Genomic DNA, 72,089 nt, shown 5'->3' on the forward strand with positions numbered 1-72,089 from the left:
AGATGAATCCAATTTTGCCATAGGTACAATCTTGTCTCAAGAAGTTGATGGTCATGAACATCCAATCTCATTTGCTTCCAGACAATTAAAAAAAGCAGAATGTAATCATACTACTACTGAGAAGGTGCTTTGTGCTTTGGTTTTTGGTATAACACGTAACAAATGTTTCTTAACAGGAAGAGAATTTACAGTTATTACAGATCACGCCGCACATAAATGGGAATTGAGCTTAGAGGATCCAAGTTCCAGATTAACAAGATAGGCATTAGGACTGAGTGAGTACCAATTTAAGGTTATTCACCGACTTGGTAAACAACATGTGAATGCTGATGCTGAGTCGAGAAGTCAATGTTTTTGTTACAATACGTCGAGGAGAAGAGTTAAAGGCAGCTCAAGAAGAAGATCCACAATGCAAACTGTGGAAAAATGATCGTTTTGTCGAAATAGATGGATTATTGTACAAAATCACTAGTAAAGGAAACCTCCTAGTTATTCCAGAAAGCATGAAAGAACAAATCATGAGAGAACAACACGATTCTTCATTATCAGGACATTGTGGTAAAAAAGCAACAAACATTAAAACAGCTCAAATGTTTTGGTGGTCGAGCCGCAAAGCTGACCTTTTCGAGTTTGTTTCACAATGTGATTCCTGTAACAGACGGAACAATGTAGGGAAAAGTAAAGCACCATTGCAAGAACTGACAGACACAAGTGAACCATTTGAACGAGTAGGACTAGATGTCGTAGGGCGGTTGCCTAAGAATAAAGATGGCAACAAATACATATTGACAATGTTAGACCATTTCGTATATACTTTCTCATGATACCAATACCTGATCAGAGCGCTGAGACTATGTTGTTGTTGTGGTCTTCAGTCCTGAGACTGGTTTGATGCAGCTCTCGATGCTACTCTACCCTGTGCAAGCTGCTTCATCTCCCAGTACCCACTGCAGCCTACATCCTTCTGAATCTGCTTAGTGTATCCACCTCTTGGTCTCCCTCTACGATTTTTACCCTCCATGCTGCCCTCCACTACTAAATTGGTGATCCCTTGATGTCTCAGAACATGTCCTACGAACCGATCCCTTCTTCTTGTCAAGTTGTGCCACAAACTTCTCTTCTCCCCAATCCTATTCAATACTTCCTCATTAGTTATGTGATCTACCCATCTAATCTACAGCATTCTTCTGTAGCACCACATTTCGAAAGCTTCTATTCTCTTCTTGTCCAAACTATTTATCGTCCATGTTTCACTTCCATACATAGCTACAATCCATACAAATACTTTCAGAAACGACTTCCTGACACTTAAATCTATACTCGATGTTAACAAATTTCTCTTCTTCAGAAATGCTTTCCTTGCCATTGCCAGTCTACATTATATATCCTCTCTACTTCGACCATCATCAGATATTTTGCTCCCCAAATAGCAAAACTCCTTTACTACTTTAAGTGTCTCATTTCCTAATCTAATTCCCTCAGCATCACCCGACTTAATTCGACTACATTCCATTATCCTCGTTTTGATTTTGTTGATGTTCATCTTATATCCTCCTTTCAAGACACTATCCATTCCGTTCAACTGCTCTTCCAAGTCCTTTGCTGTCTCTGACAGAATTACAATGTCATCGGCAAACCACAAAGTTTTTATTACTTCTCCATGGATTTTAATACCTACTCCAAATTTTTCTTTTGTTTCCTTTACTGCTTGCTCAATATAAAGATTGAATAACATCGGGGAGAGGCTACAACCCTGTCTCACTCCCTTCCCAACTGCTGCTTCCCTGTCATGTCCCTCGACTCTTATAACTGCCCTCTGGTTTCTGTACAAATTGTAAATAGCCTTTCGCTCCCTGTATTTTACCCCTGCCACCTTCAGAATTTGAAAGAGAGTATTCCAGTCAACATTGTCAAAAGCTTTCTCTAAGTCTACAAATGCTAGAAACGTAGGTTTCCCTTTTCTTAATCTTTCTTCTAAGATAAGTCGTAAGGTCAGTATTGCCTGACGTGTTCCAATATTTCTACGGAATCCAAACTGATCTTCCCCAAGGTTGGCTTCTACTACTTTTTCCATTCGTCTGTAAAGAATTCGCGTTAGTATTTCGCAGCAGTGGCTTATTAAACTGATTGTTCGGTAATTTTCACATCTGTCAACACCTGCTTTCTTTGGGATTGGAATAATTATATTCTTCTTGAAGTCTGAGGGTATTTCGCCTGTCTCATACATCTTGCTCACCAGATGGTAGAGTTTTGTCAGGAGTGGCTCTCCCAAGGCCGTCAGTAGTTCTAATGGAATGTTGTCTACTCCCGGAACCTTTTTTCGACTCAGGTCTTCAAGTGCTCTGTCAAACTCTTCACGCAGTATTGTATCTCCCATTTCGTCTTCATCTACATTCTCTTCCATTTCCAGAATATTGTCCTCAAGTACGTCGCCCTTGTATAGACCCTCTATATACTCCTTCCACCTTTCTGCTTTCCCTTCTTTGCTTAGAATTGGGTTTCCATCTGAGCTCTTGATATTCATATGAGTGGTTCTCTTTTCTCCAAAGGTCTCTTTAATTTTCCTGTAGGCAGTATCTATCTTACCCCTGGTGAGATAAGCCTCTACATCGTTACATTTGTCCTCTAGCCATCCCTGCTTAGCCATTTTGCACTTCCTGTCGATCTCATTTTTGAGACGTTTGTATTGCTTTTTGCCTGCTTCACTTGCTGCATTTTTATATTTTCTCCTTTCATCAATTAAATTCAATATTTCTTCTGTTACCCAAGGATTTCTACTAGCCCCCGTCTTTTTACCTACTAGATCCTCTGCTGCCTTCACTACTTCATCCCTCAGAGCTACCCATTCTTCTTTTATTGTATTTCTTTCCCCCATTTGTGACAATCGTTCCCTTATGCTCTCCCTGAAACTCTGTACCTCTGGCTTAGTCAGTTTATCCAGGTCCCAGCTCCTGAAATTCCCACCTTTTTGCAGTTTCTTCAGTTTTAATCTACAGTTCATAACCAAAGTATGTGGTCAGAGTCCACATCTGCCCCTGGAAATGTCTCTTACCATTATATAATCTATCTGATAACTTCTAGTATCTCCAGGATTCTTTCATGTATACAACCTTCTTTCATGATTCTTGAACCAAGTGTTGGCTATGATTAAGTTATGCTCTGTGCAAAACTCTACCAGACGGCTTCCTCTTTCATTTCTTAGCCCCAATCCATATTCACCTACTACGTTTCCTTCTCTTCCTTTTCCTACTGTCGAATTCCAGCCACCCATGACTATTAAATTTTTGTCTCCCTTCACCACCTGAATAATTTCTTTTATCTCATCATACATTTCGTCAATTTCTTCATCATCTGCAGAGCTAGTTGGCATATAAACTTGTACTACTGTAGTAGGCGTGGGCTTCATGTCTATCTTGGCCACAATAATGCGTTCACTATGCCGTTTGTAGTAGCTTACCCGCACTCCATTTTTTTTATTCATTATTAAACCTACTCCTGCACTACCCCTATTTGATTTTGTATTTATAACCCTGTATTCACCTGACCAAAAGTCTTGTTCCTCCTGCCACCGAACTTCACTAATTCTCACTATATCTAACTTTAACCTATCCATTTCCCTTTTTAAATTTTCTAACCTACCTGCCCGATTAAGGGATCTGACATTCCACGCTCCCATACGTAGAACGCCAGTTTTCTTTCTCCTGATAAAGATGTCCTCTTGAGTAGTCCCCGCCTGGAGATCTGAATGGGGGACTATTTTACCTCTGGAATATTTTACCCAAGAGGACGCCATCATCATTTAACCATACAGTAAAGCTGCATGCCCTCGGGAAAAATTACAGCTGTAGTTTCTCCTTGCTTTCAGCCGTTCACAGTACCAAAACAGCAAGGCCGTTTTGGTTAGTGTTACAGGGCCAGATCAGTCAATCACCCAGACTGTTGCCCCTGCAACTACTGAAAAGGCTGCTGCCCCTCTTCAGGAACCACACGTTTGTCTGGCCTCTCAACAGATACCCCTCCGCTGTGGTTGCACCTACGGTATGGCTATCTGTATCGCTGAGGCACGTAAGCCTCCCCACCAACGGTTAAGGGGGGGGGGGGGAGGGGGGCTGAGACTATAGCGAAAGTTTTTGTAAAAGAATGGATTCTCAAGTCTGGATCACCATTAAGTATGATTAATGATCAAGGAACGACTTTTATGAGTGAACTACTTAAAAAGACTTGCAAGCTCATGTAAGTAACTCAGTTAAGGACTACATCAGCACACCCTGGAAGAGTCGAGCGAGTCCACAGAACAATTATTAAAATCATTAGCCATTATGTGAGCAGCAAACATGACAAATGGCTCAAATGGCTCTGAGCACTATGGGACTTAACATCTGAGGTCATCAGTCCCCCAGAACTTAGAACTACTTAAACCTAACTAACCTAAGGATATCACACACATCCATGCCCGAGGCAGGATTTGAACCTGCGACCGTAGCAGTCGCGCGGTTCCGGACTGCAGCGCCTAGAACCACGTGGCCACCACGGTCGGCGCAAACATGACAATTGGGATGTCTGTTTAACATATTTTATAAGTTGTTACAATGCCAAAACGCACAGCTCAATTGGCCTAAGTCCATATGAGATCGTCTACGGAAGAAGAATGCATTCACCCTTGGACTTTGCACCATCGACTGCCGGAATCAGTAATGAACACGTAAGGGATCTAGCACGCAAGCTAAAGGAAGCATGGAAGGGAGTGAAACAGCGAAATCATCAATCCTTTCTTCAGCAAGCAAGACAAAATGACAGCCAAGCTGCAGTGCCACTGTATCGAGTTGGAGATCTTGTGTATCTGAGCAACGTGGTGTTAAAGAAGAGTCAAATCAAAAAGTTTAAGAAGTTTTGGAAAGGACATTATCCAATCTTGGCGGTGTTTTCGCCAGTCACTCTTAAGCTTCAACTGCGCTTTCGTTCGAGTGTCGTTCATGTCAGTTGTGTAAAGTCATTTCTGGGTAGATTTCCTGTAGCATCGCAAGACGACGAGGACCGACCGAGAGGCAGACTTGCTTTTCTCAAACCCAGGAAGCGAGAATGGTGAAGTCGTGGTCCAGACTTCGAGGCCGAGGCATCGCCACGTTCCGAGCGATCCTGTTCCAGACACCCTTACAATCTGCGTAAACGTGTGTAGTGTGTGAGAGTGCAATGCATAAGCTTATTTCAGCCATGTGAGTATATGAATGTGTAGCGAAAATTTAGTATTGAAGCTATTGCACGAGTGCACAGTGAAACTAAATCTTTTATTCCACAGGGTACCACAAGAAACTCATTTATTTTATGTTTATTGTTAACTCTAGTATTTAGAGCTAATTAACCATGTTCATTTTTATTCTAATGATTGCTGTGATAGCGTATTCTACTAATGCTGTAGTAATAGTACCACAGAGTACAGGTGTTTTGTTTGAACCACGATCAGACATGACAGTTTCAACAACTAATGCAAAACTTGTCCTCAAGTACAATCTGAGTGAAATCCAGCTAGAGTTCAATTCTGTAAAGAAGCGAATTGATCTAATTCGTTCTGTTAAAGGTAATGACACAATTTTGGAAATGGGTACATCTTGGTATAATAACTGGATCACAGCTAAAATGCTGGTAGAGTTTACATTTGCCAATTATGAGCAAGAGATTTACTGTTTTTAAAGCTTTTGCAACACAAAACTTTAATTTGGCATAAACGTGCCTGGTTTGATTTTGGAGGGAGTATCCTTTGTCCGTATTTGGTAATTTAACTAGTCGAGATCTACTGGAGGTTAAAGGCAAAATATTAGCGCTTGAAGAACAGTCCAGCACAGATTCAACTAACATCTCTAATGAAATTATCGTATTAAAGAATATGCAAAGAAACATTACTTACCACACAGTTCTCATTGAACAGATTGTAAAGCAATTTATCTCAAATTTCCACGTAATTCGTAATGAAACTAACGCAAAAATCCAAGAACTATTCCAGGGATTAAATGCTGTGAGTGCACACGTAGATTTAAACACTCTTTTGTTAAGGATTACTGATAGTTGACCAAATGCTATAATTGATGCCCTTAAGTTAAGAACAGCCTTAGAAAGTAGTTCAAATGATTGTTTGAGCTGTGTACTACTACATCCAGAACAATTTTTACCGATCCTACTATCAATTGAGCGAAAGCTAGATGCAACCTATACTATAATTTACCCTGTTTTAACTCTTACAATTTATACGATTACTATAAGTTAACCACCACACACTCTTTAATAAGTGAAGATGAATTAACTGTTATTGTTTCTATTCCCATTTCTGGATCAAAGCATGATTTTGAAATGTGTAGGATTTATACTTACCCTGTGAAATGGACACAGGCAGGTACTTGTGTAAAGTACGTACTGAATGATTATCTACTGATCAGCAAGGACTGAAGATATTTTGTGTCCCTAAATGATAATGATTTGCATATGTGTAAATGTAGTCATAAGGTAATTGCCCTGAATCGGCAGTATTCTTAGACAGTAGAGTGTACAGCTGTGGGAAAGAATTGTTTATGAATCATCCTCCAAGAGATGAGTGCCCTAGAATTTTAATGCAACTTTATGATCAATTTCTTAAATGATGTTCTGAAGGTATAATTTTCTCATTTAACTCCACCCTTGATGTCACATTTACATGTAAAAATTATGATACACCTGAGCTACCCTTTACACTCAAACTGAATAACAGCGGATTAAACTTGAATGCCACACATTGTGATTTATCATGTGAACTATTTGATATGCCTAGTGTATTGCCAACTACATGATCAAAAAGTCAGTATAAATTTGAAAACTGAATAACACGAAATAACAGGTGTGAATATTATCGAACTACCAGCGTTGAAGGTCAGAGTTGCTTAATACCGACCGAATTACACAGAAGTGATGAAAGTCGTGGGATAGGAATATGCACATATACAGATGGTGGTAATGTGGCGTACTCCAGGTATAAAAGGACAGTGCGTTGGCGGAGCCGTAACTTGTAGTCAGGTGATCCCTGCGAGAAGATTTGCGACCTGATTATGGACGGACGACGGGAATTAAGAGACTTTAAAACGCGAAATGGCAGTTGGAGCTAGACGCTTGGAACATTCCATTTCGGAAACCGTTCAGGAATTCAGTATTCCGAGACCCACAGCGTCGACAGCCTGCTGAGGATACCAAATTTCAGGCATTATATCTCAACGAAGACAACGCGTTGGCCCACTGCCTGCACTTAACGACCGAGAACAGCGACTTTTGCATAGAGTCGTCAGTGCTAATAGACAAGCAACACTGCGTGCAATAACCGAAAAACACATCCGTAAGGACAGTGGGGTGTAATTTGGGGTTAATGGGCTATGGCAGCAGACAACCGACACGAGGGTCTTTTCTAACGGTGTGACATCGCCTGTGGCATCTCTCCTGAGCTCGTGACCATAATGGTGTGCGGTGCGTTTACGTGATCACTGACTGGAAATGGTTATGTTCGGCTACTTGGAGACCATTTGTAGTCATCCGTGGACTTCACGTCCCCAAACAACGACGAAATTTTTGTAGATGACACTGCACCCGGTCACAGAATCACAACTGTTCACAATTGGTTTGAAGAACATCATGGCCTATTCGAGCCTATGATTTGACCGCCCAGATCACACAACATGAATCCCATGGATATTAATCGGACATAGTCCAGAGGTCAGTTCGTGCACAAAATCTTGGAGTGGCAACACTTTGGCAATTACAGACGGCTACAGAGGCAGTGTTCCTCATTGTTTCTGCAAGGTGCTTTCAACGACTTGTTGAGTGGATGCCAGGTCCAGCTTCTGCACTACTCCAGGCAAAAGGAGGTGTGGCACAACATTAGGAGGTATACCATGACTCTTGTCATCTCAGTCTATTTACAGAAGATTGGGATACATTGTAGAAGCCATCCTCGGGGAAGGTCAGTTCTTCTTGTGCCACGGAAAAATGGAAATGAGCATATGGCATCATTGACCAGGAGGCCCCATCTGGAGAAGTTCGGTCGCCAAGTTCAGGTCTTATTTCAGTCGACGCCACACTGGGCGACTTGCGGGCCCGTGATGAGGATGAAATGATGATGGGGACAACACAACACCAAGTCCACGAATGGAGAAAATCCCCAACCAGGCCCGGAATCGAACCTGGGCTCACTGCATGGGAGGCAAGCACATAACCACCCAGCTAAGCAGGCGGACTGTTCCTGGGAAATTTTGGACCATGCGAGGCAACACTGCCCTTAAAACTGCCTTCGAAAGTGGCAAGATAACTAACATTGATGTGGATGCGGACAGGACATCTGACCTCACGATAGACGGCGCCATCGGCACATGGGACGAGCTGGTAGTCGTGTTTTGATCCCTCAGCACTGTCTAGCGGCCGCTGTCGGCTTTATCTGGCACGCAGACCACACACTTTCTGTGCGAAAATGGATGCGATTAAAATAACTGCATAAACTCTGTTAGCGACTGGCAACGAAGAGTGGAGAAAATCGCAAAGACAATTCTGGTTTCGTCGGTGGCTTGAACAGCAAATTTCTGAAAGAGGATTACTACATAGCGCTGTACAACGATCTGAGATACACACAGTAGAAGTTATTCGTTAACTCAATTGAATTTTCAGACCATTTTCGTTTTTATGTTGAATACAGTGAAGGCACAGTGTCTAATGTCAGTTTATATGCCAGTATCACTTGGATTTCCGCTCCTCCCAGATTCTATAAAGCCCTCAACCCCTAGAACGCCACACACTCCAATTCACCTTCCGTATCGTCATTCCGTTCCCCATGTTGATCCTCTATGACCTCATCCCCTTCCCACATCTTCTTCCTTTCCTCGAACATATTCGCACCCTGTACATCGTTTGCTGACTCGATCCCCCACTGTCTGGTGTCTTCTGTCCTCTCTACCCCCAGCCTGTTGCCGCGCCTTTACTGTTGTGTCCCAGCCTCTCTCCATCTCCACACCCTCCACCTCCTTTCTCAGGGCCTACTCCTACTGCATGACGAACTTCACACTGACGTCTACCCCTCCTGCCAAAGCCCCACCTTCCCCCCTCCTACTCCTCAATGCTCCCTCTCCCCTCCTCTTTCCTTCCCTTGAGCGGTTTTCCTCCCTCCTGCACCCCCTCCCTTTCCCGTGCCCCCTTCTGTGTCTCTGCACTTCCTCCTCATTTACCTTCCCACTCCATCTCCCACCCCGACCGTCTCCTGCCTCTTGGTGCGCTCCCCGATCCCCCCTTTTTTCTTCTCCTCCCACCCCTTCAACCCCCTCCCCCACTGTACCTCCCTCTCCCCTCTTTTTCCCTCCTCTCTGGTCTCCTCTCCCTCTTCAGGTCCCTCCCGGTAGTTATTATTCTTCATGTGTGCCCCATCGCTTACAGTGATCTTTTAAGTGTCTCTCATTCTGTGTGTTTTTATACTGTGGCTGTCTCTTAACTTGTGCATGTGACTGCAGTGTATTTTAAGTGCTCCCCGACTCACCAACTGTGTTCTTTTAATTTTATGTGTACTTTTTTTGAGCTGCCCCCCCCCCTCCGACCCCCCCACCCCCCAATGAACGTTCCTGTGTCAGTGTATCCTTCACCTCCAACTGTCACCACTTATTATGTTTTCATATCCCCCTTTTGCCGCATTTTTTTCTGTATAGTATCCTATTTTTATTTCATTGTAACGTCACTCGGCTGAAGAGCAGTGGATTGTGCCCATACGGGGCAGGGGAATGAAACCACAATAAAGAAAAGAGAAATTTCAGTTTGCGCATATATAATATCCATATTTTTTTATGCTGCGCTGACCACTAACACCCTGAAGCAACAAATGTCATCACATAGGTTTCAAGATCACGATTCGTTACTTAATTTCATTGAAATGGGAGAAGAGACTCTTTGAGAAGCTGCTCACTATCGTAAAAAGATATTTATCGGTGAAATACAAAAATTACGGTGCCATTAGCCTAGATATTGGTATATATATTTTACAGAAAGTTTCTTAACGTTAAAAACTTCCAGTGTGTAACTTGTGTTTACTTTCAGACATATCCCGGCAGTCACGTTCAGATTTCTGTTCACCAGGGAATCATTCCAGTCGTTGGCCTTTCCAATAATAACTGCAGAAAATAGATCATTTATACCAAATAACATCGCTTTTGAGATAATTTATCTGTCAAACGAAAGAAAAAGACCTAAAGACATAGAACCTTTAAGGAAACATAAGGCGAAAAGATATTTTGGTAAGAGGTGGTGGACAACTAGAACCTGCAACATCAGCCATCATCACTCTGAGCGCACGATGCTATCAACTATGCTACAGCCCCGACTTAGCAAGCGTATACGATACACACTATCTAAACACTGTATCTATAAATGTCATTATTTGAAACTTAATATGGAAATCATAGCAAAAAGAGGAGATTTTGATAAATCATCATTCTGCCGTATCATTGAAATGGTATACGTTCGTAGCACGCAAGTTATAACAATAAAAAATCTGCTACAGACAGGCTTTACCTAATGATATGTAGTTTCCTGTCATTTTATTATAACAAATCTTAACTAAAACGACGCACTTTTGAGGGATCCTCAATTCGCTGAGGCTTTGGAACAGCTTATATTCATACTACGTAGTCTACGAGAGAGAAAACCGACCAAATACCATGTTTACTGCCATACAGTATGGCACCTCCAATGCTGTGCTTGTAACATAAAACGAGGTCGCATCTCACTGGCCACATTCTCCTCTACCGGGCAAAAATCCGACATGCCACATACGTTATTTCACGCTACGCAGTGTAGTGGGACGTAGAATTCCATACTGTGACGTCACCAGCTCCTCGGCCGCGTGCATTTTCACATTCCGTGGGACGATGGCTTAAGATTTATCTTAGAAGATAGCTTAAAGAAACGTAAACCTACGTTTATATTATTTGTAGTTTTACAGACGTTTTCTGACAGTGTTGGCTTGAATACATTCTTTTAAGTTCTAAAGGTAGCAGGAACGAAATACAGGGAACTAAAGATCATATACAGCTTTTACAGAAACCAGATTGTGGTTATTTGAGCCTAAGGACATGAAAGGGAAGCAATGGTTGAAAAGGGAGTGGGGCAGGGTTGTAGCGTATCTCCGGTGTTATTCAATCTGTTCATTGCGCAAGCAGCACAGGAACCCTAGGAGAAGTTTGAAAAGGGAATTAAAATTCAGGAAGAAGAAATCTAAACTTTGAACTTTGGCGATGACATTGTAATTCTGTCAGAGATAGCAAAGGACTTCGAGGAGCAGCTGAAAGGAGTGGATATTGTCCTGAAAAGAGATTACATGATGAGCATCAACATAAGTGAAACAAGAATAATGGAATGCATTTGGACTAAATCAGGAGGACGTGAGGGATTTAGGTTGGGAAATGATACACTGAAAGTAGTACTTAATTGTTGATATTTGGGCGTAAAGGAACTGCCGATGGTCGAAGTAGAGGGAATATGAAATACCAACTGGCTACAGCAGAGAAAGCATTTCTAAAAAGAGGAATTTGTTAGCATCAAACATAAATGTTAGTTTTCGGAAGTTCTTTCGTAAGGTACTTGTCTTGAGTGTAGCCTTGGAGAGAAGCGGAACGTAGACATTAAGCTCTTCAGACTACTTTTGAAATGTAGTGCTAAAGAAGAATGCTCGAAAAGAGATAGTTGCACCATGTAATTAATGAGAAATACTGAATCGAACAGGAGAGAAAAGAACTTTATGGCACAACACCACTAAAAGAAGGGATCGGCTGATAGGACACATTCTTAGGCATCAAGGAATTGTCAACTTGCTGTTGGAGGGAAGTGTGTGTGTGTGGGGTGGCGGAGTAAACATTGTAGAGTTTGACCAAGAGACGAATACAGTAAACAGGATCAAATCGATGTAAGTTGCAATTGTTATTCGAAGGTGGAAAGCTTTGCACAGGATAGACTAGAGACGAGAGCTGCATGAAGCCAGTCTTCGGACTGAAGACCACAACAACTACTTATGTTACAGTCGATTCTGCATAGTGATTTATACCCAGTTTCGTTGCTAAACATAAGCATTTGTAAACTCAGCAAAATCTACGCAAAGAGTATACTGTAGTGCAGTGACTTCAAATTAAATAATTTCGTTGTGCATGTGTTGGGAAGTAACTTTTGCTTTTATTAATTTGCACTAATTTTCTTTAAAGAATGATGAATATTCGAGCAGTGAGTGCGACGTTTTCCAAGTTAGAAGACTGTTATGGAATTTGCACAACAGACTATACTCAGCCGGCCGGAGTGGCCGAGCGGTTCTAGGCGCTACAGTCTGGAGCCGCGCGACCGTACGGTACCAAGTTCGAATCCTGCTTCGAATCCTGCCTCGGGCATGGGTGTGTGTGATGTCCTTAGGTTAGTTAGGTTTAAGTAGTTCTAAGCTCTAGGGGACTGATGACCTGAGAAGTTAAGTCCCATAGTGCTCAGAGCCATTTGAACCAAGACTATACTCTTTACGTGAATTACGATAGGAACAGCTGCTCGATATGAAAAATCATTGACATCGGGAGATTAAGTCCCATAGTGCTCAGAGCCATTTGAACCAAGACTATACTCTTTACGTGAATTACGATAGGAACAGCTGCTCGATATGAAAAATCATTGACATCGGGAGATTGTGGAATAAAACACTAGTCACACTCTTGTCTGGCAGTTCAGCACATTGTCCATAGCTCCTTGATTTTACAGAACTGTCACCGTTTAGTTTTTAATACGAACAATGTTTGCGAAAATCACATAAAACAATTTGATATCTTCCCATAAATCGAGAAGGTTGGACAATGTTCAAAACAAAACGAAATGTTGTTACTGTCACTTCGGACTCTTTTGCCGATGTGGTCGAACACGACTCAGTCGAGCTTAAAGTTTCTTCAGTATCGTCACATATGCATCAGAATTTATGGTGGTTCCATTTGGCATGACGTCCACAAGCAAGAGTCCTTCGGAATCGAAAAACACCGTAGCGATAACTTTTCCAGCAGGTGTGGTTTTGAATTTTTTTTCTTGGGTGAATTTGCATGATGCCACTCCATTGATTGCCTCTTCGTCGCTGGTGAAAAATGATGGAGCCATGTTTCATCACCTGTCACACCGCACCCATGGTCTCCGAGCTGATAGTCCATGCTGCTGCAAACGTTGTCGAACTGTTCGTGCAGATGTTTGTTCTCTTGCAAACGTCCCCATCTGTTGACTCAGGGATCGAGACGTGGCTGCACGATCCGTTGCAGCCATGCGGATAAGATGCCTGTCATTTCGACTGCTAGTGATACGAGGCCGTTGAGATCCAGCAAGGCGTTCCGTATTACCCTCCTGAACCCACCGATTCCATATTCTGCTAACAGTCACTGGATCTCGATCAACGCGAGCAGATATGTCGCGATACGATAAACCGGAATCTCGATAGGCTACAATCCGACCTTTATCAAAGTCGTAAACGAGATTGTTCGCATTTCTCCTCCTTACACAAGGCATCACAACAACGTTTCACGAGGCAACGCCGGTCAACTGCTGTTGTCTATGAGAAATCGGTTGGAAACTTTCCTCATGTCAGCCCGTTGTAGGTGTCGCCACCGGCACCAACCTTGTGAGAATGCTCTGAAAAGCTAATCATTTGCATATCACAGCATCTTCTTCCTGTCGGTTAAATTTCGCGTCTTAGCACGTCATCTTCCTGGTGTAGCAATTTTAATGGCCAGTAGTGTATTATTATTATTATTATTATTACTATTACTATTGAAACATCCCGGCAGATTAAAACTGTGTGCCAGATTGGGTTAACCTAAGCGTTCAAATGTTCAAATGTGTGTGTGTATTCCTAAGCGACGAAACTACTTAGGTCATCGGTCCCTAGACTTACACACTACTTAAACTAACTTACGCTAATAACAATACACACACCCATGCCCGAGGGAAGGCTCGAACCTCTTGCGGGAGGGGCCGCACAGTCCGTGACATGGCGCCTCAAACCGCGCGGCCACTCCGCGTGGCGAACCTAAGTGTCTTGCCGGCGAATGCGCTTCAGACTGAGACACCCAGGCACGACTCACGACCCACGTCCATAGCTTTACATCTACCAGTATATGCTGCTAAAGCGTTCTTTATGATTTTCATGTTGGAATATGAAAGTAGAATTAGTGTGACCCATAGTTTTATATTTATAACTATTGTTTTTAATAATGTCTGGATGTACTCTGAGGTATCTGGTATCTACACGCTGTTCCGATGACCCAAAAGCTAAACTTTTTTTTTATTATTTTTATACTGGAATATGAAAGTAGAATTAGTTGTGTCCCACAGCTTTATGTTCATAACTATTATCTTTTCACTATATCTGGATGTATTTTGATGTATCTGTTACCTAGTGTTATTAAGACTGTGTTCCAATAGCTCAGAACCTAAATAAATGTGTATGTTATTAAAACGTGTTTTTTAGAATATCGGTAGTTTAGCTTGCAAAACATTCTGTTTACAATTTTCTTCCGGGTATTTTCCAGCTTTATGAAGCTTTTATATCGAAGACTGGCAATGTATGAGTTGCCCCCAAAAACAACAATCAATAGGGAAAACTGATGGAAATAGTAATTAATACCTTTTTTGTTAGTTTGTAAAGTGTTCCGTACATCTTATTCCACCATCTTTCGAGCGTATTCGGAATAGTGTTAATTCACCGTCTGATATCGTGGCTGATAACCGTAGCTGATAGCCATGACTGATAGCCATCTTCAAGGTGAGTCGCTGGCAGAATATAAACCACTTGACTTAACACGTGGAGGAGGATCACGAGTACGACTGAGATGACTATGCTAACAACAAGAGTGTCAAGTCATAGATAAAACTTCATGAGTCTCAGAAAGGGACCGCGCCTCTTCGTCATCACCGTTTTCGCTTAAATTTATGGTACATGCAGGGCTTGGCCAAAAATGGAAGTGACAGATGTGGGTGCTACAGATGCCCAAACGCTTAGAAAAGAGTAGCATTTTTGGCGCGGATCGGGTGAGACACGAGCCGGTTATGCTATCGTACTTTCTCCGCAGCAGTTGGCGCAGCGGGAAAGAGTACTGAACAGTCAGCCGAGGGCCGTGGGATCGTTTCTCTGTGTAGGAACTTATTTTTATTTTTAGTTTTTATGTTCCTTACACTGCAAATAAACCTAAATAATCACTCATTCACACACTCGACAGTCCGTTACCGCAGCAACGTATTTTCGCCATCTGTCCCTGTCTTGGGCTATTTCCTTCCATTCACCTTCAATACCTAGGCTCATGAAATCATCCTTCACATTGTCCTCCCATCTACGCCTCGGTCTCCCCACAGTACGTTTTCCCTCTAAGTGCCCTACCAGTACTCTGCGCGCTGCCCTACCTTCATCCATTCGAGCTACGTGACCCGCCCATCGCAGCCTACGTGATTTAATAATGCTGATTATGTCAGGGCTTGAATAGAGTTCGTAAACCTCTTAGTTACGCAGTTTTCGCCACTCTCCGCTAATGTCATCCCTTTTTGCTCCGAAAATTTTCCTCAAATTTTTTTTCAAATACCCGAAACGGCTTTTCATTTTGCGCAGTGAGAGACCAAGTCTCACACCCATACAACATAACTGGTAGAATAATAGTTTTCTATATTCTAATCTTTAAATTCCTAGACAGTATCCGTGATGAAAGTAATCTATTCAGTGAGAAGTAGCACGCATTTCCCGCCCGTAATCTCTTCTTCAGTTCGGATTCAATCTCATTTCTCTAAGCCACGCCTAGATACTTAAATGTGTTCACTTTTTCAAACTGCATGTCTCCCACTCTTAACATTTCCTGGTCTACTGCTGTTGGCATTCTAGTAGTAGCCAGGTATTTAGTTTCGTCTTCACTTATCCTTAGACCTACATCTTCACAAGCCTTGATTAACGTATTCGCATTTGCTGTAACAAATTCTTCCCTATCGCTAATGATGTTTAGATCATCTGCATACCCTAATACGTATCTTAATATTTCCATTTAACTCCACACCCTCTGAATTATCTGCTACCATTCATACAATATATTCTAGGACTAAATTAAAAAGTAGCGAAGACAGGGCATCTCCTTGCTTAAGTCCGTTCTTTATTACAAAATTCTTCTGACTCCAATTTCCCCACGCGTACTCTACCTTTTGTATTTTTCAAACTCCCTTCTATAAGTCTAACATATTTCTTTGGTATTCCAAGTTCCAAAAGAATTCTGTACAATTTTGATTGCAATGCTGAATCATATGCTTTTGTAAAATCTAGGAAAAGATTATGAAATGGTTAATTGTATTCCCACTTCTTTTCCAAAAATTTGACGCAGGATGAATATTTGGTCTATAGTTGATCTGTTCCTCGCAAAGCCAGCTTGGTTATCCCCCACAATTTCATCTGCATGTGGTGTAAGCCTGCTTAGCAGAATATTCGAGAAAATTTTGGAACATAATAGTAATAGCGAAATCCCCCTATAATTACTACAATCCGTTTTGTCGCCCTTCTTAAAAATTGGGATCAGAATCAACTCCTGCCACTCTTCAGGTATCATCTCTGAGTTCCATACTTTAGTTATCACTTTGTGAACTACTTCCACCAATTTCTGTCCCCCATTTGTGCTAATTCTGCAGTTATGCAATCTGATCCTGGTGTTTTACGGTTTCTCAATTTGTTGATTGCATCTCTGCTGTATGTATTTCGTACGCCTGCTCATTTCCTGCTTCCTGGTGTACATTTAATACATGCTCAAAATACGCGTTCCATTTACTTAATATAGCACTGGGGTCTGTCAGTATTCCCCCGGCATCCTCTTGAAGTGCAGTTGTCTTAGCCTTGAACCCCTTCCTATAACCATTTATGTCTAGGTAAAGTTCCCTAATGTTTTTTGTTTCACTGTTTGTTTCCATTTTTTTAACTTGATTGTTCAAATAATCCCTCTTATTTGCCCGTAGCCTACGACCAACTTCCCTTCTCATGTTCAAGAAGTCCTCTCGTTTTTTGTCTCACATTCTATTCCAATCTAATCGCGCTTTTCTCCTTTCCTCTACCAATTTCTTGCATTCCTCACCAAACCACGATTTCCCCCTGTACTTAATTGTACCTATTGTGACCTTCGGTGCCTCTTTGATATTATTCCTCACAGAGATCCACTGTTTATTTACATCCTCGTCTCGATCTTCGTGTGTCCTGAGAGCATCAAACCTATTTGAAATTTCTATCATGTACCTTCTTCTAAGGTTTTCATCATTTAGCTTGTCAGTGTCGAACCTAACAAGTACTGCATTGTGACACCTTGATGTTGCTGTAGATAGCCGTTGGTGAACTTTGGCACCTACAAGAAAATGATCAGAATCGCAGTCTGCTGCCCTGAAAGTCCTAACATTTTCATTACTAGTGTGCCAACTCCGATCTACAAGAAAATGATCAATTTGGTTTCGGGTGTGTCCATCCAGAGAGACCCAAATTGCTTTATGAATGTCCTTCCTTCTGATATATGTGCTCTCAGCAATCATGTCTTTTGAAACTGCAAAATTAACCACTCTTGTGCCATTATCATTTGAAATGTTACGCAAACTTTCTTTCCCAATTGTAGGCCGGAATGCTTCTTCCTTCACTATCTTCGCATTAAAATCACCTACGATTAATTTTTTGTCATACGAGGAGAACTCATCAACCGAAATAATGCTCACTGTATTGTATTTGTTGATATTTTCATAGAACAAAGGGCAAAGGAAAGTGTGGGATTGCAATTAAATTTCCAAAAGGGGTTGTAAGGCGTGCACGAAAACTTCGTATATAAAATTAGACACTTATTTTTTTTGCAGTTGATGATTTACAAATGGTTCAAATGGCTCTGAGCACTATGGGACTCAACTGCTGAGGTTATTAGTCCCCTAGAACTTAGAACTAGTTAAACCTAACTAACCTAAGGACATCACAAACATCCATGCCCGAGGCAGGATTCGAACCTGCGACCGTAGCGGTCTTGCGGTTCCAGACTGCAGCGCCTTTAACCGCACGGCCACTTCGGCCGGCCCGATGATTTACACATTCTGGATTAACGTTCATCGTAAAAACAGGGAAATCAGCTATTTTCTCGGCGTCTTGCACTCCTTATAAAGCCGTTACATTGTTCTTTTACAGTTGCTATAAAAAGATACTCGGCTTACATTCATAAAAGGTTGTCTCTCATCGCGTAGTTCGTCGGCAAACCACACGTAGCGCATCATTTCGCCAAATATTCTTGAGAATAGCTAGTGACGTACAGCGGAATGTATTTTGAAGCAGTCTGCTCAGAACGTGATTTTTTTTTCTCTGGACGAGATAAGAGGAGTTTTGATGCTCTTTGGTCAAATGTTTTAGCAGACGATAAAATTGGACATCGCAGGGTGGCTCTAGCAGAGTCCATTTGGAGGAGAAGGGGGGTGGGGAATTACTTTTCACAAATCCTCGTCGTATAATTGTGAGTTTGATTCCCTCCCCACGAGTCATTCAATAGAAGAAATTGGTTCTCCTGCGCGTAGGGTTTCATCACATCAAATACACTATACTGAGCGTTATCTCGATTTGCTTCCGGTGTAAGTAACGTAGAAATTGAAAATAAAAAGTAGTTACCGGACAGGGAATCGATGCCAGGATCGTCAGATTGCCGTTCTGTACTCTTCCCGCTGCTCTAACTGCCCCCTGAAAACTACGCTAACACAAAGGGCTCATGTCTCGCCCGACCCGCGTAAAAATTATATTTTTTCCAAACGCGTGACAATCTGGAACGTCCACTTCTGTCACTTTCATTCCTAGCCTAGCCCTGAATGTGCACCGAATTCGGTAGAAATCGGTGGTGACGAATTGGCGCGGTACCCTAGTAAGAGTGAAATAGAGTAGAGTCAGCAAATTCATAGAGCTCACTAATGACGAGCATGATTATTAAAATGGACTGCATTTGTTGGAATGCCTGGCAGTAGAGACTCAGAACAATATTCCTCCAGCGGCGCAGACGTGAAATAAAGGGTTTCCATGATTTGTCGAACTGGGAACTCTCCTCTCGGTTGAGTAGGCTGTCTGCTAATCGTGTTTGCGCAGCTTCCTGAGCTACTGAGTACCGATAGGATGAGGCTGTGGCCTGTACCTCTGCGTCTCCGTAGTCCACTGAATGGCCAGTGCGAGTACAACGTTGAGCCGCTGCAGAACGCTGGTGTGTCGCTGTTGACCTGTGCACCGCTCTCCCGTTATGCGTATTGTTTGTCCTTGCGTACCTCTTACCACAACGACAACGAATTTTATTTTTGCCCGCTTTTATTGAAAGTAGACCATTTTTCACAGATCTCAGAAGAGATGCTGTCTTGGCCCGTGGCAAGAAGATCACACGTACTTTATGTACTTTATCATTATTCTGGCAGTTTGGGTAAAAACATTTCCCACAAACGGCAGAAAAGCCGTAGATTTTTCCATCTCTTTCTTCTTGCTTTTTCTTTGGTTGGTCTGACGTTCTCGCTTGTAGAATCCTATAAATTTGACGGTTAGTGCCTCCATTTTCACTGAGTACGTTTTCGAAGGGTACCAGTTCATCCTATAGGCTGTCAGCGTCGCACATTACATATGCCCTTCAGCAGGGTTGAAAGTTTATCATCCGCAGTACCATAAGAAGAAATAATAATATCCCAGACGCTCCCCTGCAAGATGATGAACTATTCTATCCGCTGGGAAAAGTGCAAGTAACACATTGTCCTTACATCGTTTACACGAAGTATTATAGTAATATGAACTCCTGAAAACCACTTGGGAGAACGTAATATACACAATTTATTGCAAGCTACATTAACGATCCTCTAAAATGAATTTTCGATCATATACAAAAGAAACTCCGCCTGAACAGTCCAAGAAGGCCCAACAGTACCGACCGGCCGCCGTGTCATCCTCAGCCGGCCTGAGTGGCCGTGCGGTTCTAGGCGCTACAGTCTGGAACCAAGCGACCGCTACGGTCGCAGGTTCGAATCCTGCCTCGGGCATGGATGTGTGTGATGTCCTTAGGTTAGTTAGGTTTAAGTACTTCTAAGTTCTAGGGGACTGATGACCACAGATGTCAAGTCCCATAGTGCTCAGAGCCATTTGAACCATTTTCATTTACTTCCTCAATCGCATTGCACATCGCGAACTGTGCACTGACAAGCGGTTATGAAAAATGGTAATATACTATCTTGCACTGCACATAGCAAGTACGATTAATTAAATTTGATTTTTAACAGTCACATCATTATTCCTGGTAGCAACAAGTTGCGGAGCAGATGAGCGTTCAGTGCCCACAGGTAGGCCAATAAATTTAAGTACCACCAAAGTTCATGTTCCAATGTAAGGCACGGTGTTTGGCAGAGTGTATTTGTGAAAATAATATCAGTATCACTTCAGAAGTTTTGCACCAATAAAAGATCTTGTGAATTTTCATGCAGTTTTATCAGAAAGTCAGATGCGTTAAATTTTATGTTCATTTGCTGTTTAATTACAATAACAGTACCGGTACAGTGATTTTTTGTAAGACTAACGATAAAGATTAGTAACATTCAGGGTCAACATTTTTAAATGAGTAATTTTGTTTTGCACTGAGATGGCGTATGTAAATTTCATTGAAAACGGATTGCCCTCTCACAGACCAATTGTTTGATGTACGGGCTAGTGTGTATCTTGCATCGTGTAGCGAGATTCTCAAATCTCCCTTTAAAAATAAATTTTCACATAGTTATGAACTTCACATTGACGAACACGAGGTTGAAAAAATAAGTTGCTTCCAAAAGTGATCGTCCGTTTTCCGTGACCAACGAAATGACGAGGAAAACTATCCAAACAATTCGTGGTAACCGTCTTTTCAGGATGTATCATTTGTTGGACAACTACTTGCATGTTTCTCGGATTGTAAGTAATTTGGTACTAATAGTTCTGTGCTCGTTGGGTTAACACTCATGTGATAGAATTATATTCAGAGGGTGTTAAGTAACTCATGAAGAGATATGATAAATCCTTAAATCTGACTGGTGATTATGTAGAGAAGTAATGCAAACATCTATAGTAAATCCCCACTAATTCCTTCCCTTCCCGACAAAAAAATAAATAAATAAAAAATTGAAACGTATGTGAATTCCTTGGGGACCAAACTGCTGAGGTCATCGGTCCCTAGACATACACATTACTTAAACTATCTTACACCACACACACCCATGCGGGAGGACCCGAACCTCCGCGGTAGGGGCTGTGCAATCCGTGACATGGCGCCTCAAACCGCGCGGCCACTCCGCGCTGCTTCCCTTCCCCTCCTATTCACCTGTAGGCCGGAAAGGTTTCGGATGGTAAAACCATGAAAACATTGGTATAGGTTTAAATGTTGATGTGTCACTTAATAATCGTTCTTCTGTTTACACTCTTGAAATAGCTAACTAATTCGTATGAGCATGAAGATTTATTACGTAACTGTCTACAGATGTGCCTTCTGAGCGGAGATTTAATTCACACTCAATCTTTTTCCAAACATGTTTAAACATCCGATGACTCGTGACTTCATCTACTCCGAGGCTCCCCTTAAATCTAAGCGCCGTGCCCCGCTCAAGAAGTGCCTCAAACAAACAACAATGCAACACAAAACAAATGTCCTTTGCATTAAAATGACTCTTTCATGTATTTTTTAAACATCATTAACGTTATTATAATATTTGCTGCAGAAACGTTTTTTTTTTTTTTTCATTTATATACGGCGATGAGGGTTCTAACTAATAAAAAATTTGTTTTTTTGTAATTTTACTATTCACGCTTAAATATTGTACGTGGTGGGAGATTATGATTACTTTTATATAGCTATAACAATGAAATCCTACACGAAGCTGAAATGCGGTCGTACTGCACCTTTTGTTCATAAATGGTTATCAAGAATACTTTCTTTCGTATGAAATGCTAATGACATAAAACTCTGTAATATTCCATAATTTACTACGTAAAAAGTCTTAAACTTAAGAAAAGAGGGGCCACAGGCTACAGATACTTCATACGCCTAATGATTACGCGACTAATCCAGAATTACACTTCGCAAAAAATTCTGTATCTTCACAGGCCGACAACGAATAACATACATATCTGTGTTGCGTACAGGGACACAACAATTTAGAAACCTGCTCAGTTTGCTTTCTCAAGCTTACATAATGAGTTACGCTAAATTCTATCTCTTTGATCGCTTAAAAGGGTATTAAAATGCGGTAGTGTATTCATCAAGTTTGTTAAATGTTTGAATTTGCATTGCAAACTTCAACGCATTTAATCCAGTCGCACATTTTTCTGATATCATTACATATCTTCTGAACTCTGGCTACTAGCTATACTCAACGATAGTTAGTGATACAAGATAAATATTACAGACTAAAAATACACGCTTTGTATCAAACATAGGTAGGAATTTATTAGAAGAAATAGTTATTAACGAAGGAGAAAGAAAAGGACGTGGCACTCTGCTATTCATTCTGTTATTTACAGTGACTTCACTCTTTGTAAATGAAAATGTAATATAAACAAAGGAATTAAGATTACAAATGTTCTTCTGTTTGCTGATGATATCGTTATCATTCAGAAGAATGAGAAAGACGCATAATGTTACATTTCAACTTAACTACTACGTCCACGGTTTGTTAGATTCATTATTACAGCTGCAGATAACTATTTTAGAAAACATTTATGTGATCCCGACTTTCTATAATTCGGACTAGGACTGGCCACAATTATACAGGTTTCGCTGTAGTTTTAAGACTTTTCTACTAAATTGGCTGAACAATTTCAATATTTCATTTATATCTGTAGTTCTCTGTAGGGAGCTTCCGATAAGTATCGTCGTTCAGCAGCGCACAGATCTTCGTATCATAGTCCTCGAACTCCATAATTACGGCGGCATTGCCCTTCTCAGCGGGAAGTACCACAATGCTTTCATCATTACGTAGTGCTCGAAGGCCGTTGCGCTCAGCCCTGGTCATGTTGGATGCTCGTAACTTCGCCTTTGCCAGTATAAAGCTGGGTTCTCGCCGTATTTCGTCCGCTGTTTCATGTGGGAGATTGTGGACTGCCTGTTCAACACCGCTTATTACTTCACAGACAGGAATGTCCCTCGGGGAAGGTGCGAAATTAAGTCCTTTCTTAAGTGCCGACATTGCACCCGCGTCTATATCTCTCGCCGTCAAGTTGATGACGGTGCGTTCTGAAGATCTGTGGTCCGCACCATGTTGTTGTTGCGAAAGGCGGCCGAACTTTCCTTTCTGCTTCTCTGTAGTTCTTTTCTGTGCTGACGTCTGTTGAGATACCGTAGCAGCGTCGACCCATTCCCAGTCCAAAGCTGTGAGTGTTTTTGATAACTGCAGGTGCAAGACCATAATAGGACGTCCATTTGCATCCAGCTATTGCCTTGTGTTGTGAATCCTTTCTAGTAATAATGCAAAGCTGGCATGACGAAAAGACACAAGTTCAAATCAATCTTCAGGCCTCCAACGAAAATCAGCAAATTACTGAGACCAGTTAAAGGCGCTGTAGGTCTCAGAACACCTGGAGTCTACGGAATACCTTGTGAGTGTGGCCAGAAGTACATCGGACAAACAGTGCGCACTGTGGAACAACGCAGGAAAGAACAAGAGAGGTATTATCGCCTATGCTATCCAGAGAAATCTGCGTTAGCTGAGCATGCGTTAAAAAACGGTCACCACATAAAATTTGGCGATACCTCTGTCGTGGCTCGCACTAACGGCTTCTGGGACAGTTTAATAAAGGAAGCTACTGAAATAAAAATTACCACAAACACCCTGTATAGAGACGGTGGCTTGGAGCTCAGCACTGCGTGGGATCCAGCGATCGCGCTCTTGATGAGGGCACATCGAACGCTGACTCAAAACATGCCCATATATGGCAATTTCACGGGCACCAGTGACGTCACAGCCGGCAGCTAGCGTATATAAGGGCACACCAACAGCCCACTGGCAGTCATAACACTTGACAATGGCCAAGGAGTGCTTGGCCGAAAGCTCGTGTAGTTTTAAGCAATTGACACGGTTGGAAACCCGAGAACATTTTATTCAATGTTATCACCGCGAGACTCTGCATTCATACAGCTTCAAATACCGGTTCTCTAAATTTTTTCAATAGTGTTCCCCGAAAAGAACGTCGCCTTCCCTCCAGGGATTTCGACTTGAGTTCCCAAAGCACATCCATAGAACTTGCCTGTTGTTTGAGCCCACCAGTAACACATCTAGCGGCCTGACTTTGATCCGGCCTGGTGGGGATCCCAAACACGCTAGCAGTTCTCAAGAATAGGTCGCATTAACACTGTTCCATAATTCTCCCAGTAAACTGAAGTCGACCATTATCCTTTCCTACCACAATCCTCATATGTGCGTTCCATTTCATATCGCTTTGCAAGTTACGCCCAGGTATTTAAAAGATGTCACAGTGTCAAGATGGACACTGCTAACGCTGCATCCGAACATTACAGGTTTGTTCTTCCTACTCCTTCGTATTAACTTACATTTATCTACATTCAGAGCTAGCTGCCATTCATCACACCAAGTAGAAATTTTTTGTAAGTCATCTTGTTTCATTCTATAGTGTTTCGACCACGACAACTTACCTTACACACTGTATCATCAGCAAACAACTGTAAATTGCTCCCCACCCTGTCCGCCACATCACTTATGTGTATAGAAAATAATAACGGTCCTATCACACTACCCTGGGGCACTCCTGACGGTACCCTTGTCTCTGATGAACACTCTCTGTCGAGGACTTCATATTTGGGTTCTATTACTTAAGAACACAAACATTAACCAGCTACATGAATATTTTCTATCGTATCATGCTCTTATAGTTGTTGGTGTGCAGCACTTAAGTTATGTTGTTTTTGCGACAATTGCGTGCTGGGACATATAATCTGACTGTGGAGTTAAATAATGGACACAACACACAAAAGGTTTTCTATAAAATTTATTTCTTTTTAGTTTACAAAAATGAAAGCACAAACAAATTCTGAAAGAATATTCTGTCCCAGTCATCCAGCTACCTTTTGTAATTCACTGCACAAAATACTGTAACAAATTGTCTTTGGCCCTGCTCATGCGCCCAAATCTAGTACGGAAGTATGCTTCACGCTTCAGACTTTAACAACAGCTTTCCCTAGGTTCTCTCCTTGCAGCATGCCAACAAAGGCTTTGGGAGTGTTCTGGAAGCCGTCGGTAACAGTCTCGTGGTACTTGATTTTCCCCTCCCTGATCCACTGCATCAGCTGTCCGATGCCCTCTCCCCAGCGGTCGTGCCATCGGATGTACATGAATCCCTCCATGCGGAGCTGCTTGAATATGGCTGCGTGCTGGATGATGGTAGCCTTCGGGAGATTAGACTCGTTGTATCCAGATATCGCGCCGCACACGGAGATGCGACCGTACTCTCGCATGCTGTTGATGATTGCGCTGCTCATCTCGCCGCCCACGTTGTCGAAGTACACGTCGACGCCGTCAGGTGCCGCCTGCTTCAGCGCCTCTGTGACGTCATTCGTCTTGTAGTTAAATGCGTGATGGAATCCCAACTCCTCTTTCAGCCACTTCACCTGCGGAAGAGAGGCCAGTTATATCGCTACAAGAGGACGTTTTCACATTGTGTAAATAAGTTACAGCTAATTACTATAATGACATCCACTCCTGATTCGGCTGGCTGGCTCTGAGCACTATGGGACTCAACTGCTGAGGTCATTAGTCCCCTAGAACTTAGAACTAGTTAAACCTAACTAACCTAAGGACATCACAAACATCCATGCCCGAGGCAGGATTCGAACCTGCGACCGTAGTGGTCTTGCGGTTCCAGACTGCAGTGCCTTTAACCGCACGGCCACTTCGGCCGGCTCCTGATTCGGATTTTCACTCGTTTTCCCAAATCATTCAAGATGAACGACACAATTTTTGCTACAAATAGGTCATAATTAGCACTTCTCCTCTGCAGCTTTAATAGATATCTGATTATGGTGGCATATGTTTATCATACAATAATTTTTGCCTTGCCTTTCATTTTTACTGGAATGGTAAAACTGCGTTGTTTAGTGTCTTATTATTTCAACTACATTCTTCCTTCATTAACTTCTGAATAGATTAGTTTTTGGAGGGGGTCCAACTTCACAAACACCCAGTTTTACCTTTTCTCCTGTTTACCACATATGTTTCGCTGAATATTGAGAATCATCAGTGGGCCTTTATTTTATTTCTATTAAACAGGAAAAATTGCTCTTTACTATGTACTTGTAAACATATAAATTTGGGTTTTGAAGACAGTATTTACTATTTATATGCAGTGGTTTTCCTGGGTTTTTATGTTTTTTTATTGCACTTGTTTTCTTTCGCGGCTTGTCTTTTGCCACCAGATAGATCTTAATGTAGAAAAGTTATTTACTTCGAAATTTTACGCCTGGGATGTTATGGTCGACCTAATATTAACTAATTCTATTTGCAAGATTTGTGTGCGTGCATGCATGTATGTGTGTGTGTGTGTGTGTGTGTTTTTGTGTGTGTGTGTGTGTGTGTTTTTGTGTGTGTGAATGGGTGTGAGTTTTATCTATTTACTTACTTTTTTATCTAATTATTTATTTTATTTTCATTTATTTCTATGTATTTTCTTTACAAAGATGTGTGTGTAAGGGAAAGGGGGGGGGGAGCTTATAGGTCGGTGTTGTCTGATAGTTCTTTGAGGGCGGGGAACACACTTCCATTATAGAGAGCTCTGTATACATCTATTATTTGTTTGTAAACGAACACAGACAGAAGAGCTTCAACCTCAAGATGACAACTTCTGGATTTGTTACTCGACGCTCTATTCAATAGCTAACAACAGATTCCGGTACATCCTTGTAACTAACCACTTTTGTTTATATTACCCCCAAAAATTTCGTATAGGTGGCGATGAGATCAGATCATTAATGTGGAAAAAATGATGCGTCGCTGCATGCTTCCCCGTTCTGTATTACATTTCTATTTTGTATATTTTTGTCGATATTTTAATTTCAAAGAAAGACAGTAATAAACATAAGATCTCCCGTTTACAGTAGACGTTTGCAGTGCAAGAACACACAGACACAGCAGAAGTACGAGTATTGTGACATAAGTCAAGTATGCGATGAGTACGTACAATGAACTGTCTGTCGGGGTTTTGAAACAACCACAGAGTGTAATTTTTCTGAATTTACTTACGTAATTATCGTTAATGAAACATAAGTAGTCATTTTTTTCTACTGTCCTTAGCGGGTCAGTGTTACACTGTGGCCTGGAAACAATGATAATGCGCCAAGACTCGACCAGATAGTACGTGGTTAGAATATTCGTGAAGAATGAGATTTCGAGCTTTAAAATTAGCTGTTGTGCTTGAGAGACTGAGTGCAAACGGTTTATGGTTCATCAGTACAGTACGGAGTGAAGACACGTGAGTACTGCTCATCAACATCTATCCTTGAGACGTCTCCAGAGAAGAGTGGAGGCTGTGAACGCACGCCCAGTTTCATTCTCTTTTTCTTATTTTTCATATGTATATTCACCGATAGTAATACAAAGACGACGCTTCATCTCTCAAGCTCTCTTTATACCGGCCAACCAAACAATATGCTTTTGTACGAGTGACACATCATACAATTTTTTGAAAATAGCCAACATAATCTCGTTGAATGGAGGTGCGACCTTAAACATCTGATCAAAAGCATCCAGATACCTATTAATGGACATTAATATTGGAGGTGTCCACCCTTCGCCTTTATGACAGCTTGAAACCTCCTAGGGACACTTTTAGTGAGGTGTGTATTTGTGAAGAAACGCCATCCCATTCTTCCTCAAGAACCGAAACGAAAGAAGATTGATTGATTGATTTTAACAGGAGAGCTAAAACAGCTTAGGTCTAACCCGCCACTGCCCGCACCGAAACTAGGTTTATCGTGCGGTATCGCTCCCTGTCTATCTAGTAAAGCCAACCAGTGCCCTTAAATAGTGCAAAGAGTCCCTCTACCAGTTTTTTGTTAGACACAATCTCTTCAAGTCTAGTTGTCCCGAAGATTCTGTATCTTTTACTCTCCAATGCCATGCATTCAAAGATTAGGTGTGATGCAGTTTCTTCACCCTCATCACAGATCCTTCATTTAGGGTCCTCTTCCATTATACCCATTGTGTGTAGGTGTTTTTTGAAGTTCCCATGGCCGATCATCAGTCCAGTCATGAGTTTGATCTCTTTCCTGTTCAATCCCAGGATTACAGAGCTTCTTTTAAAACATGGCTTGGGCATCATTACCTTACCATGTTTTTGTTTATGAACCATGGTCCAATATCCTACATGCTGTTTCCTAAGCCAGTTCAGTAGTTCTAATTTGATCATAGCCTTGATGATTGTCAAGACAGGTTCCGGTCCAATAAATGGAGTTGTTGCCCCCATCCTACCCAATATATCGGCTTGTTCATTGCCACAGGTCCCTGAGTGGCCAGGGACCCACACTAGGTTCACCCTATTGCTTCCCCCTAGCTCCACCAGAGCCCTGTGGCAATCTGCAACAATCTTAGATCTTGTTGCAGGAGCTGCCAATGATTTCAGGGCTGCCTGGCTGTCTGAATAGATGTAGATGCTACGATCATTGTAGCACCACCTCATATACTCCTCCTCACATGCTCTAATTGCAGTAATTTCGGCTTGGAATACAGAGGCCAGCTTCCCTAGAGACATGCTGCTCTCCAGTCTTGGTTGAACCCCGTACAACCCTGCCCCGACGCCTTGATCTGTTTTCGACCCATCGGTGAACCAAACAATGTCCCTCGTACGGTGTCGAACTGTTTTCTTCCACTGCTCCCTACTTCCAATTATTATGTTGTAAGGCTTGTCGAAGCAGTTCGGAGTTATTTCCCTGGCCATACCTATATTTACCTCACTCACTATGTTAGTGTGTGATTCTGGATATCTGAATGAGACCCAGTTTTGGCCATTTTTAAGTCTGTATGCCCCAGCTGCTGCCTCCATCTTAACCCAAAGGTGAAGTGGAGGCATATCCAGCATGGCTTCCATTCCAGCGGTTGGTGTGCTGCTAATTCCGCCCGTTATGGCCTCTCCCAGATGTTATTCGATTTGTATATTGAGCAAGCAGTAAAGGAAACAAAAGAAAAAATCGGAGTAGGTATTAAAATCCATGGAGAAGAAATAAAAACTTTAAGGTTCGCCGATGACATTGTAATTCTGTCAGAGACAGCAAAGGACTTGGAAGAGCAGTTGAACGGAATGGACAGTGTCTTGAAGGGAGAATATAAGATGAACATCAACAAAAGCAAAACGAGGATAATGGAATGTAGTCGAATTAAGTCGGGCGATGATGAGGGAATTAGATTAGGAAATGAGACACTTAAAGTAGTGAAGGAGTTTTTCTATTTGGGGAGCAAAGCAACTGATGATGGTCGAAGTAGAGATGATATAAAATGTAGACTGGCAATGGCAAGGAAAGCGTTTCTGAAGAAGAGAAATTTGTTAACATCGAGTATAGATTTAAATGTCAGGAAGTTGTTTCTGAAAGTATTTGTATGGAGTGTAGCCATGTATGGAAGTGAAACATGGACGAGAAATAGTTTGGACAAGATGAGAATAGAAGCTTTCGAAATGTTGTGCTACAGAAGAATGATGAAGATTAGATGGGTAGATCACATAACTAATGAGGAGGTATTGAACAGAATTGGGGAGAAGAGGAGTTTGTGGCACAACTTGACTAGAAGACGGGATCGGTTGGTAGGACATGTTCTGAGGCATCGAGGGATCACCAATTTAGTATTGGAGGGTAGCGTGGAGGGTAAAAATCGTAGAGGGAGACCAAGAGATGAATATACTAAGCAGATTCAGAAGGATGTAGGCTGCAGTAGGTACTGGGAGATGAAGAAGCTTGCACAGGATAGAGTAGCATGGAGAGCTGCATAAAACCAGTCTCAGGACTGAAGACCACAACAACAACATGGTTCATATACATGAGTATTTTCTTCTTAACAAATAACATAGACCACAACAACAACATGGCTAAGCAGGTCAATCTCTGCACCTTAGCAAGCTCTTTAGCAGCAACCCGCTGTTCTACCTTCTTTCACCCCACTATGGCCCCATATGAAATCCTAGGTCTAACCACTGTGGTGTATTTCCAGTGCATACCCCTGGGGCTTAGGCCCCAGTTTTTGCGAGAAGTCCTCCTAGTAACGAAAGAAGATAGTGAAGTTGGTCAGTGGGATCTGGTGCGAAGTCGACGTCCTAACGGTGATTCACTAAGGTCAGATAGGGGCTCTGGGTAGGCTAGTCAATTTTAAGAACGTTATTGTACACAAACCATGGGCTCACGGACGCTGCTTTGTGGCAGAGTGTAGTGTCACGCCGATACAACATTCATCGTCTCCAAACTGTACCTCTACTGCACACAGTATGCAATATTGCAGAATGTGTTCGTATCCTTCCGCATTTAGTGTTTTCTTAAACCCAGTAAGGGGACCACTCCATAACCATGACAAACACCCCAGTAGCATAAAATCACTTCCTCCGCATTTTACTGTTGGTAATAGCTGATCACAGGAACGTTCTCCAGGCATCCAGCAAACCGGAAACTTCCCACGGAATTGTCACAAGGTATAGTGTGATTCATTACTCCAAATCATCAGTTTCATCCACTATCCAGTGATGTTGTTGTTTACAGCTCTCCAAGTGTCACTTTGTACTGACTGCAGAAACGTGTGGCCTATAAGCAGCTGCTCGATCACTGTACCCCATGTTTGTTAACTACCTGTGCACAACCAATGTGCTGGCCGTACTGCTGGTAGCACTTTGGAACTGACGAGTGAAATCTATCGCTGATTTCACGCGATTTTTATAACCTCATTCCGCAATATTCGATGGTACCTGTCTCTCAGTGTGTGAGCCCTGCCTGGTCTCGGCTTACTGTGGCTGTTCCATCGCTTTTCGACTTCAAATTCGAAGTAACAGAGCTCTCCCGACTGATAAATCCTGCTGTCGCTCTCTCCCCACTTCCTTTTATGCTGGCACGTCTGCCTCTAGCGACATTTAGTCGTCAATTTCCCATTACATAGAGGTGTCCGAATACGGTTGACCAGGCAATGCACATGTCTCTATCTACACTTTGTACGAGGGTTGCCAGACATTAATGCACCGCATTTTTTTTCTTCAATAATTCTTTATTGGACATAATGAGAGTTACACGCACGAAAGAATGGTGTTTTATCTACATACCCTATTTTTTCACGTAATCTCCATCCCGTTCTATGGTCTTCCTCCAGCGCAAAACGTCCTGTCGGTACCAGTGCTTGTCCTGGTGACGGAGCCAGTGCTTCCCTGTGTGAATCACCTCCTCATTGTCCTCAAAGTGTCTTCCACGAATGGCATCTTTTATTGGCCCAAGCAAGTGTTAAGCCCGAGGGGGTAGGTCAGGGCTGTAGGGTTGATGGAGTATCACTGTCCAACCCTGTTCTGCGATGCGTTCAGCAGTCCTCATACTTGTGTGGGGCCGAGCGTTATCGTGTTGCAGCAAAACATTTGCTGGATTGTTGTGGCGCCTAAGTCGCCGGAAGCGCGTCTTCAGTTTTGTTAATGTGTTGACATATGCTCCTGAATTAATGGTACCGCCTCTTGGTATCATATCAATGAGAATCACACCTTAACAGCCCCAGAACACGATGATCATGATCTTACTGGCGGAAGCAGGTGCTTCGAATTTTTTCTTCTGCGGGGAAAGAGAACGGCGCCATTCCATCGACTGTCGTTTTGTTTTGGGCTCAAGATGGTGAACCCAGGTTTCATCACCTGTCACAATCTGGGACAATAAGGCCTCCCCCTCAGCTTCAAAACGTTGCAGCAAATCAAGACAAAATGTTTTTTTCCGTGCGATTTGTGATCCACCGTTAGACACCGCATGACCCATCTTGCACACGCTTTTGAATATCCAAAAATGCAGATAATTGCATCCACACTTCCTTTGCTGATTGACAGATGCAGCGCAAACTACCGAGTCGTAATGCGTCTGTCCTCGTGAAGCCGGCCGGTGTGGCCGAGCGGTTCTAGGCGCTTCAGTCTGGAACCGCGCGACTGCTACGGTCGCAGGTTCGAATCCTGCCTCGGGCATGGATGTGTGTGGTGTCCTTAGGTTAGTTAGGTTTAAGTAGTTCTAGGTTCTAGGGGACTGATGACCTCAGATGTTGAGTCCCATAGTGGTCAGAGCCATTTGAACCATTTGTCCATTTGTCCTCGTGAATGACAACATCAGCTCGCTGCAACATGTCAGGTGTGGCAGCCGTGGATGGTCTCCCCGACCGCTGCAAATCGTCGAGCTCCACCGAACCACCTTCTGATGACCTCACCCTCCGTGCCCAGCTACTAACTGTACTCCTGTCGACAGCAGATGCTGCATAGACTTTGCACAAATGTTTGTGAATATTCCCCACTGTTTCTCCTCTACAGTGAGAAATTCAATGGCGGCACATTGCTTGTAACGTATGTCACCCTCAGACGCCACTTTGAAATGCAGCTACGCTATCCGTCGGAAGAGACAGATACTTGGCGCGCTCACTCAGGAGACTTCAAATAATACATACGTAACGTTTCCCATTCGTAGCATTGTTTTCAGCTGAGATAAAAATGGGATGCATTACTTTCTGGGCAGCCTTCCTATGTCTGAAGAATGTAAGGATTTTGAGGAAAAGTCAGCAGTACTTACGAACAAGTGTCACTGATCTGATGAGATTATGCTGCACTGACCTCACCTGCGTCTGTTGTGTACATAGTTCCACGTAGTCAGCGCATACACAACTTTCCCACTAGAGCGCGCCCCACTAAGCACAACAGCGCAGGCACAGCGCTCGTCCATCTCCGCACTACGAGATGGCGCTGCCATAGAGACAGACCAAATTCTGCTTCCGCAGATCCGTGTATTAATATGTAACGCAGCCATTGAGATTGCTGCTAAAGTAGAACTTTTTCTCCTCGCAGATCACACTCGCGCAGTGATACACGAATGCACGTGGTATTATAACGAGTGTACAGACCTCCGATTAGTCAGTCTGCATTTGTCTGCACTAATCTATACAAGTCTGCATTAGTCTGTACCAGTCTACATTTGTCTGTACCAGTCTATAGTAAAGTTTCAGTCTGCGCCTAATACGATTACTATATTCCTGTACATAGCCATGAAGATAAATGTATACACACTTTTGTCAAGTATCAGAGATATATGTGAGAATAAGACTAACGTACCAATACCAAAGGAACTTCAGATTGTCAATTGTAAATAGCATCCAGAACCAAGTTAAGTAATTTTTATGTTTGTTATTATTTTAATAAATGTGTGTGAAAATTAATCAAGTTCTGTTTTAGGTTGGTCACTGTCAATCTGCTACTCTAAGCATGCAAGTGGCATTTCTATCGTCCGACCTAACGGCAGAAGATAAACACGCCACGATAAGACCACGAGACATATTGCTGACACTCAACTACTTCGTTAGAGCGACATGTCAAATAATCTGATGGTGTGTGTACTGAAGGTCTTACAGTACGCACACCACAGCGTCATAGGTGCAGGAATCGCAAATGGAAGCGGTGTCTTACCTTAGTGTCTGATCCCGCGAAGCCAATTACTTTGCACCCCTTGAGGCGCGCTATCTGCCCGACTATGGACCCCACAGCACCTGCTGCCCCACTGACTACGGCGACCTCTCCCTCCTTAGGCTTGCAGATCTCCAGCAGTCCAAAGTAGGCCGTGATTCCGGGCATGCCCAGCACCCCCAGAGAGAGGGAGAGGGGCAGCTCCCCCAGGTCTGGCACCAGCATGACCGGCGACATGAAGTAGGGCGCATCCGGCCCCACGTCGGCCACGGTGCGGTCGCGCCACCCCCAGTAGCCGACCACGTACCGCCCCACTGGGAAGTCCGCAGCACGGCTCTCCACGATTCGGGCCACCTGTGGGCAGAGATTAGCACACATACCTTTAGAGACAGCGTAAACTGTGACTTCCTGGCAACAGTGATTTCTGTTAATTGCAATAACTGGTATTTTTAGTAGTGTTTTGTTCCAGTTTTGCGAATTCACAACCTGTATCCCTCCACAATGGAAGTGAAACGTGGACAATAAATAGTTTAGACAAGAAAAGAATAGAACATTTCGAAATGTGGTGCTACAGAAGAATGCTGATCACAATGAAGATCACATAACTAATGAGGAGGTATTGAATAGAACTGGGGAGAAGAGAAGCTTGTGGCACGACGTGACTAGAAGAAGGGATCGGTTGGCAGGACATGTTCTGATCACCAATTTAGTATTGGAAGGCAGCGTGGAGGGTAAAAATCGTAGAGGGAGGCCAAGAGATGAATACACTAAGCAGATTCAGCAGGATGTAGGTTGCAGTAGGTACTGGGAGACGAAGAAGCTTGCAAAGGATAGAGTAGCATGGAGAGCTGCATCAAACCAGTCTCAGGACTGAAGACCACAACACATCACTCCACAATCCACCAACATTAAAATATTCCTGCTGCTATCGCCTCACCTATTACATTGTGATTAGTAACTTGTAAGGACTAACAGTCACTGACAAGTGCGTTGCTGACTGGTATACCTAGCCAGGTGGATTGTGACAACGTGACGGGAGCCATACGTTCTCGCTTGTAAAGGCGATTACTTGTTTAGACTTAACGTTAGCGTTTTCGATAACCGACGAGACAAAATGTTAGGTGAGATGATATAGTTAATACTCGTATTTAGAACCATTCATCCTCAGTTGTTGCTGACATGCTAGAGTGTGATATTAGAACTCCACAAAATCTTGGTTGTAATGACAGACTGAGACAGACTGATCTCTAGCGTAGCCCGATGTTTGGATTTGGTTGGAAGGCGATAGTTTGCTTTTGAATTGGCGAAGCTAACGAATGAAAATGGCAAATAAAAGTTGTGGTAAAAGATTGACCTACATCGTAGCCTGATGTTTACGTTCACCCAATTTGCTTCGTTTATCACACTTTTCATCACAAAATCTAAAACTGCAAGGCAAAGTCAGAAAACGTATCTCAGATAATGGACAGGAGTACTACATAACTTTTACCACATGGTAAACAAATGTTACTTGAGAACTGGACACGACTGTGCACAGAGAAAATTTTGCCCCAACTAAACGGTCTGTAGTAAGTATGGATTAAATGTGTTCTTCATTTGGCTTTAAATTTTTTAGTAATGAAACAAGTTTGAATATATTAATGGTGGATGTTGAGAATGATAACATAATCTGCCGTACAGTACAGTTCGAGTTTGTGTTTAGAATACGTGGACCACTTCTTCGACCATAGACAGGTTATACATCGATAGCCTGAGACACAAGGCACCCAGAACGAAGTACGAACGTCTGTCAACAGATGGCGTCTGACATTGAAAGTTACAATGCTACTTTTATAAGAATAACCTTGGTTTTAGTTGTTACTTGTGACTCAGATAATAACCTGTGTGTTCCATGATAGTGTGGATGCCGTAAAACAGTGGAATGCAGTCTGCATGAAACTGAAATCACAGCCACATACTGGTAATTTGTTACTGTCAAAGCCGTGACTTATTAATCATTTTATACGTTCCTGACATTGTATCAGCTTTACTAGCGATCTTGGCGTTTGAAAGTTTCTTCAGAGTTCTCAATCACTTGTTGATTTCTTGCCACCCAAGTTCTCTACAAAGCGCTCGAGAAAGATCTACTGCAGACTGCATAACAGAAAGGAATTACAGCGTGAGAATTATTGAACTATATGAAAAAAACGTAAATTAGTTACAAACTACAGCGTGCACACACCTTATTCAACATTTAAACGTTACTACATATATTCGGATATAGGTTATGACATGTTCGATAAGACTGCCTTCATTGGCGTTGATGTGGCACAGACGAATAGCGAAATTCTGCATGACCTGCTGAAGTGTCGGAACATTGATCTTGTCGATGGCCTCTGGAATAGCTGGTTTCAGCTCAGCAATAGTTTTGGGGTTATTGCTATACACCTTGTCTTTAATATAGCCCCACAAAAAGGAATCGCATGTATTCAGATCCGGAGAATATGGCGGCCAATCGAGGCTCATGCCAGTGGCCCCTATACATCCCAAAGCCAGAATGCGGTCCCCAAACTGATCCTCGAGGACGTCAAACACTCTCCTTCTTCGATGGGATCGAGCTCTGTCTTGCATGACCCACATCTTGTCTAAATCAGGGTCACGTTGGGTAATGGGGTCGAAATCATCTCCAAAACCTTCACGTACTGTTCGGTAGCCACCTTGCCATCAAGGAATATCGCACAGATTATTCCATGGCTGGACATTGCACGCCACACAGTCAACTGTTGAGGGTGAAGAGACTTCTCGATCGCGCATTGTGGATTCTCAGTTCCCCAAATGCGCCAATTTTCCTTATTGACGAACCCATCCAAATGAAAGTGGGCTTCTTCGCTAAACCAAACCATGCATCTGTGTACCAATTCCCACCGTGCCCTGCGGCCAACCGTACAGTTTGAACGTGCTAACGCAAACCGTTCAGAAGTAATGACGATTTAATTTCATACAGTTCAATAGTTATCACGCAGTACTTTCCATCGATTTACTTTCGTAATATTAACGTCACACTGTAGTGTATGGTAAAATATAGTCTGCCAACACGGTAATATTTAATGATATGCTGTTTCGTGGTCTTCATTCCAAAGACTGATTTGATGCGTCTGTATCTGCTAGACCTTCTGATTAAGTCTCATCATCTCTGCATACCTAATGCAAGCTTTGTCCGTATGAAACTCCATAGCCGAACACTGGCCGCCCTCTACTATTTGTAGCCCCACACTTCTCCGAATTACCAAACTGACTATTGCTTGATGCCTCGTGATCCAATCTTACAGTTAAGTTGTGCTCATGCACTTTTTTCTGCTCAACACGATTCAGTTTCTCTTCATCAGTTATCCAGTCTACTCATCTAATGTTAAGCATTCTCCGTAACATCGGACATAAAAGCTTCTATTCTGTTCATGTCTACTCTGTTTATTCTACACGAATCGATTACAGATAAGGCTACTACAATCCAGCAAATACTATCGTCTAAGACATTCAGACTTTTAAATTTGTACTCGATATCACCCTTTTTCTTGCGTTGCTTGAGGCTTACCCGACGGATTACTAGGTAAGGTTGTCGGAAGGGAGGTCGATTGTCGTGGTGAAATACCCATAATGTTTCATTGACGCAGCTGATTGACATCTGCAGGTGCGTCGAACTCACTGCTGAGTTATGACAGTCATAACATTCATTACTCAGCAATGTATTAGGCGCACCTGAAGGTGTCATTCGGTTGCGTTTGATGAAATATTGTCGAAATTCACAACGACATTCGACCTCACACCCGACAACTGTTTCCACTCCCTATTTCTTATTTTTAGAAAAGATTTCATTGCTACTGCTAGTATGCATTTTATATTCTCGTTACTTCTGCCATCGTAAGTTATTTTGCTGTCCAAATAGTAAAAGTCATCTATTACTTCTAGTATCTTGTTTCATAATCTAATTCCCTCATCATCGCCTGATTTAATTCCACTACACTTCGTTACCTTTGCTTTGCTATTGTTAATATTCATCTTACAACTTCTTTTGAAGACACTATCCATTTGTTCAAATAACCTTCCAAGTTTTTGCACTGTTTGGTAGAACTGCAATGCTGTCAGAGAACTGAAGCGTTTTTTATTTGTTCTGCTTCAACTTTAATTTCCTTTCCAAATTTCTCCTGAGTTTCCTTCATTGCTTGTTCAGTGTACTGACTGAATAATATGATGGAGAGGCAGTTACTGATTTCCTTTTCGTATTCTTCTTGGCAGCTGGAGTCTGGTTACTGTGCAATCTAAATACATTTCCCTCCCCGTATTTTATTTTAGATAACTTTTTAATTCCAAAGAGTGTATTCCAGTCAATATTGTCATTGTTTTTTTTCTAAATATGCAAATGCTATAAATATTGTTTTGCCGTTTTTGAATCTATCTGCCAAGATAAATTTTCTCGTATGATCCTACATTTCTCCAGAACCCAAAAATATCCCCCCCCCTCCCCCCCAGGCCATTGATACCTGTCGTTCTATTCGTCTTCAGGTGAATTAGTGATCTAACAACGCTTTTTGTACGTAGATACCACATCAGTTAATACTGTTCTGCGTTTGTACAACCGGGTGAAAGCTGTAGTGTAAGTTAGAAGAAACTAAACCTTGAACCGAAGGGCTGCTATACTCTTATCAACTGCTATGTATTCAAAAGAGTGATACGATTCTGTTGACAACACGTCTTCTAGGAAAATGCAAGATGTCGGTTCAGAGAAATAAAATATTTCTTGTTACATAAAGCTTATGAAATATGTCGATGGACAAGGAGTGATTGGACTAGTGTCAGTTAGTCACAGCGAATGGTATTACATAAAGTAACTGTTGACTAAAGATCGTATAACGCACTTGCCAGTTGTCAACGATATTAAGAATAACGTAAATACAAGTCAGGCTATTCCTATTTTTCTAAACACACGGAATTTGGATATTTCTGATAGACCATAAACATCTGTAAATGTCGAATCAATATGTGTGATAAGTAGCAGTTCACAACAAGATGACTTTTACAGTATAACAGTAATGGCAACTTTCTTATACAGTGAGACTGATGGTTTACTTAACGACATATGAATTGATCGTGTACTGTTGTAGGGAAGAGAGTCATGGATCCTTAAAAACGAGATAAAAGCAAACCACAAGCAGCAGAAATGAGATTTTTTAGGGAAGTGAGAGTTGTTTCCAGTGAAGACCGCATAAGAAATGAAGTTGTTAGGAACGAACTAAATATTTATAACGCTAATGAAAAGACTGAACAAAATAAAACTGTATGCTAACATCACCCACAAAGAATGAGTGGCCACGCTGTACCAGCCAAGAGGAAGAAGGGACGTACGATGGCCCAGAAAGAGGTGGCAGTAAAAGGTGAAGCCGGAAGAGGCACAAACGAGTCAGTCTTGAAGGACAGAAGAAGGAGAAGATAAAATTGATCGTAACTAAAGGACCACGGCAAAAATCGCATTCAGTTAACGATAGATTTATGTCTATCATTTTATGATCAAGTAAATAAAAAAAGGCGTACACCAACAAACTAATTATTCATAATGTTATCATTTGAGATTAATACCAACTCACAAAGCAGTTTCAGTATCGATCTGATTACTTCAGCTTTGTTACTTATTAGAAATAAGCATGTGATAATATTATTCTCATTCATCATCGCCTGTAAGCAACTTAAATCTGCCACGGTTCGCGCCGCTGCCCCCGTCGAAGGTTCGAGTCCTTCCTCGGGCATGGGTGTTTGTGTTTGTCCTTAGCGTAGGTTAGGTTAAGTTAGATTAAGTAGTTTGTAAGCCTAGGGACCGATGGCCTCAGCAATTTGGTCGCATAGGAACTTACGACAAATTTCCAAACTTAAATCAAGTAATAAAAAAAAAAAGATAAAAGTGAAATACGAGTGTCTGTCAAAACGCCTGAAAAGGCTTTTATCTTTCAAAAAATTGAACTCGTTCGTGTACGACATTTTTTGCAAAGTTTTATCATCTGTCATTACCCAAAAGTAAATTGATTCATTGACTTCAGCACAGCAAATTGTTTTTATTTTATTTTTGCATCAGTGGTGAACAGAAACAGGGGGTGCCAATGGAAAGTCAGTGATGTTATTTGTGAGCGTGTGTGTGTGGACTTGTGTTCTTCAGTATGGCGTACCTGTAATAATTTTGTCATTCGCAATGGTGTTCTTCTGTCAGGACAGTAATTAGTGCGAGTTAATTAGAATTGGTTAGCAACGGAGGCATATGAAAGAAACTTCACCTGTGAGCCGATCATGGTGGCGCCGACTTGGTGCATGTTCTTGTACGCCCTCTGGTAGGGATCGACGCTGATGTAGACTGCCTCGGCGAGTATCTGGCCATCGCGGAGAGCCGGCAGGTCCTCCTCCTCGATGCGGAAGTCTTGGAGCCGCGGCTCTCCCTGGAACACGCGGGCGATCACGATCTTGCGCGCCTTCACCATGGCTGCCGGTGTCCTACTGCCAGCGCGGTCGCTGCACGCCGCTTATATAACGCGGCCGCGCCGCGAGACCTTGACGCGTTGTCATCGCTATCTGTATTGGGTCCCAGATGGAAGGTCGTCAGACTCACTGTGCTGAATCACTGTGGGCCTGAGAGGCGATGAGATGCAAATTTCACCACTCTCTTGCAATTTAACATCCGTTTGTTGTGTAAATTAATAGCTAGTTCTCTCTACAAATGTACTCTCGCCAAATTCTGGGGCAACTCTTCACATAGTGTTGCTACAGTACAGTACGGAAGGTAAATGAAAGAAATACGCAATGAGACGAACAGAAATTATACTTTTATTCACAGTCAATAATTACACTAAAGTCAGCGGGATTTGCACTGAGGTGACAAAAGTCACAGGATACGATTCAGTGCCTTGTTGGACCTCCTTTTGCCCTGCAGAAATACTGAAACCATGCTGCCTCTATAGCCGTCCAGAATGCTGAAGATGTTTCCGGTGCAGGATTTTGTGCACGAAGCGACATCTTGATTATATCCCATTAATGTTCGATGCGATTCATGTCGGGCGATCTGGGTCGCCAAATCATTCGATTGAATTGTCCAGAATATTCTTCAGGCCAATGTCCACAGCTCGTGGTCTTGCGGTAGCGTTCTCACTTCTCGCGCAAGGGGTCCCGGGTTCGATTCCCGGCGGGGTCAGGGATATTCTCTTCGAGATGACTGGGTGTTGTGTGTCTTTCATCATCATTTCATCATCATTGACTCGCAAGTCGCCGAAGTGGCGTCAGCTAAAAAGGACTTGCACTTTCGGCGGCTGAACACCCCGCATGGGGTCTCCCGGCCACCAATGATGTACGATCATTTCATTCAGACCAATCGCGAACAACTGTGGCCCGGTGGCATGGCGCATTGTCGTCCATAAAAATTCCTTCGTTGTTTGGGAACACAAAGTCCATGAATGGCTGAAAATGGTCTCCAGGTAGGCGAACGTAACCATTCCCAGTCAATGACCGTTTCAGTTCCATGAAAACAGAAAACCAACTTGCACATACCTTGTTGACGACTTGGGTTCAGGGCTTCATGCAGGCTGCGCGACACTTGAATCCTACCGGCAGCTCTCACCAACTGAAATCCGGACTCGTACGACCAGGTAACGCTTCTCCAGCCGTCTTGCCGATATGGTCACGAGCCCAGGAGAGGTGCTGCAGGCATTGTCGTGCTACGGTCGCAGGTTCGAATCCTGTCTCGGGCATGGATGTGTGATGTCCTTAGGTTAGTTAGGTTTAAGTAGTTCTAAGTTCTAGGGGACTGATGACCTCAGAAGTTAAGTCCCATAGTGCTCAGAGCCATTGGAAACATTGTCGTGCTGTTAGCAAAGGCACAAGCGTCGGTTGTCTGCTGCCATGGCCTATTAACGCCAAATTTCGCCTCACTGTCCTAACAGACATGTTTGTCGTACTTGCCACATTGATGTCTGTGGTTATTTCACGTAGTGCTCGTTATCTGTTAGCACTGAAAGCTCCACACGAATGCAGCTGCTCTCGGTCGTTACGTGAGGGCCACTGCGTTGTCTGTGCTGACGGGTGATAACTGAAATTTGGTCATATCGCCACATTCTTGACACTGTGGATCTAGGAATACTGAATTCCCTAACGATGCCCCATGTGTCTAGCTCTAACTACGATTTCGGTTTCAACGCCTTTTAATTCCCATCGCGTGGTCATAATCAAGCCGGAATCCTTTCCTCATGAACCATCTGAGTATAAATGACAGCTCCATCATTGCACTGCCCTTTTATACCTTGTGTACACGATATTACCGCCGTCTGTATATGTCGTCCTATCCCCCTATGGGATTCACACGGATATGAACATATACAGGGTGACTCACCTAACGTTACCGCTGGATAATTTCGTAAAACACATCAAATACTGACGAACCGATTCCACAGACCGAATGTGAGGAGAGGGGCTAGTGTAATTGTTTAATACAAACCATACAAAAATGCACGGAAGTACGTTTTTTTACACAAACATACGTTTTTTTAAATAGAACCCCGTTAGTTTTGTTAGCACATCTGAACATATAAACAAATACGTAATCAGTGCCGTTTGTTGCATTGTAAAATGTTAATTACATCCGGAGATATTGTAACCTAAAGTTGACGCTTGAGTACCACTCCTCCGCTGTTCGTTTCAACGTACCGGTGTTCAGACTCTCCGGAAAACGAAAACCGTCGTCAAGAAAAACTGACTGAAAGACAGAAATAGAACGAACTGGACGACTATTTCCCGCAAGAGAACTGGCAGCATGTGGTAGGAACTACAGTGTGTCTCAAGCCTCGGAGTAGATGAAGTCACGAGTCATCGAATGTTTAAACATGTTTGGAAAAAGATTGAGTGTGAATTAAATCTCCACTCAGAATGAACATCTGTAGACAGTTACTTAAAAAATCTTCATGCTCATACGAATTAGTCAGCTATTTCAAGAGTGTAAACAGAAGAACGATTATTAAGTGACAGCCCGCATCTCGTGGTCGTGCGGTAGCGTTCTCGCTTCCCACGCCCGGGTTCCCGGGTTCGATTCCCGGCGGGGTCAGGGATTTTCTCTGCCTCGTGATGGCTGGGTGTTGTGTGCTGTCCTTAGGTTAGTTAGGTTTAAGTAGTTCTAAGTTCTAGGGGACTGATGACCATAGATGTTAAGTCCCATAGTGCTCAGAGGCATTTGAACCATTAAGTGACACATCAACATTTAAACCTATACCAATGTTTTCATGGTTTTACCATCTGGAACCTTTCCGGCCTACAGGTGGATAGGAGGGGAAGGGAAGCAGCGCGGAGTGGCCGCGCGGTTTGATGCGCCATGTCACGGATTGCACGGCCCCTACCGCGGAGGTTCGGGTCCTCCCGCATGGGTGTGTGTGGTGTAAGATAGTTTAAGCAATGTGTAAGTCTAGGGACCGATGACCTCAGCAGTTTGGTCCCTTAGGAACTCACATACGTTTCAATTTTTTATTTATTTATTTTTTGTCAGGAAGGGAAGGAATTAGTGGGGATTTACTATAGATGTTTGCATTACTTCTCTACATAATCACCAGTCAGATTTAAGCATTTATCATCTCTCTTCATGAGTTACTTAACTCCCTCTGAATATAATGCTACCACGTGACTGTTAACCCAACGAGCACAGAACTATTGGTACCAAATTACTTACAATCCGAGAAACATGCAAGTAATTGTCCAACAAATGATACATCCTGAAAAGACGGTTACCACAAATTGTTTGGATAGTTTTCCTCATCATTTCGTTGGTCACGGAAAACGGACGATCATTTTTGGAAGCAACTTATTTTTTTAACCTCGTGTTCGTCAATGTGAAGTTCGTAACTATGTGAATATTTATTTTAAAGGGAAATTTCAGGATCTCACGCTACACGATGCAAGATACACACTAGCCCGTACATCAAACAATTGGTCTGTGAGAGGGCAATCCGTTTTCAATGAAATTTACATACGCCATCTCAGTGCAAAACAAATTTACTCAGTTAAAAACGTTGGCCCTGAATATTACTAATCTTTGTCGTTAGTCTCATAAAAAATCACTGTACCGGAACTGTTATTATAATTAAACAGCATATTAACATAAAAATTAACGCATCTGACTTCCTGATAAAACTGGATGAAAATTCACAAGATCTTTTACTGGTACAAAACTTCTGAAGTGATACTGAAATTATTTTCACAAATACACTCTGCCAAACACCGTGCCTTACATTGGAACATGAACTTTGGTGGTACTTAAATTTATTGGCCTATCTGTGCGCACTGAACGCTCATCTGCTCCGCAACTTGTTGCTACCAGGAATAATGATGTGACTGTTAAAAATCAAATTTCATTAATCGTACTTGCTATGTGCAGTGCAAGATAGTATATTACCATTTTTCATAACCGCTTGTCAGTGCACAGTTCGCGATGTGCAATGCGATTGAGCAAGTAAATGAAAATGGGAAACTAATCTTAACTACTGTTAAATGAGAAGAAAGGCTACAAGTTTAGCTGTGCTTCATTAAGCTACAACAACAATACACTTTATCGTAAGGTCCTCACGTCTAGACAAGTTAGCAAAATATTTCTTAATAACTCCCCTGTATACTATTGCCTCCCCTGACACTTGTTTCAACTATAAGACAGGACCATATGCTCCATTACAAAATTTCTACAGCAAACTTCAACCATACGCAATGTTCTAGCAACAACAAGCTACACAGTTACAAATATAAAAAAACTAAATTACCTTAAAAGTTCATTCAATATAATTTCATTTTCTCACTATCTTCCCTTAAAACATATTATTACAAAATCCTTTTTGAATAATGCTGCCTCCACAACACAGCAGACCAGCTTCCATCCCTTTCAAATCAAATACTTTGCCAGACTGTTCAACACACTCTGCTACTGCCGTTATCCGACGTACTCTGACAAAGCAAAGTTAACGTCTCTGACCGACATCGCCGGTGTCAAACACAGTTTTACAAAGAATATGATTTTATCGATATTACAGACACTGAATACATTTATCAATTTCGTAACTTCATTCACATTTAGGGCCAAAACTTCCAGAAAATCGTCATGGCAAACAGCACAGCCCACCTTCAACTTCTGTCAGCGCTGTGAACATCCGTGTTATCACTCCTACACGAAGGACACCAATGATGCACAACATATCTACTGAAACTATCGTGGCGTCATTCTTCTGAACTCTGGCTACTAGCTATACTCAACGATAGTTAATGACCACAAGAAAAATATTACAGAAGCTGTTATTTCTGGGAAACGAAATTGATTTATATCATATCATACACTCATGGACAATGTGTTTGTAATTAAGAAGATTTTAGAAAAACACAGTGATGTTAATCCAGAAACACATATGGCCATTTTGATAGCCAAAGGAAGATTGCCCCTGAATGTGGATAATCTTTGTCACCTAACAGAGGTAGGAAAAGTCTTTAAAAATACACGCTTTGTAACAAACATAGGTAGGTATTTATTAGAAGAAATAGGTATTATGGAAGGTGTAAGAAAAGGACGTGACATCTGCTATGTATAAATGAAGATATCTGAACAGAATTATATATTTTCAGCACTAAAAAGATTCAAAAGTATCATGAAAATTGGAGACCTCATGAGAATGACAAGTCGTAGAATTCACCTAGATCCTGAACTACAAGCGGAATAGAAAAACAGTTGGGTAAAGGCAGTAGGCTGTGCTTTGTAAGGAAGACAATGACGACGAGATTCCGTAAGTATACAGCACAAATTTCGCAATTGGTATCTTTAGCTTTGAGATTCTTTGCCACTAAGAACACGATTATAGAACGGATAGTCATATTAACAGAATCTTCCGTCGGTTCTTGGTATAACAACATTATAATAATAAATGAAAAGCACCAGTTTGCTTTTGTTCTACAATATTACTTTTATTGCTAACCGGTTTTCGGCTTACAAGTAAATTTCTGAAGATGGCCTTGTAAGCCGAGAACCGGTTAGCAATAAAAGTAATATTGTAGAACGAAAGCAAACTGGTGCTTTTCATTTATTATTATAACGGATTTAGTATTTGACGGGGTTTTCAATTCTAAAACCAGTTTTTAACGGCTACCGTAGGCGAACGAGAAGAAACGAGGCTTTCTCGCAGCTCCTAGTAAGTTGATCTACAGATTAAAATCAGTGAGTCGATGTGGACTTAATTTCATCGGAAATGGTTCTCATAGTAATCTACGTCTATATTCACGTGACTACCATGCAACTGGCAACTAAGCACCTGGCAGAGGGTACATCGAACCACTTTCACACTATTTCTCTGCCGTTCCATTCTCGAACAGCGCGTGGGCAAAAAGAAAACGAAAATCTTGCCGTGAGAGCTCTGATTCCTCTTGTTTCATTGCGATAATCTCCATATGTAGGTGGGCGTCAACAAGATGTTTTTGCGTTCGGAGGAGAAAGTTGGTAATTTAAATTTCGTGAAAAAAATCTCGCCGGAACAAAAAATGCCTTCGTTTTAATGATTGCCACCACTGGTTCGTGTATCTTACCCATAACACACTCTCCCCTATTTCGCGACAGTAAAAAACGAGCTGCCCTTCGAATTTTTTCGATGTCCACACCGCACAGCAGTACTCGAGCACAGAACGGACAAGTGAGATGTAGTCTCCTATTGCACCTTCTAAATGATGTATCAGTAAATCACAGTCTTTGGTTCGCCTTCCCCACAACATTGTCTATGTGATCGTTCCAGTTAAAGTTGTTCGTAATTGTACCCCCTAAGTATTTACTTGAATTCACGGCCTTCAGATTTGTGTCATTTATCGTGCAACCGAAAAGTGACGAATTCCTTTTAGCAGGTACTCGTGAGGGTGACCTCACACTTATCATTATTTAGGGTCAACTGCCACTTTTCACACCATACAAATTCCTTCTCTAAAGCACTTTGCAATTGGTTTTGATCTTCTGATGACTTTACTGGACGGTAAATGAGTACTTCATGTGCACACAATCTAAGAGCGCTACTCACATTGTCTCTTATATCGTTTATGTAGATTAGGAACAACAAAGGACCTATAACACTAGCTTGGGGAATGCCAGATATTGCTTATGTTTTACTGTGTCACTTTCCCCCGATTACTGCGAAACGTGAACTTTCTCACAGAAAATCACGAAGCCACTCGCACAACTGAGACGGTACTCCATAGGTACGCAATTGGATTAGAATTCTCTTCTGAGGCACGGTGTCAAAAACCTATCTAAAAATATGCTATCAATTTGAGATCCCCTGTCGATAGCACCCATTTCTTCATGAGAATAAAGAACTAGTTGTGTTGCACAAGAACGGTATTATCTACAATGTCCTTACTTTTCCAGAATGCTGAGCATTTAACCAGTGTATGTATGATAATATGGAATTCATACGACAGCCCCTACAGTGGCTTGCCCAGGGTTGCAATACGTTTGCTACTGAGGGTTTAGCACATGTATTTGGCGTATTATCCTGGTAATTCCCAAAACACAAACTATAAATAGACACGAGCCCACAGAAGACAAGTCTATATCCGACCTCTCGGCGGATGCCACAGAAGAGATGGAGGCGAATTACCGTAATACTGCACTCTAAACCTGTATATGAATTAAGGTACAAGACATGCGTTCTGCCGCTAAAACGCACTATGAACATTAGTTACACGTAGAATAACATTGATAACAGGTTATTAGGCTACTACACATTGCTATAGTATCAACCATGGACACGGATTCAGTAAACATCGTTCACGTGAAACACAACTAGCTCTTTATTCTCACGATGTAATGAGTGCTATCGACATGGGGTGTCAAATTGACTTCGTATTTTTAGATTTCCAGAGGGCTTTTAACACCGTTTCTCAGAAAAGACTTCTTGTCAGACCGCATGCCTATGGAGTATCGTCTCAGTTACGCGACAGGATTTGTGATTTGCAGTCAGAAAGGTTACAATTCGTGGTATATGATGTAAAATCATCCAGTAAAACAGAAGTGATACCTGTCGTATTCCAAAGAAGTGTTATAGGCCGTCTGCTGTTCCTGATCTGCATACACTATTTAGGAGACAGTCTGAGCAGCCCTCTTAGATTGTTTGCAGATGATGCTGTCATTTGCAGTCTTGTCAACCCATCAAATGGTCAAAACTAATTGCAAAATGATTTAAACAAGATGTATGCTAGCGCGGAAACTGGCTACTGACTCTAAATAATGAAAACGTGAAATCATCCACGTGAGTGCTAAAGAAATCTGTTAAATTCCGGTTACACGATAAATCACACAAATCTAAAGGCTGTAAATTGAAGTAACTTAGCGAGTACAGTTACAAATAACTTAAGTTGAAACGATCACGTAGATAATGTTGTGGGGAAAGCAAACCAAAGACTGCAAATTATTGGCAGAACACTTACGAAATGCAACAGGTCTACTAAAGAGACTGCTTAACACTACGCTTGTCTTCTGGAGTATTGCTGAGCAGCGTGGGATCCGCATCGGGTAGCAGGGACGGAGCACATCGAAAAAGTTCAAAGAATGGCAGCTCGTTTCGTACTGTCGCGAAACAGGGGAGAGAGTGCCACGGGTATGATACGCGAATCGAAATAGCAATCGTTAAAACAAAGGCGTTTTTCGTTGTGGCAGGATCCTCCCACGAAATTTCAGTTTACAACTCTCTCCTCAGAGTTTGAAAATGTTTTGTTGGTACCCATCTAAATAGGCAGAAATGATTATCGTAATAAAATAAGAAAAATCAGAGCTCATACGGAAAGATTTAAATGTTCGTTTTTCCCGCACGCCGTTCAAGAGTGGAACGGTAGAAAAATAACTTAAATTTGGTTCAGTGAACCCTCTGACAGAAACTTAACAGTGAACTGCAGAGTAATCATGTAGCTGTAGTTTGGTTTCTCTTGCCCTATTGTGGGTAGGAGGCGACAGAACTCTCCTTGTGCCTTTGACACTAGGTCCAGCTGTTGATACATGTAGCGTGTTGGTGTCGGGTAGTCAAGATCTCGCTAAGCGAGTACCCGTTCTCATTTCCCGATGAACATCTGCAATCGGAACATGACTTAAAGAAGAAACGTGATTATATTTTAACGTCCGGTAGACGGCGAGTTCGTTAGGTGACAGAGCACTTTGGTGCGCATATTGGTGGAGAGTAGGAAAGGAGGTCGGCCGTTTACAAAGGATCCAACCACGAATTTGCGATAAACGGTTAGGAAGCTTTAGCGGACATTACGAAACATCAGCCGAACAGCACAGCAATTTCAGACGTAGTAGTGCATCGAAACACTTCCACAGGTTTAATGTTACAAGTGCAAAGTAACATTATTTTAGAAACAACTCAAACAAATGAACTCGGTATATGTGATATTTGTTTCGAGGGCGTTAAAATTCCTCTGCACCTCTATATTATGTCGAACTGACAAGATACTAGCTTATTGCAAACTATGTTACATGTTCTTGCGCAATCGAAAAGTAGGTTTTGCAGACGGTACTCTAGTTGTACACCGCGTCCATTACTGCAAGTCGTGCAGTTGCAGAGAATGATGACGAAGCACCTGTGTCATCTGTTAGCCGCGCTAATTCGTTCCCCGGCTGTGTGCCGCATATGTGCTGACACAACAGATAATGCCACTCAAACAAAACAGACTGGGATTTTCCTCTTTTGGCGCAATCAAAGCTGTAGATAATAATCAAAACTCTTTCAGAAATAAGAATACATTCGTGCTTTGTAAAATCCATCGAGAATCAAATATTGTTGTTGTTGTGTTCTTCACTTCTGAGACTGGTTTGATGCAGCTCTCCATGCTACTATATCCTGTACAAGCTGCTTCGTTTCCCAGTACGTGCTGCAGTCTACATCCTTCTGAATCTGCTTAGTGTATTCATCTCTTGGTCTCCCTCTACGATTTTTACCCTCCACGCTGCCCTCCAATGCTAAATTTGTGATCTCTTGATGCCTCACAACATGTCCTACCAACCGATCCCTTCTTCGAGTTAAGTTGTGCCACAAACTCCTCTTCTCCCCAATTCTATTCAATACCTCGAATTAAGTCGGGTGATGCTGAGGGAATTAGATTAGGAAATGAGACACTTAAAGTAGTAAAGGGGTTTTGCTATTTGGGGAGCAAAATAACTGATGATGGTCGGAGTAGAGAGGATATAAAATGTAGACTGGCAATGGCAAGGAAAGCGTTTCTGAAGAAGAAAAATTTATTAACATCGAGTATAGATTTAAGTGTCAGGAAATCATTTCTGAAAGTATTTGTATGGAGTGCAGCCATGTATTGAAGTGAAACGTGGACGATAAATAGTTTAGACAAGAAGAGAATAGAAGCTTTCGAAATGTGGTGCTACAGAAGAATGCTGAAGATTAGATGGGTAGATCACATAACTAATGAGGAGGTATTGAATTGAATTGGGGAGAAGAGGAGTTTGTGGCACAATTTGACTAGAGGAAGGGATCGTTTGGTAGGACATGTTCTGAGACATCGAGGGATCACCAATTTAGTATTGGAGGGCAGAGTGGAGGGTAAAAATCGTAGAGGAAAACCAAGAGATGAATACACTAAGCAGATTCAGAAGGATGTAGGCTGCAGTATGTACTGGGAGATGAAGAAGCTTGCACAGGATAGAGCAGCATGGAGAGCTGCATCAAACCAGTCTCAGGACTGAAAACCACAACAACAACAACCTCCTCATTAGTTATGAGATCTACCCATCTAATCTTCAGCATTATTCTGTAGCACCACATTTCTAAAGCTTCTATTCTCTTCTTGTTCGAACTATTTATTGCCCATGTTTCACTTCCGTACATGGCTACACTCCTTATAAATACTCTCAGAAACGACTTCCTGACACTTTAAGCTATACTCGATGATAACAAATTTCTCTTCTTCAGAAACGCTTTCCTTGCCATTGCCAGTCTACATTTTATATCCTCTCTACTTCGACCATCATCAGTTATTTTGCTCCCCAAATAGCAAAACTCATTTGCTACTTTAAGCGTCTCATTTCCTAATCTAATTCCTGCAGCATCACTCCATTTAATTTGACTACATTCCATTATCCTTGTTTTGCTTTTGTTAATGTTCATCTTACATCCTCCATTCAAGACACTGTCCATTCCGTTCAGGCTCTTCCAGGTTCTTTGCTGTCTCTGACAGAATTACAATGTCATCGGCGAACCTCAAAAGTTTTTATTTCTTTTCCACTGATTTTAATTCCTACTCCTCATTTTTCTTTTATTTCCCTTACTGCTTGCTCAGTATACAGACTGAATAACATCGGGGATAGGCTACAACCCTGTCTCACTCCCTTCCCAACCACTGCTTGCCTTTCACGTCCCTCGACTCTTATAACTGCCAAATGGTTTCTGTACAAATTGTAAATAGCCTTTCGCTCCCTGTATTTTCCCCTGCCATCTTCAGAATTTGAAAGAGAATATTCCACTCAACATTGTCAATAGCTTTCTCTATGTCTACAAATGATAGAAACGTAGGTTTGCCTTTTCTTAATCTAGCTTCTAAGGTAAGTCGTAGGGTCAGTATTGCCTCACGTGTTCCAATATTTCTACGGAATCCAAACTGATCTTCCCCGAGGTTGGCTTCTACCAGTTTTTCCATTCGTCTGTTAAGAATTCGCGTTAGTATTTTGCAGCCGTGATTTATTAAACTGATAGTTCGGTAATTTTCACATCTGTCAACACCTGTCTCAATCAAATAAGGCCTCTAATTCTGAATTGCTTGCATATTGACTTATTAAAAATGTTCCTAAGGTTCATAAAGATGTCCAAAGATGAGTAAGGAATATGTAGCTCACAATTAGGTGCCTAGCAGAGCATTCATCGAATCACCTTCAAGCTATCTCTCTGCAGTTCCACTCTCGAACAGCGTCTGGGAAAAACGAACACTTAAAACTTTTGAAGCCAGCTCTGAATCCTCTTACGTCATTACAATGATCTCCAGATGATCAAAACCAACTGCAAAACGATTTGGACGGGATGTTTGTATGATGCGACAGTCGTCTTTGACTCTAAATAATGAAATCTGTGAAGTCATCCACAAGAGTTCTAAAAGGAATACGCTAAATTTCGGTTACTCGATAAATCACACAGATGCGAATTCATCTAATACTAAGGGATTACACTTACTACTAACTTAAACCAGAACGATGACATAGATAATGTTGTGGGTTAAGTGAACCAATGACTGCGCTTTATTGGCACAACATTTAGAAGATGCAACAGGACTGCTGAAGAGACTACCTACATCACACTTGTCAATCCCCTTCTGCTACGCGGTGTGTAATCCGCAGCAGATTAAATTGACGGTGTACGTTGAAAGTGTTCAAAGAATGGTGGCTCGTTTTGCGTTATCGCGAAATAGGAGAGACAGTGTCACGGATATAACAGGCGAGTTGACCTGGAAATCATTAAAACAAAGGCGTTTTTCGTTGCGGCATGATCTTCTCATGAAATTTCAGTCCCCAGCTAAGTTGGTGCTCGCCTACATAGGGAGAAATGATCACTGTAATGTAGTAAGAGAAATCAGCTCGCTTGGAAAGTTTTTAAGTGTTCGTTTTTCCCGGACACTGTTCGAGAGTGGAACGGCAGAGAGATAGTGTGAAGGTGATTCGATGAATCCTCTGCTAGACACCTAATTGTGAACTGCAGGGTAGTTATGTAGACGTAGCTGCAAATTTAGAAGTAGACGACGGAACTGTGGTCATTAATTTGATGATATGTGGAAAAACTGCGATCTACTTAAATTGGAGTGGTCGTACAGATGCATGAGATTACACCTATTTTGATAAATCATTGTGCAAGATCGTTCGGTCACACTAAAATCACAATGTACCGTAATCCAGGTTGAAATGATTTTGCTCACGAATCTAAAATTCCCCGAAATTTGATCAGATCCAACGACAAATGGAAAGGATAATTTCAAGCTGATTACATCTCTTCAAGTCAAAGTTCGAAGACCATAACGCTTGGTATGGGAAAATTTTAATTATTCATAAATATTAAATCTAAGCGCCTTTTTAGATTTCATTAACAATGGAGAAGGAACAACAATTTATTGTAGTCTACGTACCATAGAAGTAATTTTATTCAGATGAGCTCTGTTTTTTTCTTATGTTCTAGAAATTCGTAACGTTGGAAGCAACAACAATAGAATTCACGTTGTATCTCGAGTGGGGAAGAAAAGTGAAAATGCAGAATGACTGGAATGTTAGTTTTTTTATTATGAATTGTAGCAAGAGTCTGAAACCGTATTCTGTACGTGAAACACAGTCGCATTTGAGAAAGTATTTTTTAACGGTAAAATGGAAGTATCATAAGCGGACGAGCATTTAGCCATCAACCGATGACAGTTGCCAATATTTCTGCTAAGAATTTGAAATTCTTATTTGTCCACGTGTTAATGAACAAATACTTCTGCTATCAAGGACAAAGACAAATCCTGCAATGTCTTAATTTTAGTACATGCGCCCTGCAAAATAAAGTACTAATGGCTTTTGTTTGTTTGGAGTTTCAGAGTAGTGACCTGATTTTTGGAAGCACAGTATTAATGTACTTGTACGCAAGATTTTTGGAGAAGAGTAGCGGCATCGCAGAAGTCTAGCAGCTTCAGAACAAAAGCGAAACTCTCTGGCCAGAGTACATAGCACTGCAGTCGTATGTAAGCTGTCAGAGTACGGCGTAGAAGATACGGGTAAGGATGATGTAAAATCGCGCCCGAAATAAGATCTAAGGTAAAAACTAAGACTTTTTATGTAATTGTTGATCAAATGGTTTACTCTGATCAAAAAAAACTGCCGAATTATGATATAACGATGATTCGAAAACCGAGTTGCTATCGAGCTTTGCAGAAAATCCCAAAATATCGAGTCCGCCAGAAAAATGTATACCCACTGTAAGAAAGGAAAAGTATTACTTATGTTTTATTTTACATATAATAATTGATCGCACATGTTGTATAACCTTTAGTTTAGCACATGGTTGCTTTAAATGTTCAAAATGTCCACCGCTGGCGGCTATACGCAATAACAGAACGATGAGCGGTCGCGGCAACTACGTCAGTGGAAACCGCTGCACGTGTAGCTGTAATCCCCTGGCGAAGTTCCTCTCGCATGCGTTGCTTGTGTCAATAGACGTTATCTTCCACAGTTTCCCACAAGTCCATAGGTGTTAGATCTGGTGACCGTGAAGGGAACTCAATGGGCCCTTTTCGTCCAATCCAATGCCCCGGAAAATTGTCATCTAGGAAAGCTCGTACAGCTAGGTGGCAGTGTGGTGGCGCACCGACCTGTTGGTAGAAGACCACTTCATCAGCTCCATAAAGCGCACGTATACCTGGCAAAATTGAGGAGCATAACATTTCCAGGTACCCTTTTCCAGTGACAGTAGCATAAAAGAAAAAGGGTCCTGCTAAGCCTCTAGATGATAGTCCACACCACACGTGAACCCCTGGTAGATAGACTGTTTTATCCACATAAACATGCTGATTTTCCGGTGCCCAGTACAAACTGTTATGCCGTTTCACGATTCCACTAAGTTTAAATTGTGCCTTGTCACTCCACTCTTCTTCGTCACAAATTGTTCCTCATTAATCACCATTTGCTGATGCCCTTCGCAATATTGCATTCGGCGATCAGGATCGTCATCATTAATTGCGTGCAGTAATCGTGGAATGTAAACTTTCCACTTTGCAGATTTCAGAATTCTTCGTACATTGGTACTGCTATGAAACTTCCTGGCAGATTAAAACTGTGTGCCGCACCAAGACTCGAACTCGGGACCTTTGCCTTTCTCAGGCACGTGCTCTACCAACTGAGCTACCCAGGCACGACTCACGCCCCATCCTCACAGCTTCACTTCTGCCAGGCTCTGGCTAAGCCATGTCTCCGCAATATCCTTTCTTTCAGGAGTGCTAGTTCTGCAATGTTCGCAGGAGAGCTTCTGTAAAGTTTGGAAGGTAGGAGACGAGGTACTGGCAGAAGTGAAGCTGTGAGGACGGGGCGTGAGTCGTGCTTGGGTAGCTCAGTTGGTAGAGCACTTGCCCGTGAAAGGCAAAGGTCCCGAGTTCGAGTCTCGGTCCGGCACACAGTTTTAATCTGCCAGGAAGTTTCATGTGAGCGCACACTCCGCTGCAGAGTGAAAATCTCATTCTGGACTAGTACTGCTAACCTCCACTTCATGTGCACATTGCGTAGCAGACTTTTGTGAAAAATTAACAAACGTTTCCAACACGAGAGCCGCCGAAGCAGGACTTGTAGCTGTATGCTGTCTTCCTGACCTTCCTTTGTGGATATCGCAAATCGTCCTATGCAATTAAAACTTGACAGTGACACGTTTAATTGTTAAGCAGGTTGTTAGTTCTGTTTCAAACTCCCGTCTCCATTGATGTTGCACTTCAACGGCATTATCAAACTTGAAAAACCACTTCACAATACATTTTCGTTACTCGAATGTCAAGCGTGCCCCAACCATTATGTTTTCTGAACATCGAGATGAAAGTACTAACATCTGTTGAGCCAAAGACCGTACTAAACACACTCATGACTCAAATCGAACAACAATATCGATCTCTCGATAGAACCTGACAAAGGGTGTATTCATTTTTCTGGCGGACTCTGTATAATAATCGATACTTTTGAAGGGAAGTGTGGGTCTGTATTTGAGTTTAGTGCTAAGCTGTAATTGAAAACTGATGCACAAACAGTGTCAGATGTCTAGGTACTTAGAGTAGGCAGTGCGAGTACGTAATAACATTATGTTGCAGTCAGTCTTGGAAACTTTGCACCGAATGTTTACTAGCATTACAATAAGACTCAGAGCAGTTATTCTGAAGTATGAACCAATTGTTTCGAAGTGTGTACCATATGTTTACTGATCTTAAAAATGATCTTAATTAAAACAAATTCTCACTCACAAAGGAATATAATAGAAGTGTTATTTCTTGAGGTTGTAAGCTAGAACAAAAGGTAGAGAAAGTGTAAGAAGACTGTATGTTTGGATTCAAGTGATGGTGATTCATTGTAACAAAAGGTTAGCGACGACTGTAGTAGCAGACAATATAAGCTAGAGGAGCAGTGCGCGGAAGTTGAATCATCCCTAGAAGACGGATTATTTCAGGTGCAGGTGCGATGTATTGCTGAGCATGAAGATCTAGAAGCCAAACATGCCGAAGGGCTGAAAGAAATTTATCGGAATATAGTGTGGCCGTCTTTTGGAGTCTGGTTCATGTACAGGTAAGTGTGTACCTGTGGAAAGTTCTCTGATTAAGTGTAAGAATTTTTGCAAGTTTGATTAATCAGGAACATTTCGCCCAATAGATTGTTTTTAAAGACTTTAGAGATGTTTTACTCAGTTATTGGAATGAAAAGAACTAGTCATCGTTTATGTTCATTTAGATCTAAATTTATACTCGATGAACAACTTTTCACTGTTTAGTGGATGTTACATCTGATGCCACTATGCTCTTACACCTCCTTTCCCCGTTGAAGTGTCCGTCGAAGGCGGTGCCGGAAATATACCCAGATATAAAATGAATATTAAGTTTGTTGTAACACATAGAAACAATATTCTCTGAGGGGAGTTACATTACTGGCCATTAAAATTGCTACACCACGAAGATGACGTGCTACAGACGCGAAATTTAACCGACAGGAAGAAGATGCTGTGATATGCAAATGTTTAGCTTTTCAGCATTCTCACAAAGTTGGCGCCGGTGGCGGCACCTAAAACGTGCTGCCATGAGGAAAGTTTCCAACCGATTTCTCATACACAAACAGCAGCTCAACCGGCGTTGCCCGGTGAAACGTTGTTTTGATGCCTCGTGTAAGGAGGAGAAATGCGTACCATCACGTTTCTGACTTGCTGGATCCCAACGGCCTCGTGTCACTAGCAGTCGAGATGACAGGCATCTTATCCGCATGGCAGAGTCAACAGATGGGGAAGTTTGCAAGACAACAACCATCTGCACCAACAGTTCGACGATGTTCGCAGCAGTATGGACTATCATCTCGGAGACCATGGCTGCAGTTACCCTTGACGCTGCATCACAGACAGGAGCGCCTGCAATGGTGTACTCACCAGACGAACCTGGGTGCACGAATGGCGAAACGCCATTTTTTCGGGTGAATCCATGTTCTGTTTACAGCATCATGATGGTCGCATCCCTGTTGGTGACGTGGCGGTTAACGCACATTGAAAGCGTGTATTCGTCATCGCCATACTGGCGTATCACCTGGCGTGGTGGTATGGGGGCCATTGGTTACACGTCTCGGTCACCTCTTGTTCGCATTGACGGCACTTTGAACAGTGGACGTTACATTTCAGGTGTGCTACGACCCGTGACTCTACCCTTCATTCGATCCCTGCGAAACCCAACATTTCAGCAGGATAGTGCACCACCGCATGTTGCAGGTCCTGTACGGGCCTTTCTGGATACAGAAAATGTTCGACTGCTGCCCTGGCGAGCACATTCTCCAGATCTCTCACCAATTTGAAACGTCTGGTCAATGGTGGCCGAGCAATTGGCTCGTCACAATACGCCAGTCGCTACTCTCGATGAACTGTGGTATCGCGTTGAAGTTGCATGGACAGCTGTACAAATATAACTATATTCGAAACACATCAGCTGAGTCAATATTACTAAAATATAAACTTAATACTAAATTATCTTCGTAAATATTATAGCCTCGCAAAATCTATCACCATTTTTTGAATCAGCGTAAATATGCCTTTAAGATGAGACATTTTATACACAAATTCCCAGTCGTTTTAAGATTCGCAAAAATTTCCCCGATTTTATTTTGCTAAGATGGCAGACATCTGTGTAAAAATTATAGTCGTCTCTGGTATGGTCACTACCACATTAAATACGGAGTCAGCCTAAATGATTCATTAGGTTTCAAAGCACTGTTTACTGACAAGTATATGGCATACAAAGATAGACGATACATGAAAAGATAGAAACACTCACCAAGTTTAAAAGCGTGTATTCATACGCAAATATACGAGTAGAAAAGCTACACCTGGTCACCAGTGCATTTTGCGTTGGTTTCGCCAGTTTCGTGATACTGGTTGTCTGTGTAAAGGAAAAAGCATATGCCGACTGTGAGTTCCAGAGGAAATGATGGAATGTGTGAACAGGGCTTTGCGTGCAGCCCACAAAAATCAACCACTTATGCAAGCTGTGAACTGGGCATTCCGCCGAAAACCGTTTAGAATGTTTTGCGGTGGTTTGCCTTTCAAACCCTTCCATTTGCAACTGTTACAACAGCTGACCCTAGATGATTATGCCTGCCAAATGTAGTTTTGTACCCAAATGTAGCAAGCTATGGATGATGATGGCGACTGCGAGGACATCGATGTTCAGCGTCAAGGCGACTTTCCATCTGTCAGGAAACGTGAGTTGTCACAATGTTAGAATGTGGTGTGCTGTGTTGTTACATGTCCATGTGCAGTTGGGAAGGGATTCACCAGAAGTGAATGTCCTCTGTGCCACAATTTAGACAAAGATGTGTGGCCCCTTTTCCTTCATAGAGCAGATGGCGACAAGTTCCGTGCACCTGGATATGCTGCTGTTGTGGTTGTTGCCACAACTGACTGCTGACTTCTCGACTTCCATCCGTCAACAGGACGGAGCTTCACCTCAGTGGAGCACAACTGTCCATGCCTTTGTCAACAGAGATCTTCCACATCGCTTGACAGAGCGCGCTGGTCTGTGTGATGTTCCTCTGTTGCTATGCCCCCTCCCTCCCCCTCCCCCCGCTCCAGTTCAGCCGGATTTCACGCGATGTGATTTCTTCCTCTTGGATTATGTTAAGAATAAAGTTTTGATGCTGCGACCGACGTTGGCGGAGACATGCTAGTGAAAGTATGTGTGGAACATTGGGATATTTGTCAGGTGACCAAGGATGCACATATTGAATATTTGTAGAATGTACCAAAAACATGGTGGATGTATCTATCTTTCCATGTATCACCCGTCTCTGTGTGTTGTATAGTTGCAAATAAACAGTGCTTTGAAACCCAATGAATCGTTTAGGCTAAGCCTTTAGATTCACACAATTTTAATATACAACAGAAAAACTCTTTTACATTAATACTAGTATAAACGAAAATAGAGCTGGCCTTCAAGCAACTTAATTCTATTGTTAAATATATTTTTATATTTAGTTTTTATGACCTCACTTCCCTCTCGTTAAATGAAAAATTGAGAGAAACCAAGCTGTGGTACATCATGCAAACCTGTAATACTTCCTAGTTCTGTGGATACCAACTAAATGGATGTTGGCAGCAGTTGTTTATGAAATAAATACTGAGCTGTAAAGACATGTTTTGATTTATCAATATTTACATTGCATATGGTTACAGAAACGTGATAGCACAAGTGATCTTCGGGACCAGAGACCTGAAACCGACTTCAGCCATTAAATTCATTATCACATTACGTTGATAAAATCCACAAAGCGGATTTGTGCCATGTCACATTGAATGGCTGTTGGCGAATTTCACTGAAAATCATTTTTATCGATCCCAGGTGTAGCTAAAGCCACAGACACGAACGCAAATTCCTACTTATCGTTAGCGGGTGGTTTACCCATTACATTATCTAAGCACACCTCCATGCCTGGTCCAAAATTTCATTGACACTAACGTTTCCACGAACGATTTTCGAACACCACTACCAGAGGTTCTGTCCGACAGGGTATGTCGGAATAGCACTATTAGGACAAATGAGTCAGTGGAGGGCTGTGGCTTACGTTGACACGAAACATACAGTTAAATGTTGTTTTTATCACTATCAGTAACTTAATTAAGTTTAAAAATTATTGTAATGAGTACAAAGACTTTTCAAAGACATAAAATATGCATGAAAGGATTTCAGCAATTGAATTTTATCTGCAATAATAGTGTACTAATCTTCGATTTATGTCAATTATTGTGGTTCGTGTGGATTCGAAACGTTAATTGAAGTTATCATTTATAGTGCACCATCAACAGTTAATTGCTTCCTGTACTAAAATTCTCACAACAATTTCATAAAACTAGCGTTTTGCGTCGTTTTATGCACGTGTACCCATCGTAATTCTATTTGAATGACATCATCATTGTCCTGCTTTTGTGTTCTGTTGTTAAAGACATGGTAACAGTGCTGTAATAATTAATTGCTGACTGCTTTCAAGGAATTTACAACATCTTTTTAAGTAGCCGCAAAAATGTTTGCGACCTTATGTGAACACAGGAAAAAATTACTGAGATTTTATTTTCATATACTATCTTGGTCGCAAGTAGGATTACTGAAATCGTGACCAACATGTGAGTTTCCAACATTATCTTTCACACACATTGGCTAAGACACATAGGACCAACTGTATTATGATTCTAATAGATTGATTTTATCTTTTATTTAAGCCAATGCAAATGATTACATTTTCTCTTCTACCCTTGAGTATCCTGTCTGTTCCTTAATTATGTAGAACAGACATTTTTTTCTATTTAATGCTGGTTGTAATGAAACAATTTGTAATATGTGTGTTTATTTTAGCATTTGAAGTAAAAGGAAGAGGTTCTAATTGGTAGAAAAATCGACACAGTTACATTACTGAATCTGCAGAATGAACGGAATTGTTAATAGCTTTATGGTAGAAGCAACTGCTTTGTTGAAACACAGTTCTCGTTGGAAGATTATGGTATAACACTATACACAAGTACCACGTCAGTCCTGATAGATAACCACACACAAGTCACACTTTAATCAAACACTCCTATACGTCGTCTTATTCTTGTATGGTTCTACAAGTACAGCTTTCAGAACGGGCTGCTTTTATGAAAACTACAAACTCAAGTGTATACTTTGATGGCTGAGTGAAATGGTGGACATAGTAGAAAATACTAAATACATAATATTGTAAGGATCTACGGGTTGCGCGCAGCCATACGATACGTAACACGCGCTCGCCAGCCGACCTGTCTGGAATGCTGACAATTTGCTTCGCCAGTAGAGGAGCGTCCAGCCGCATTGCAATGCAGAGTACGCGACTGGCCGCCGTCCGCAGCGGGCAGTATTAACTAGCGTGGCCTCGGGCGCGAATATGTCTCTTTCCTTACAAGGGAACCTCCCCTTCGCACCCCCCTCAGAATTAGTTATAAGTTGGCACAGTGGATAGGCCTTGAAAAACTGAACACAGATCAATCGAGAAAACAGGAAGAAGTTGTGTGGAACTATGAAAAAAGTAAGCAAAATATACAAACTGAGTAGTCCACGTGGAAGATAGGCAACACGAAAGACACTGTCAGCGTAGGAGCGCCGTGGACCCGTGATTAGCGTGAGCCGCTGTGGAGCTAGAGGTCCTTGGTTCAAGTCTTCCTGCGAGTGAAAATTTTACTTTCTTTATTTTCGCAAAGTTATGATCTGTCCGTTCGTTCACTGACGTCTCTGTTCACTGTAATAAGTTTAGTGCCTGTGTTTTGCGACCGCACCGCAAAACCGTGCGATTGTTATTGAAGTCGCGAGCTATATTTGCTGGATTCATATTGCCCACGGAATACATCTCACGTATTTAATGCGCTCTCGTCCAAAGTAGCGAACAGTCAACTGCCAGCCAGGGAGCCTCGTTAGCAGGAATACTCTCTCTTCCGTGCGCTGTAGTCGACTGACGTCGTCTGTTTCGATGTTTGTTTAGGTGTGGCGTCCCCATACTACGGCGCAGTTACCTCGCATCGGATGGACTGGCAGATAATAATTGTCTGAAAATAAAAAAAATAAAATTTTCAGTCGATGGACGACTTGAACCAAGGACCTCGCGTTCCGCAGCCGCTCACGCTAACCACGGGACCACGGCGCTCTACAGCACACAGCGTACTTGATGTTGGCTATGTTGCGCATTGACTACTCAGTTTGTATATTTTGCTTATTTTTTAATAGTTCCACACAACTTCTTCCTGTTTTCTCGATTGATCTGGATTCAGTTTTTCAAGGCCTATCCACTGTGCCAACTTATAACTAAATCTGAGTGGGGTGCGATGGGGAGATTCCCTTGTTAGCTCACCATGGAGCCTTTCGACACGACCGTGATTAGGATGTCAGACACAGTGATGGTGGGTACGCGTAGCGTGCGTGTTTTATAATCCGTCTTTGTTAATAAAACTGTTTAAACTTACTTCTCGTGTTTGTGTATTGCTGTACCTCAAGGACCCACCTCTAACAAATACTGACAAATATTTTGCCTAATTATCATCCTGGGCAGTAACACAAACTACCCCCTTATGGAAGTCGTGTCAGCATGGGGATAATTATGGAAAATCTTCAGTCCCGAAGAGGTGCAGTACAACGTGAACTTCGAGCAGCGGCAGCGTGAACATCTTCCGACTGCGCGGGGACATCCAACAGTGGAATTCAGGTTCGTCTACTCCAGTTTGGCTAGAATATGAAACGCAGTGATGGATTTTTATTTTACGTTTGAGTGACTCATTGGCGTTAAATTAGACGAAATATCGCAATCCAGTCAGAGTAACGTTGTCGACCTACAAACTGTTATTAATGAACTGCAAGAAGAGATTCGGCAGTTAAAAGCAGAAAGAAGCGAGCGTAACATTCCGAAATATTTGTCAAATGATAGTTCATGCACTACAACTACAATAAAGAATTTTTCATTATTGCCATCAGTACCAGTGTTTAGTGGGAAACCCGAAGATGACGTGAAAGTGTTTTTCCGTAAACTTGAAGGTGCCGCCCTGCTAGGATCATGGAGAGATTCCGATAAGCTAGTGTTTGACAAATTAAGAACTCAGGGAGCAGCACAAGATTTCATTAGCGCTGAGCCTACTTGCATGAAAACAGAAGATTACAATGAGCTTAGAACGATTGTTGTTCAGAGATTTAAACGTAAAAACACGATCCGATTTTACAGAGAGCAGCTTCACAGTTTGCGAATGCGACGAAACGAATCTAGCGAGCAGTTTGCCGACAGAATTCGAAACATCAACGCTCAAACGTACGGAGTTATTAGAAGATGAAAATGAAAATCGCATTCAGTTGTTCGAAGCCGACCAGAGACCCTTGGACACATTCGTTCGTGGGTTGCACGGAGAGGAAGTAAGCAAAGCTGTTCGATTGGCGCGATGTAAAACGTTTCAGGAAGCAGTAGAATCAGCTGTTGGTTTCCTTGAAGCACTAAGACGACCGAATGAGATGCAAAAACAAGAACGCAGAGTTTTCAACACAACAGTACAATGCTACAGATTCAATAAGCTGGGTCACCAGCGTAAGGATTGTAAAGAGAATCGAATCTATTACTGTGGGTGCAGGGTCATGTTTTGAGAGATTGTCGCAACAAGAAGAATGGTAATTCGAACATCAGACATTCTGCCAGATCTTTAAGCGAGTACGGGGACGTACGGGCCACCACTCCCTCCGCCCCTTGCCAGAGACAGTGATTCCTGTTAGTTCCAGTCCAAATCAGACCGAAAATGACTTCGTGATAGATGCTGTGTATCGTGGGAGAAACATCAAACTACTTATTGTCACAGGAGCACAGACATCATTAATGTGAAACTTTCTGGAAGTTTAAAACTGTGTGACGGGCCGAGACTCGAACTCGGGACCTTTGCCTTTCGCGGGCAAGTGCTCTACCACTTGCCCGCGAAAGGCAAAGGTCCCGAGTTCGAGTCTCGGCCCGGCATACAGTGAGCCGGCCGTAGTGGCAGTGCGGTTCTAGGCGCTACAGTCTGGAACCGAGCGACGGCTACGGTCGCAGGTTCGAATCCTGCCTCGGGCATGGATGTGAGTGATGTCCTTAGGTTAGTTAGGTTTAATTAGTTCTAAGCGACTGATGACCTCAGAAGTTGAGTCGCATAGTGCTCAGAGACATTTGAATCCGGCTCACAGTTTTAAACTGCCAGGAAGTTTCATATCAGCGCACACTCCGCTGCAGAGTGAAAATCTCATTCTGGAAACATCCCGCAGGCTGTGGCTAAGCCATGTCTCCGCAATATCCTTTCTATCAGGAGTGCTAGTTCTGCAATGTTCGCAGAAGAGCTTCTGTAAAGTTTGGAAGGTAGGAGGCGAGGTACTGGCAGAAGTAAAGCTGTGAGGACGGGCCGTGAGTCGTGCTTGGGTAGCTCAGTTGGTAGAGCACTTGCACGCGAAAGGCAAAGGTTCCGAGTTCGAGTCTCGGCCCGGCACACAGTTTTAAACTGCCAGGAAGTTTCATATCAGCGCACACTCCGCTGCAGAGTGAAAATCTCATTCTCATTAATGTGGTGTGGCATAGATAAACGGGATAAACTGAAACCGCCGCTATTAAAAGTGCGAGGATTAAACGGAGGGAAGCTACGCAACTATGGAGAAGTTGACGTAGAATTAATTATCGGCCAAGGCCAAGACGAAGGTGAAAATAAAGATAAATACACAGCAAGGGTGCAAGTAGTTTCAAATAACGAAACGCGTTACGGCGGTGTACTTGGATTTGATTTCTTGTCCGCTAACGAGGCAGAGATATTTTTCGCAGGAAGAAAGATCAGACTAGGCCGTAGCAACTACAACATAGGTAATCGTTCTTCAGATCGTACTCAAAGGAGCAGCATTACTGACGTCGTGGGAATGGACCGCCCAAACGATGCATCCGAGTCGATGTTCAAATTGATCAGCCTCAGCAAATTCCCAAGGGAGCAGGAAAGACAATCTAATTGAAATTAAGTTTGCAAGGAAGGAAGTTTGTTATTAACTAAGCGATCCGAGAAAAGTGAGTTACTATATACAATAAAAAATTATTACATCATCAAGGTAGACAAGTGCTTGTGTTGGGGGGAGCCCTCGTAAAACTGAATCCATCAGGCGTTGAAATGTAGCTGGAGCATTACGAAGTCCAAACGGCATATGATGATGTTTGTATACTCCTGTTGCTGTTACAAATGAAGTGCTTTATTGATCATCTGGATGTAGCCGTTGCTACAATGGTGAGACAGAATGTCGCAGAAGTCCCGGTTACAATAACGAATATGAGCAATGAGGATGTTGTTTTGCCACGAGGAATGAAGGTTCCTGAAGTGTCGAGCGTAAGTAACAGTGACGTAATACAGATTCCAGATGAGGTAACAAGTGCTGCAGTTATAAACACGGATTTTTGTAACAGTATCGCAAAATTGCAACGAGGAGACGAAGTCAATAATGAACTGAAGCGCAAGATTTGGAAGAAGATAGAACATTCGACAGCTGATGCAAGATTTTAGCGCCTGTTTAGCTGGAGTATGCAGATTTATTCCGAGAACGTGCAAATTTACCTATCACTCATTTAGTTCAGCATCGTATTCATACAGGGAATGCAGCCCCAATCACACTGAAACCTTACCGAATACCATTCAGTCAAAGAGAGTTGGTAGAAGACATGGTTAAAGAACAATTAGAAGCCGGCATTATAAAACCAAGAGACCCTTCAGACCCATCGTGGTGTTCACCTGTTGTAAAGAAGAAATCAATTTCTGGAGAACCACAGTTCCGTTTTTGTGTTGAGTACCGATCTTCGAAAGCTCTGGACACACCCGACATTTACTACTCACCAAATTTAGTGGAAACCTTGGATTACTTGGGAAAATGTCGAATTTTTTCGGTATGTGATTTAACAAGTGGTTATCACCAGTTAACAGTGCATCCAGATGATCAATAAAGCACTTCATTTGTAACAGCAACAGTAGTATACAAGTATCATCGTATGCCGTTTGGACTTCGTAATGCTCCAGCTACATTTCCACGCCTGATGGATTCAGTTTTACGAGGGCTCCCCCCAACACAAGCACTTGTCTACCTTGATGATGTAATAATTTTTGGTGAAAACACGAAGCAGCATACTGAGAGACTACAAGCTGCTTTTGAGCGTATAAGAAGCGCAAACCTGCCTTTATCAATAGATAAATATCATTTTGCACAAAGCAAAGTTAACTATTTTGGTCATGTTATGACCAGTGAAGGTGTTCGACCTGAACCAAAATTAATTGAAGATGTAAAGAATTTTCCTGAACCACAGAATTTGAAAGAACTACAATCATTCTTGGGATTGTAAAATTTCTACAGACGATTTATAGCCGGTTATGCGAATATAGCTCGTCCATTGACACAGCTACTGAAGAAAGAATCCACATTTAATTGGTCAACAGAGTGCAAAAAGGCAATGGAAAAACTTAAAACTGTTCTAACCACAGCCCCAGTGTTAGCCTATCCGGACTTCAGTAAACCTTTTATTCTTTCAACAGATGAATCCAATTTTGCCATAGGTACAATCTTGTCTCAAGAAGTTGATGGTCATGAACATCCAATCTCATTTGCTTCCAGACAATTAAAAAAAGCAGAATGTAATCATACTACTACTGAGAAGGTGCTTTGTGCTTTGGTTTTTGGTATAACACATAACAAATGTTTCTTAACAGGAAGAGAATTTACAGTTATTACAGATCACGCCGCACATAAATGGGAATTGAGCTTAGAGGATCCAAGTTCCAGATTAACAAGATAGGCATTAGGACTGAGTGAGTACCAATTTAAGGTTATTCACTGACTTGGTAAACAATATGTGAATGCTGATGCTGAGTCGAGAAGTCAATGTTTGTGTTACAATACGTCGAGAAGAAGAGTTAAAGGCAGCACAAGAAGAAGATCCACAATGCAAACTATGGAAAAATGATCGTTTTGTCGAAATAGATGGATTATTGTACAAAATCACTAGTAAAGGAAACCTCCTAGTTATTCCAGAAAGCATGAAAGAACAAATCATGAGAGAACAACACGATTCTTCATTATCAGGACATTGTGGTAAAAAAGCAACAAACATTAAAACAGCTCAAATGTTTTGGTGGTCGAGCCGCAAAGCTGACCTTTTCGAGTTTGTTTCACAATGTGATTCCTGTAACAGACGGAACAATGTAGGGAAAAGTAGAGCACCATTGCAGGAACTGACAGACACAAGTGAACCATTTGAACGAGTAGGAATAGATGTCGTAGGGCGGTTGCCCAAGAATAAAGATGGCAACAAATACATATTGACAATGTTAGACCATTTCGTATATACTTTCTCGTGATACCAATACCTGATCAGAGCGCTGAGACTATGTTGTTGTTGTGGTCTTCAGTCCTGAGACTGGTTTGATGCAGCTCTCGATGCTACTCTATCCTGTGCAAGCTGCTTCATCTCCCAGTACCCACTGCAGCCTACATCCTTCTGAATCTGCTTAGTGTATCCACCTCTTGGTCTCCCTCTACGATTTTTACCCTCCATGCTGCCCTCCACTACTAAATTGGCGATCCCTTGATGTCTCAGAACATGTCCTACGAACCGATCCCTTCTCTTTGCCAAGTTGTGCCACAAACTTCTCTTCTCCCCAATCCTATTCAATACTTCCTCATTAGTTATGTGATCTACCCATCTAATCTTCAGCATTCTTCTGTAGCATCACATCTCGAAAGCTTCTATTCTCTTCTTGTCCAAACTATTTATCGTCCATGTTTCACTTCCATACGTGGCTACACTCCATACAAATACTTTCAGAAACGACTTCCTGACACTCAAATCTATCCTCGATGTTAACAAATTTCTCTTCTTCAGAAACGTTTTCCTTGCCATTGCCAGTCTACATTTTATATCCTCTCTACTTCGACCATCATCAGTTATTTTGCTCCCCAAATAGCAAAACTCCTTTACTATTTCAAGTGTCTCATTTCCTAATCTAATTTCCTCAGCATCACCCGACTTAATTCGACTACATTCGATTATCCCCGTTTTGCTTTTATTGATGTTCATCTTATATCCTTCTGTCAAGACACTGTCCATTCCGTTCAACTGCTCTTCCAAGTCCTTTGCTGTCTCTGACAGAATTACAATGTCATCGGCGAACCTCAAAGTTTTTATTTCTTCTCCATGGATTTTAATACCTACTTCGAATTTTTCTATTGTTTCCTTTACTGCTTGCTCAATATACAGATTGAATAACATCGGGGAGAGGCTACAACCCTGTCTCACTCCCTTCCCAACTGCTGCTTCCCTTTCATGTCCCTCGACTTTTATAACTGCCCTCTGGTTTCTGTACAAATTGTAAATAGCCTTTCGCTCCCTGTATTTTACCCCTGCCACCTTCAGAATTTGAAAGAGAGTATTCCAGTCAACATTGTCAAAAGCTTTCTCTAAATCTACAAATGCTAGTAACGTAGGTTTCCCTTTCCTTAATCTTTCTTCTAAGATAAGTCGTAAGGTCAGTATTGCCTCACGTGTTCCAATATTTCTACAGAATCCAAACTGATCTTCCCCAAGGTTGGTTTCTACTACTTTTTCCATTCGTCTGTAAAGAATTCGCGTTAGTATTTTGCAGCAGTGGCTTATTAAACTGATTGTTCGGTAATTTTCACATCTGTCAACACCTGCTTTCTTTAGGATTGGAATAATTATATTCTTCTTGAAGTCTGTGGGTATTTCGCCTGTTTCATACATCTTGCTCACCAGATGGTAGAGTTTTGTCAGGAGTGGCTCTCCCAAGGCCGTCAGTAGTTCTAATGGAATGTTGTCTACTCCCGAAACCTTGTTTCGACTCAGGTCTTCAAGTGCTCTGTCAAACTCTTCACGCAGTATTGTATCTCCCATTTCGTCTTCATCTACATTCTCTTCCATTTCCAGAATATTGTCCTCAAGTACGTCGCCCTTGTATAGACCCTCTATATACTCCTTCCACCTTTCTGCTTTCCCTTCTTTGCTTAGAATTGGGTTTCCATCTGAGCTCTTGTTATTCATATGAGTGGTTCTCTTTTCTCCAAAGGTCTCTTTAATTTTCCTGTAGGCAGTATCTATCTTACACCTGGTGAGATAAGCCTCTATATCCTTACATTTGTCCTCTAGCCATCCCTGCTTAGCCATTTTGCACTTCCTGTCGATCTCATTTTTGAGACGTTTCTGTTGCTTTTTGCCTGCTTCACTTGCTGCATTTTTATATTTTCTCCTTTCATCAATTAAATTCAATATTTCTTCTGTTACCCAAGGATTTCTACTAGCCCCCGTCTTTTTACCTACTTGATCCTCTGCTGCCTTCACTACTTCATCCCTCAGAGCTACCCATTCTTCTTTACTGTATTTCTTTCCCCCATTTGTGACAATTGTTCCCTTATGCTCTCCCTGAAACTCTGTACCTCTGGTTTAGTCAGTTTATCCAGGTCCCAGCTCCTTAAATTCCCACCTTTTTGCAGTTTCTTCAGTTTTAAAATACAGTTCATAACCAAAGTATGTGGTCAGAGTCCACATCTGCCCCTGGAAATGTCTCTTACCATTATATAATCTATCTGATAACTTCTAGTATCTCCAGGATTCTTTCATGTATACAACCTTCTTTCATGATTCTTCAGCCAAGTGTTGGCTATGATTAAGTTACGCTCTGTGCAAAACTCTACCAGGTGGCTTCCTCTTTCATTTCTTAGCCCCAATCCATATTCACCTACTACGTTTCCTTCTCTTCCTTTTCCTACTGTCGAATTCCAGCCACCCATGACTATCAAATTTTTGTCTCCCTTCACCACCTGAATAATTTCTTTTATCTCATCTCACATTTCGTCAATTTCTTCATCATCTGCAGAGCTAGTTGGCATATAAATTTGTACTACTGTAGTAGGCGTGGGCTTCATGTCTATCTTGGCCACAATAATGCGTTCACTATGCCGTTTGTAGTAGCTTACCTGCACTCCAATTTTTTTATTCATTATTAAACCTACTCCTGCATTACCCCTATTTGATTTTGTATTTATAACCCTGTATTCACCTGACCAAAAGTCTTGTTCCTCCTGCCACCGAACTTCACTAATTCTCACTATATCTAACTTTAACCTATCCATTTCCCTTTTTAAATTTTCTAACCTACCTGCCCGATTAAGGGATCTGACATTCCACGGTCTGATACATAGAACGCCAGTTTTCTTTCTCCTGATAAAGATGCTACATGCATTAATGAAAATACATAGTTATACGGCTATAAATCAATAAAACATTGAATTACCATTGAGTAGGAACCCCTTTCTGTTGGAAAATCACAACTGGAGAAACCAGTGCACGTCTTACTTTATATAATGGAGGCTCCACCCACTTCTGACTGCATGATGTCATTATTAACCAATGAGTTATAAGTCGAATTACAATTTAAAATTTCTTAGTTAAAAGAACATTGTCAAGAATTAAAAATAAATATACATTAAACTTAGCTTATTTAACAGCTATTGTCAATTAAAAAGCGTTAAAAATATTTAAAAATGTAGGAAAATGAACTTCAGTTTGGCAGTACATGGGTTGCCCTCTCGTGGCCTATCAGTGAACCATTTGGAACCACTGGTTGCTATGGTGAAGTTAGACGCCGTTGCAAAGATGAAGGAGCAAGCTTTTTCCACTGAAGTTGTTGTAGAGTCGATAGTTGAACTAGTGGTTGCCATGGTGAGGACAAACGCCGATGCAAAGATGTAGCAGCAGGCTTCTTTCCAATGAAGTTGTTGCGAAGTGGAATGGAAAAGACTGTGGCGTCAGACGATGTATTATTGAGCAGCAACTTGTCTTTATTGAAACGAAAAGAGTAAGCTACAATAATCTGTGGCTGATATATATATCTCATGCTGCACAAATACGCTACGAAGTAGTTGACCGTATATATGAAATATTATCTATGAAGTTAGTATGTAGATTACAAGTGCCATTTTTTTATAAGGCATTGCTATTCTTCAAGTTACATACCAGTCATATAAGCAAATAAAATTGAAAAATTTAGAATTATAAAATTATTAAATTATGAGCCATTGTCAATAATAAAATAAAACGATGTGAATTAGCAGTCTAAAAGCATAAAAGCAATAATTCTAAAACAGATAGTCAATCATAAAATAATGTTTGGTAAAATACAATTACAATGTAAAGATAAAATATTTGCTAAAAGTCTTAATAATTTGAAAGACCTTTTTTAAAAACAAATACAGAAGAGTAGACATTCTAAAGCAGATCATCGAAAAGCTCAAAGAAATGTTTGTCTTTCAACTGAAGTTGTTCGTCTAAAACAGATAATGGATTACTTTTGTGAAGTGAAAAAATTTCAATTTCTTCTAAGGTATTTAGCAGTGGTCCTTTTGGCACAGTATGTAATATTTTCAAATTGCTAGAAATGCAACCCTCAGAATGATTGTATTCATCAAGATGTTGACCGAATATTGATTTGATACGTGCAGCACCAGTAGTATGTTATCTGAAACGTGTTAAAAAGTTTCGGCCAGTTTGGCCAATATACTGTTTCTCACAGTCATTACATATTATTTTATAAACACCTGACTTTTGGTATCTATTTGAGTCTCCAATGGTGTGTTTCAGTTTCATCTGTAGGGGGTTATTAGTTTTAAATGCTATTGCCACGCTTGTGTTCTTAAATAATTTATTTATTTTATCTGAGATAGGTCCCATGTATGTCATTTGTGTAAATCTCTTCTTGGAATTTATAACGGCATCATTTTTTTTCTTGTAATTTTTTATATAACAGATCAACCTGATGGGAATTATAATTGTTAGCAACTGCTTGAATATGGCTGCGGGCTGGATGATGGTAGCCTTCGGGAGATTAGATTCGTTGTATCCAGATATCGAGCCGCACACGGAGATGTGGCCCTACTCTCGCATGCTGTTGATGACTGCGCTGCTCAGCTCGCCGCCCACGTTGTCGAAGTACACGTCGACGCCGTCAGGTGCCGCCTGCTTCAGCGCCTCTGTGACGTCATTCGTCTTGTAGTTAAATGCGTGATGGAATCCCAACTCCTCTTTCAGCCACTTCACCTGCGGAAGAGAGGCCAGTTACGCAGCTAGAAGCGTGAGTTCTCAATTTTCGTAAATGGTTATTGAAATAGTACTAACTCATTTTGCTTTGTAGGTGACTGTTCGAAATCGTTCGAGGCGAATGTTTGGACTGTTCTTACTAATAGGTCCACAGTCAACACCTTCCCCTTTCTATCTCCATAAATAATACCTCTAAAGTGTGGTAGATTTTTGTACTATACTATTATTATTATTTCCAATTGCGCTTTATTTTTCATTCTGGAATAATAAGGAGCAGTCAAATAGAAATGAGACAGATGGGAAAAAGTAGATCAACTGTTTATTATTTCAAAATTAATCAACGTAACAGTTAACACGTTCACTCCACAGTGAGACAAAATCGTCGTTCCTTTCGTGGACAAGCGTTTGTGATTGCCTATACTGAGGTGTGCATCTCTCCATCTGAAGCAAATTGACAGTCAAGAA

General features: G+C 41.8%; 1 protein-coding gene and 1 non-coding gene across 2 annotated transcripts; one reads left to right on the top strand and one right to left on the bottom strand.

Moving 5' to 3' along the window:
- Positions 1-25,042: 25,042 nt before the first annotated feature.
- On the bottom strand, positions 25,043-40,212 carry LOC124622197 (prostaglandin reductase 1-like). Its single transcript, XM_047147848.1, has 3 exons — positions 40,009-40,212; positions 33,716-34,066; positions 25,043-25,676 (listed from the first exon to the last, which is right to left on the bottom strand). Exons 1-3 carry the CDS (start codon positions 40,207-40,209, stop codon positions 25,224-25,226), a joined length of 1,005 nt encoding a protein of 334 aa, XP_047003804.1. The 5' UTR covers positions 40,210-40,212; the 3' UTR covers positions 25,043-25,223.
- Positions 40,213-54,819: 14,607 nt separating this feature from the next.
- Trnas-uga lies at positions 54,820-54,894 on the top strand. Its single transcript has one exon. It is a non-coding gene; the product is annotated as a tRNA-Ser (tRNA).
- The last annotated feature ends 17,195 nt before the right edge of the window (positions 54,895-72,089 follow it).

The sequence above is a fragment of the Schistocerca americana genome, chromosome 7, assembly GCF_021461395.2.
Source record: "Schistocerca americana isolate TAMUIC-IGC-003095 chromosome 7, iqSchAmer2.1, whole genome shotgun sequence".
In the NCBI taxonomy this organism is placed as follows: domain Eukaryota; kingdom Metazoa; phylum Arthropoda; class Insecta; order Orthoptera; family Acrididae; genus Schistocerca; species Schistocerca americana.

Coding starts and splice junctions, on each gene's coding strand:
- LOC124622197 (XM_047147848.1), bottom strand. CDS start 40,209: ATGGTGAAGGCGCGCAAGATCGTGATCGCCCGCGTGTTCCAGGGAGAG. Junction 34,067..40,008: donor CCACCATGATCGGCTCACAG/GTGAAGTTTCTT, acceptor CTCTGCCCACAG/GTGGCCCGAATCGTGGAGAG. Junction 25,677..33,715: donor TCGCGGGATCAGACACTAAG/GTAAGACACCGC, acceptor TCTCTTCCGCAG/GTGAAGTGGCTGAAAGAGGA.